The sequence below is a fragment of the Fistularia commersonii genome, chromosome 24 (assembly GCF_037954325.1).
Source record: "Fistularia commersonii isolate RoL2024-O1a breed Wild chromosome 24, RoL_Fcom_v1.0, whole genome shotgun sequence".
Classification (NCBI taxonomy): Eukaryota; Metazoa; Chordata; class Actinopteri; order Syngnathiformes; family Fistulariidae; genus Fistularia; species Fistularia commersonii.
This window is the reverse complement of record NC_141307.1, coordinates 823,249-892,988: the sequence shown is the minus strand read 5'-3', so window position 1 is coordinate 892,988 and position 69,740 is coordinate 823,249. Positions and strand designations below refer to the sequence as shown.

The 69,740-nt window shown below is 46.6% G+C and overlaps 4 protein-coding genes and 1 long non-coding RNA gene across 12 annotated transcripts in view; 4 read left to right on the top strand and 1 right to left on the bottom strand.

The window, feature by feature from the left end:
• LOC147219582 (class I histocompatibility antigen, F10 alpha chain-like) overlaps positions 1-971 on the top strand; it is a 4,252-nt gene extending 3,281 nt beyond the window's left edge. Inside the window, exon 8 of the mRNA XM_086171744.1 lies at positions 1-971. This exon is cut by the window's left edge and continues 339 nt beyond it. The gene's annotated coding sequence lies outside the window, so the exon portion shown is untranslated.
• Positions 972-7,259: 6,288 nt separating this feature from the next.
• Positions 7,260-11,148, top strand: LOC147219581 (class I histocompatibility antigen, F10 alpha chain-like). Its single transcript, XM_086171745.1, has 8 exons — positions 7,260-7,400; positions 7,904-8,170; positions 8,291-8,569; positions 9,001-9,291; positions 9,567-9,668; positions 9,813-9,830; positions 10,031-10,115; positions 10,214-11,148. Exons 1-8 carry the CDS (start codon positions 7,346-7,348, stop codon positions 10,236-10,238), a joined length of 1,122 nt encoding a protein of 373 aa, XP_086027871.1. The 5' UTR covers positions 7,260-7,345; the 3' UTR covers positions 10,239-11,148.
• A 6,666-nt stretch (positions 11,149-17,814) lies between these two features.
• Positions 17,815-21,514, top strand: LOC147219580 (class I histocompatibility antigen, F10 alpha chain-like). The gene is made up of 7 exons (XM_086171741.1): positions 17,815-17,909; positions 18,413-18,679; positions 18,818-19,096; positions 19,527-19,844; positions 20,083-20,187; positions 20,548-20,632; positions 20,731-21,514. The coding sequence occupies exons 1-7, from the start codon at positions 17,855-17,857 to the stop codon at positions 20,816-20,818; spliced, it is 1,197 nt and encodes a 398-aa protein (XP_086027867.1). The 5' UTR covers positions 17,815-17,854; the 3' UTR covers positions 20,819-21,514.
• Positions 21,515-23,888: 2,374 nt separating this feature from the next.
• Positions 23,889-29,273, top strand: LOC147219579 (uncharacterized). Of its 4 annotated transcripts, none has more exons than XR_015108029.1 (5): positions 23,889-23,965; positions 24,075-24,224; positions 24,627-24,691; positions 26,596-26,733; positions 28,431-29,273. It is a non-coding gene; the product is annotated as an uncharacterized LOC147219579 (long non-coding RNA). The 4 variants fall into 4 exon arrangements; XR_015108030.1 differs by having other exon boundaries at positions 28,424-29,273; XR_015108031.1 differs by having other exon boundaries at positions 26,596-28,995; positions 29,181-29,227.
• Positions 29,274-40,849: 11,576 nt separating this feature from the next.
• Positions 40,850-62,422, bottom strand: carmil1 (capping protein regulator and myosin 1 linker 1). 5 transcript variants are annotated; one of them, XM_086171740.1, is made up of 36 exons: positions 62,057-62,422; positions 59,155-59,252; positions 57,097-57,147; positions 54,128-54,187; positions 53,202-53,323; positions 51,453-51,554; positions 51,216-51,344; positions 50,995-51,068; positions 50,129-50,204; positions 49,897-49,985; positions 49,716-49,810; positions 48,979-49,065; positions 48,809-48,912; positions 48,097-48,174; positions 47,321-47,397; positions 47,136-47,240; positions 46,994-47,063; positions 46,827-46,908; positions 46,655-46,754; positions 46,524-46,578; positions 46,268-46,440; positions 45,945-46,013; positions 45,757-45,850; positions 45,251-45,349; positions 45,051-45,179; positions 44,846-44,968; positions 44,606-44,781; positions 44,263-44,350; positions 44,044-44,187; positions 43,894-43,960; positions 43,619-43,818; positions 43,442-43,551; positions 42,949-43,369; positions 42,363-42,855; positions 42,070-42,216; positions 40,850-41,887 (listed from the first exon to the last, which is right to left on the bottom strand). In XM_086171740.1, exons 7-36 carry the CDS (start codon positions 51,219-51,221, stop codon positions 41,757-41,759), a joined length of 3,762 nt encoding a protein of 1,253 aa, XP_086027866.1. In that variant the 5' UTR covers positions 51,222-51,344; positions 51,453-51,554; positions 53,202-53,323; positions 54,128-54,187; positions 57,097-57,147; positions 59,155-59,252; positions 62,057-62,422; the 3' UTR covers positions 40,850-41,756. The 5 variants fall into 5 exon arrangements, with proteins under 5 accessions (XP_086027866.1, XP_086027864.1, XP_086027863.1 ...); XM_086171738.1 differs by having other exon boundaries at positions 42,363-42,494; positions 42,567-42,855; positions 46,655-46,908; positions 51,274-51,344; positions 51,453-51,550; XM_086171737.1 differs by having other exon boundaries at positions 51,274-51,344; positions 51,453-51,550.
• Between the last annotated feature and the right edge of the window lie 7,318 nt (positions 62,423-69,740).

The following is a 69,740-nucleotide window of genomic DNA, read 5'->3' as shown; positions in this document are numbered from 1 at the left end:
ATTCATTTCCTGTTCTACCTTCCTCTGCTTGACAGGAATACTTTGGGGATTTGATTCTTGGTGCTGATAAATCTGTTGTGTAGGACTAGGTGTTGGTATCCCTTGATGAAAGCATGCCTAAGGCAGCAATGAGACTCTGTGGGGTTTCAAGTGAGCGTTGGCCTCCTTCGGGTTGTCAAGTGAGCTCCCTCCTTCATGGAGGTTTGGCTGATTGGCCCACGACATCTCCAGAGGGTTCAGCAGTGAATCCCAGCGTCCCAGGTTCACTCCCTAGATGCCATCAGCTCACCTGAAGGCCCACGTTGGATCTCTTCTCCTCAGCCACAGCCACTGGCTGCCATTTTCAGCAGCCCTGGAGAAGTCCTTGACTGCCTGTCTGTGGGCACGTCCTTTAACTCCCATCTCCCTGAGTAGCCTAGATGTTGACGTGGCTATGAAACCTCTGCAGCCTACTTCCACTGGACGAACCTTCACTTTTCAGCCTTGTTGCTGAGCATCTGTGACATATTAAAGTGAGGTTTATTTGGTAGAAAATCTATTTAGATCTGTTTCTTTCCAGGAGTTTGCTGTGAATCAAGAAAAATCAAAGTTCAGAATTGAAATGTCGCTGTTTCGTTGTTTCTTGTAATGATTTTCTCTCAATAAATTTCCTTAAAATTCCCTCAAAATCTCAAATGTGTCCTGAACAGCAGTCATCACGGACTACATGAAGGCGGCTCCGACCTCTCAGCTTCTTCCTTCTCTTTCATGGGCCGTCGAAGCGGGTCCACATGACAAGGAATGACATTCAGAAATGTGTGTTTTATTTTGTCAACACATACACACACACACACACCAGTCCGGATGTTCTCCCTGGACTTCTACCTTACGACTGGTGACAAATGACGAGTGTGAGGAAACGTTGGTCCTCTGCTGAACAGCCATGAGAACCTGATGTGTCACTTTGTATCTGTATTTATAGCTTTTTTTACAATAATATCCATTTAACCAAACATCTTTACAAAAATAAACATTTTTTGAAAGGAATAATTCATATGATGTTGACCATATCTATCAGTTTGTATGAACGTGGCCAGTTAACAATGGCAAGTGTTATTCAGTGTTATTTTTTCTTACTTAGAATCTTCCTAAACTCTTGGAATTTCCTTCCAACTCAAACAAGCATCCATCCCTCCATCCATGCATGCCTGCCTTCATCCCTCCATCCATCCCTCTCTCCATCCATCTGCTCTTCACCAACGGCATAAAACTAATTGCGAAAGTCTAAACAATGTTATGTTGAATGTGCAGAACTTAAAGGCGAGCCTACCAGCGCTCAGTGGTGAATCTTCTGCGAGCGTTGTAGTCCATTTTCAGACAAGAAAGTGGAACAGACCCATTTTAAATTTTATGATGCCTGTGTTTACTTATTCATGGCCTTTGCCGGACAAACATAACCTTTAATTTCAGGTCCTCCGTATCTGTCTCCCAATTCTCTACTGTCGTTACAAGCACAGAACAAGTTCATCGAGCCGAGGAATCATGACTCACAAGTCACTTATATGACCCGCGACTTTTGAACGATTTGTTCTGGACTCGCACATCACAAGTCATGGGTGTTGTCTTCATCAGTGGTGCCTACACTTTTTCGTTTTAAGAACCACTTTTCAAATGACCATGTGAAAATGATCTACCTCCACTAAAATTGCCTAATATATATTTGTTGATATATCTACTGAGTATACTTGACACAGTACATGTTTGTGGATCTTGCATAACTGCATGGACCCTTATGGCACGCTACAACAGAGTATTTTTTCAGTAAATACCTTATTCTGGTGACTTGAATGGAGTCAGCAGCATAGTTGAAGTTAGCTATGAGAAAAATGACCGCTGTCCTGTAAGGTGGGATTTAATTTTGTTCACTTTTCTCCTTTTCGGCTCACTTTTCGGAGGGAAGTCGGTGACGAAGTTTTTATCAACAGTCTCAAGATGGCGCTTCACATTTCCCGTTTTTTCGGTATAGCAATGGCAGAACGGCAGATGAGGCAAACTGTCAGGGTTCACAGCTGATCCCCGTTGTAATCTGCGCCAGCTGCAGCAGATGCCGCTAATTGAGATCCCTATAAAGGGCAGCGGCACTCTCTGCCTGGCGCCGGGGGATTGTGGTCTTCATGGATTACTGTGGGACCCTGCCACGACCCGGACCTCGCCCCTGCCACGACCCGGACCCCAGGTGTGACCTCTGTTCCCTTCCCGAGTCACGGCCGGGCCCAGACGGCCGGCGTGACCTCTGTTCCCTCCCGCAACCCGTACTGTTGAGGCCCAGCCTCTGCCGTTCTGTCTGCAACTCGTCCTGTCTGCATCCCGTACTGTTCAGTCTGCCACCCTGCCTGGGGCCCGCCCCGTCTGCAATCCGTACTGTTGAGGCCCAGCCTCTGCCGTCCCGTCTGCATCTCGTCCAGTCTGCAACCCGTCCAGTCCAGTCTGCAAACTTCAACCAAATAAAAGCGCTTTCCACCCATCTCTGCCCCGAAGTGTGGTTCCCTGCTCGAGTCCGCCCCAGCACATCGTGACAGCAAACGCTCTTTAAAAATGGCATAGTAAAAAAAAAAGTCTGCCTCCCATTCCGTACAGAAGTTATACGTTTTAGTCTTTTTACGCAGTCCAGCTCCCCCATTTATTTTTATACCCATACGTTTTGAAGACATAAATTGGAGGCTAACTCGCAAGCTTACTAGAATGCGCCGTTATGTGCACATGCGCAGTGACGCCTGTGTCAGAAACGCTCCGATTGGACGGACTGACTGTCAGTCAAGTGACTAATTCGTCGTGAGGAGGATCGGGTGACGTCAACGTTTTAATGCCGGGCGGTGGGCACACCTGGTCCACGTCGTAACGTTTTGTTCCGCTTCTTTCAGTAAGTTAACCCTCATTATTGTTCCAAAAAGTGACAGTTGTGGTGGTGGTAAGAATTTCAGAATCACAGTCGATCTGATGAAGGAAATAATATCCAAACGGTGTTCCAGATCTCGCCAAACACTATGACACAGCTAAGTCAAGCATCTGTATGATCCTGAAGAACGGAGATGCGCCGAAGACGGCTGATGTGGCTAAAGGGGAGACTACTTTGGCGAAGCAAAGCTCTCAAGTCTTGGAGGAAGTTGAAAAGATATTGTAAGTTTGGATGAATGAAAGACAGCGTGCAGGAGATAGCAATAGCATTAGCATTAGCAAAGGTCTCATCGAGGAGAAGGCTCTACTCCTGGATGCTGATTGAGGGAAAGAAGTGCTGCCGAGAAGGGAAAAACACAAGAAACACTAATAATTAAGCATATCTTTAATACCCTTTTGTATTTTGGCCACAAGTGAACCAATAAAAAAAGTTTCAAAAGAGTACAATTTGTGTTTTGGGGCTTATAAATGGAGTTGACATTGATCCCTTTACCCCTCCGGGAACTGTGCGTGTGAACGCGCATAGAAGGAAGCGCCCGGATTCAGTACGAAGCAATTTAAGTACTCGAAATATTATCACATATTCCATAAAATTTGACCAATGACATTGTTTTCCAGCAATTCATTCAACCTGAGTGTCAACCCAAGGGACTCCGTGGAGTCGTTCAACACTGGAAACCCCGGTGAGTGAGCGCATTATTGCAAGTCACCATTAGCATCATGCTATCACGTTCTCTAGCTAAAGTACATGGATTTATCTTTGTGTATGATTATTAGAGCATATTTCTTGGTTTTCAATTTTTATTCAAAACTCGGCCTCAACGTTTTTCAGTTCAAGATACATGTCCAAAAGCACGAGTCTATTTAAAACAAGCATCATGCTATCATACCGCTAGCATCATGTTATCATGCCGCTAGGATCATGCTAGCGGACTTTGTCTTGAACTAATGAGTTTTCATGTGAAAGAGAAAAATTTGAGAAAAATATGATCTACAAATTTTCCTGTGCGTCAATCATCACCGATCATCACACTCCTCACTGAAATCTTCTCACCTTTGGGCTTTTCCCTTCAGGGTCGCCACAGCAAATCAACCTTGTCCATCTAACCCAGGGGTCGGCATCCTTGAACACCCAAAGAGTCATTTGGACCCGGTCTCCACGGAAAAGAAAACACCGGGAGCCGCAATTAATTTTTGACGCCTACATCGTGCTTTTTTATACCTTACATTTTGTATAAACAACTATGATTTGCCTACCCGGGGTCGAAAGTCGCGAGAAATTGACAGCATTTTGGTGGGTATACCGGCTCCCGCGAGTGTGACGTTTATTTTGCGCGTCGAAAAATATTAAATATAATTCATTTCAATATTTCAAGAATAGTACAATAATCTTACAATGTGGTAATTGTATGACCACGTGGTGAATTTCAATTTGAAATGCCCCTAGACATTGAGGTTTATTTACCTTACAGGAAAGTCCTACTTTGTTGTCCCCAGTGCATTTGGATATGTATTGATAGGAAATAATGATAGTGATGAGCAGTGTTGCCACTGACATAAGACATTTGAGTGCAGCTTGGTGTGCGACTCACAAACTGGGGGTGCAAGGAGGAGTGCAGTTTAAATGGGCAGAAGTTACATGTGTGAGAGAATGAAACCGATCCGAACACTGTTAATTATTTCTTTGTTTTTGAGTTGACAGGATGTATTCTGACTGGACAACTGGATGGCAAGTCTGTGACTGAGAAGTGGAAACCCTCGTCATCATTCTTCCATCTTTACAGCAGCACGTCTTGTCCTGCAAACGAGTGCTGGCGGATTTAAGGTTTTCTCTCTGGTTAAAACAGTTGGTTGACTTGAATGACCGCAAGATGGCGCCGTTGCTTTTTCTCAAGTCAGATTTGGCCTGAATTTCAGGTGTTCATAATACTTATCAGATAGTCTGTTGGGATTTGGTCCGATTCAGAGACAGTGTGTTCTTATTGGGCTTTAAATATTACTCTGAACACTTTGTTGTGTTGCCTCCTCAAGAGAGATCTAGATTTATAGTGCTTAAAAATAAAAATGATATGTTACAACCTTTGTTATCACTCTTAATCCAAATTCTAGAGGTTTTACATTGCAGAAGAGCGACAAGAAGCAATGAATGGGGCCTTGAATAAGGACAGAGAATTTTTTTAATTTCTTTTCTATTTGTTTAATTTCTTTTTTCCCCTCCTCCTTGCTTGGTGACAGAAAGGACTCAATGCTTCCACTCTGTTCAAAATAGCCGGATATAAACTCTAGAAAGACAGTCTTTAAGAGCTTTAAAACCAATAAGACATTCCAGACAATGCATGAAATCTCCCCAAATAAATCATGTTGAATATGTATTAAATCACAAAATATCTGCTAAAATTGTGGTAGAAACAAGAAATAAATTCCTCCTAAAGTTGTCATGAGAAGCGGACGGTAAACAGGACTGAAAATGCCAATGAGCTGCAATTGCCCCATCAGGCCACAAGGGGGCGCTATAACTTCAACCCGCCCTGTTGTTAGATTCCCCGGGTTTGAAGATGGCAAATATGGCGGCGTCAGTGTGACTGAGTTTGCCCCAAACTTGCTTTGAAATGTAGAGAGAGAGGCATGACATCAACACAGGGAAGAGTTTTATTAATTCTGAAAGCCTAAGAATGACTTGTTGAAGATACCGACTTGATTGACTCGGATCCGTGACATTTCTACAGTTTAAATCACTAAAGGCTAAACCGGAAGTTCGGTTCAGAGAATCTAAATTTACAATGTGTGGATCTGATGCCAAAAATACTTTGACCGCCCCCTGGCAGCGTTATAGTTCTTCGTACTTTCCCTTTCTACGTTGAATGACTCTCACAGGTGTTCATAAAATACACTAAAGTAATGGATAGCGGACATATTTATTGTCACATGCACGGTGTAGCAACGGGTTTCCCTGTACAGTCAAGTTCCCACTTTGCTGTCCCAAGTGTATTTTAATATGTATTGATAGGAAATAATGATAGTAAACATTATTATAAATGTGAGCAGTGTTAGTAGTGAGACAAGACATTTGAGTGCAGCTTGGTGTGTCACTCCCAAAGTACAGGTGCAAGGATGAGTGTAGTTTAAATGGGACGACTTTACATGACTCTACATGCGCTCTCCCGTCTCAGGGATGAGCAGGTCTGAGGTCAGCTGAGATGGGGCGCGTTCGGGTCGGTGCGGCTGTAAACGGTCAAACTCGTGCAAACGCTGCTTTTAGCGTGAGTTTTCTCCGGAACTATTTTGAACTTTCTCATTCAACACAACCAGTCCAGACGACACACGGAGCGCTTGCCGACCTCGTCTATACAAGATGGTCAGTCTACCTGCGTGCTCCGACCTCCGCTCTTATAAGTCACCTTACAAAATGCATTCACTAAACACATTTCCGTTCACACCTGCTGATGAACCTGCTGAGACCGACAGCTTGACACAAAATCATTTGGAGCTGGTTGTGATATTTGACACTGATCATGATGTCTGTCAGAGGCCGATGCACGAACAAACTGGAGATTCAACCATAAGGAAGCCACGTGTTGTCTTTCAAATGGTAATGAGGTCCACATGAGGTTTCTACAAACCTCTTAAACCTTAAAGGGCAGAGATGCGTCGTTTCCTAGCAGACAGTCTGGTTGTGGACAGATGGGATCAAATCAAATTTCAGTGAAACGGTTGCAGTTCTGCTCGGCGTGCACGAGGAGACGCACTGCGCCAGACTTTGGCCCCGTCGCTCGGTTTTCAGGTTTGACGGGTTTTCTTGCTAAAAGAACAAGACTAGTTTCACTGCAGTGCAACAAGTCTGTCCCTCAGAAATTCAATCCGATTCCTGACAGAACATGATTGAAACTTTGGTTGATAATTTCGGTTACACAGCCTCTGCATTTTAAGATTGCCTGGTGATCCATAATGTCGAATTCACAAATTGTGACACAAAATAAATTTAAAATGGACACCTTTACTTTCAAATATTAGTGAGACTCGCCGCAAAGTATTTGTGAAAAAAGTTTAACAACCTTAAAGAACAAATATACTTTTAAACCTTGATCGATATATGACTTAAGACAATATGACTACGGAACAACAGGAAGACGGGAAAACTGGAAATGAACCGTATTTGTCTTGAAATCGACCTCATTAAGTGGATTAAACGAACTGCATAGTTTTTCCACTTTCACTTTGAATCGCAGCATTCGAGTTTGCCTGGTGATCCATGACGTCATTGCGCAATCTGAATTCTCATTGGCTCAGACGTGGCTTGAGTCCATTCTCCTCCCGTCAGGTGTTTCATTCTCATCTTGATGTTCGACCTGGAAGCTTCAATGATCCGTGAACGTCTGAAGGGTCTGCAGATCTGAAGATATGACAGGCGTCAATGCACCCCTTTCTACTTGTTGCGGTTGTCATGGGAACGTCCAGGGTGACGGCTGGTAAGTCATTTCACTGGAAGAGCTTTTTCTAAGGTTTGACTCAAAGAGTTATTTTGGTCCAAAGATCATCTTCAGTGTTTCTTCTAAACATTGCACCTTTACAATCTGATGGAAACGGTAGTTATTAGTTCTGAGTAAGAGTTCATGGGTTATGGGACCAAATATGTACATTTGTTTGGGCTTCAAGATGACTTCAAAGCAAAGGAGGAAGCAGAATTAGATGTGAAGAGATCCAGTCAGTGCACCATGAGGAATGTAGACAGTGGAAGAGTTCCAGTTTTTCCTGTTTGAGATTGACTTGCAGTGTTTCTGTCTGAATGTTGGACTGCTTTTCTGGTGAATTCAAAGTGTTAAGAATAGTTCCATCATTCACTGACTGCTCAGCAGAAACGACCAGGACGTGTCTGTGATGCACTTTTTTGACATCTTTGAGGAACTGCTTCAAGCTGTTTATAGACGTGTTCATCACAAAATGTAATCATTGGATGAAATGTTTCTTACAGTGATTCACTCCCTGACGTATTTCCACACGGCATCCTCTCAAGTCCCAAACTTACCAGAGTTTGTGTCTGTGGGTTTGATGAATGAAGTTCAGATGATTCACTATGACAGCAACACCAGGAGAGCAGAACCCAAACAGGACTGGATGGACAAAGTCTCAGCAGATGATCCAGAGTTCTGGAAGTGGGAGACCCAGAACTTCCTGGAGGACCAGGACCATTTCAAAGACAACATTGAAATTGCTAAGCAGCGTTTCAACCAGACTGGAGGTTTGTTCACACACACACACACACACACACACACACACCAGTGACACTGAGTTGATGTCCATCCCATAATAAACGCAGCAGACTATGCTGAGATCTCACTCTGGTTCACTGTGGCTTCAGGAGTCCACACCTACCAGGGGATGTACGGCTGTGAGTGGAACAATGAGACTGGAGAAGAGAATGGATTTAATCAGGAGGCTTTCGATGGAGAAGATTTCATATCATTTGACCTGAAGACACTGACATGGATCGCTTCGAGACCACAGGCTTTCAGAACCAAACAGAAGTGGGACGATGACAAGGTCTATAATGAGTACTGGAAGCACAAACTCACCCGGGTTTGTCCTGAGTTGCTGAAGAAGTATCTAAACTACGGGAGGAGCTCCCTGCTGAGAACAGGTAGGATCACATGACCTGACGTTTCATTGCAAACCTTTGCTTGTTTTCCTGCTGAATTTGAGGAAATGAATTTGTGACTTCCATGAAAATTGTTTCTCTAGTCAATGAACCCCAACCAACCCAATCAATCAATCAATGTTTCCTTCTTTGTTCAGTGGATGCAGATTCTTGGGTTCTTTCTGCTTTTTAGCTGATTTCATTCTTCCATATTGAAAGTTTAGATTCCAGCCATATTTGTCCACAGCAGAAGAAGGTCTGGCTTCTCTCCATCCCTTCACACCATTTTGTATCTTCCCTCTTTTCCTCCACGTTTTCTTCATCTCCGTCCCGTCCGTATGTCTTTTGTCCCTTCCTTCCTTCATCCGACACATCTCGTGAACAGAGGTTCTTCTGTCAACAGAAACTCTGGTGTGTTTCTCTTGACCCTCCAGACCTTCCCAGAGTGTCTCTCCTCCAGAAGACGCCCTCCTCTCCGGTCAGCTGCCACGCCACGGGTTTCTTCCCCAGGGAAGCCGTGCTGTTCTGGAGGAAGGACGGACAGAAGGTCCCTCAGGAGTCTGGAGAGATCCTCCCCAACACCGACGGAACCTTCCAGATGAGCGCCGACCTGAAGCTCTCGGACGAGACCGGAGATCTGAGGAAGTACCAGTGTGTGTTTCAGTTCTCCAGTGTCAAGGAGGACGTGGTCACCGTCCTGGACAGAGACGCCATCAGGAGCAACGGTAAGACTGGACTCACAGGAGATGAAGGTGGGAAACGGACCTTTGGTTTCCCGTCGGCGTCCAGACATTCAGAGATGAAGCTCCACTTTCTGTCGTACCTCGTGCTTTTTCTTCCTGCTGAAGAATTCAAGTCAGGATCAGTCAAATTTAATGGGTTAACAACAACTGCAGTCTGTGAAAGACGGACCATCCTGTGTGTGTGTGTGTGTGTGTGTGTGTGTGTGTGTGTGTGCGTGTGCAGATGGTGACTATTTGTGTTGTGTTTTGCTTGACAGCAAAGAACGGCATCATCCTCCCTGTCGCCGTCGTCGTACTGATTGTTGTCGCTCTGCTCGTCCTGGTTGCCGTCGGATACGTCTTCTACAAGAAGAAGCCTGGTGAGAGACCTCCACACAGATGTTTGACTTTGACTCGCTGCTTCTTCACTGCAAACATCTCTGTCCCAGTGTGAGGCTCTGAGACACATTGTCTGCAAACTATTCTGGCAAAGCTGAATTATTTCTCCTCTCTTTGTATTTCAGCCAAAGCTCCTCCGTCTCGTAAGTAAAAGCCGTTTTCGTTCGATTCTCCGAACCGTGGGCAGGATGGGTTAGGGTTGGGTTAGTTGCTCCTCAGTCTTCGGCCTGGTGGAACACGCTCACCTGAACCTCTGTGAAACCACCAAAGAAGTCTTTCCTGCTGACGCTTGGTCGTGGTTTGGATCAGGACCCGGGATAATTGTGTGTTTCTGACCTTCTAGCTGAAAACAGCAAAGAAGACCTTCTGAAGGAACTCTATTCCAATCCTCCTCCTCATCCTGAGGGACAAACCCGGCGCTTCACACAGTGAGTTACTCCTGAAAGCCGCCTTCCAGGGTTTCTTGAAGACATGGGTTTTCTTCTGTCTGCTGTTTGATGTCTTTTTGTTCCTTGTGTCTCCTCAGGCTTCCAGATGAATTGTGGAAGTGACTGAAGAAAGAAGACGTCGTCTTCAGCCCTGCTGGAAATTTGGAATCAGGAGTTGAACAGTAGATTGTAGTTTAACATTGGATTTCTGAAGACAACCAGCTGTAAAAGTGTATTCAAAAAGGATTTTACTCCATAAAAACAGGATTTGAACGGACGACCTTCCATCCATGACCTGCTCAGCTTCACTGGAAGATGTTTCTCAGCAACACGTTCACAATTCATCCTGAGATCTGGCTCTGAGTGAAACACCACTGCTCTGCATCTACTCTGATAATATCTGGTCGCAGCTTTCACACACACTTACACACACATATATTCATTTCCTGTTCTACCTTCCTCTGCTTGACAGGAATACTTTGGGGATTTGATTCTTGGTGCTGATAAATCTGTTGTGTAGGACTAGGTGTTGGTATCCCTTGATGAAAGCATGCCTAAGGCAGCAATGAGACTCTGTGGGGTTTCAAGTGAGCGTTGGCCTCCTTCGGGTTGTCAAGTGAGCTCCCTCCTTCATGGAGGTTTGGCTGATTGGCCCACGACATCTCCAGAGGGTTCAGCAGTGAATCCCAGCATCCCAGGTTCACTCCCTAGATGCCATCAGCTCACCTGAAGGCCCACGTTGGATCTCTTCTCCTCAGCCACAGCCACTGGCTGCCATTTTCAGCAGCCCTGGAGAAGTCCTTGACTGCCTGTCTGTGGGCACGTCCTTTAACTCCCATCTCCCTGAGTAGCCTAGATGTTGACGTGGCTATGAAACCTCTGCAGCCTACTTCCACTGGACGAACCTTCACTTTTCAGCCTTGTTGCTGAGCATCTGTGACATATTAAAGTGAGGTTTATTTGGTAGAAAATCTATTTAGATCTGTTTCTTTCCAGGAGTTTGCTGTGAATCAAGAAAAATCAAAGTTCAGAATTGAAATGTCGCTGTTTCGTTGTTTCTTGTAATGATTTTCTCTCAATAAATTTCCTTAAAATTCCCTCAAAATCTCAAATGTGTCCTGAACAGCAGTCATCACGGACTACATGAAGGCGGCTCCGACCTCTCAGCTTCTTCCTTCTCTTTCATGGGCCGTCGAAGCAGGTCCACATGACAAGGAATGACATTCAGAAATGTGTGTTTTATTTTGTCAACACATACACACACACACACACCAGTCCGGATGTTCTCCCTGGACTTCTACCTTACGACTGGTGACAAATGACGAGTGTGAGGAAACGTTGGTCCTCTGCTGAACAACCATGAGAACCTGATGTGTCACTTTGTATCTGTATTTATAGCTTTTTTTACAATAATATCCATTTAACCAAACATCTTTACAAAAATAAACATTTTTTGAAAGGAATAATTCATATGATGTTGACCATATCTATCAGTTTGTATGAACGTGGCCAGTTAACAATGGCAAGTGTTATTCAGTGTTATTTTTTCTTACTTAGAATCTTCCTAAACTCTTGGAATTTCCTTCCAACTCAAACAGGCATCCATCCCTCCATCCATGCATGCCTGCCTTCATCCCTCCATCCATCCCTCTCTCCATCCATCTGCTCTTCACCAACGGCATAAAACTAATTGCGAAAGTCTAAACAATGTTATGTTGAATGTGCAGAACTTAAAGGCGAGCCTACCAGCGCTCAGTGGTGAATCTTCTGCGAGCATTGTAGTCCATTTTCAGACAAGAAAGTGGAACAGACCCATTTTAAATTTTATGATGCCTGTGTTTACTTATTCATGGCCTTTGCCGGACAAACATAACCTTTAATTTCAGGTCCTCCGTATCTGTCTCCCAATTCTCTACTGTCGTTACAAGCACAGAACAAGTTCATCGAGCCGAGGAATCATGACTCACAAGTCACTTATATGACCCGCGACTTTTGAACGATTTGTTCTGGACTCGCACATCACAAGTCATGGGTGTTGTCTTCATCAGTGGTGCCTACACTTTTTCGTTTTAAGAACCACTTTTCAAATGACCATGTGAAAATGATCTACCTCCACTAAAATTGCCTAATATATATTTGTTGATATATCTACTGAGTATACTTGACACAGTACATGTTTGTGGATCTTGCATAACTGCATGGACCCTTATGGCATGCTACAACAGAGTATTTTTTCAGTAAATACCTTATTCTGGTGACTTGAATGGAGTCAGCAGCATAGTTGAAGTTAGCTATGAGAAAAATGACCGCTGTCCTGTAAGGTGGGATCTAATTTTGTTCACTTTTCTCCTTTTCGGCTCACTTTTCGGAGGGAAGTCGGTGACGAAGTTTTTATCAACAGTCTCAAGATGGCGCTTCACATTTCCCGTTTTTTCGGTATAGCAATGGCAGAACGGCAGATGAGGCAAACTGTCAGGGTTCACAGCTGATCCCCGTTGTAATCTGCGCCAGCTGCAGCAGATGCCGCTAATTGAGATCCCTATAAAGGGCAGCGGCACTCTCTGCCTGGCGCCGGGGGATTGTGGTCTTCATGGATTACTGTGGGACCCTGCCACGACCCGGACCTCGCCCCTGCCACGACCCGGACCCCAGGTGTGACCTCTGTTCCCTTCCCGAGTCACGGCCGGGCCCAGACGGCCGGCGTGACCTCTGTTCCCTCCCGCAACCCGTACTGTTGAGGCCCAGCCTCTGCCGTCCCGTCTGCATCTCGTCCAGTCTGCAACCCGTCCAGTCCAGTCTGCAAACTTCAACCAAATAAAAGCGCTTTCCACCCATCTCTGCCCCGAAGTGTGGTTCCCTGCTCGAGTCCGCCCCAGCACATCGTGACAGCAAACGCTCTTTAAAAATGGCATAGTAAAAAAAAAAGTCTGCCTCCCATTCCGTATAGAAGTTATACGTTTTAGTCTTTTTACGCAGTCCAGCTCCCCCATTTATTTTTATACCCATACGTTTTGAAGACATAAATTGGAGGCTAACTCGCAAGCTTACTAGAATGCGCCGTTATGTGCACATGCGCAGTGACGCCTGTGTCAGAAACGCTCCGATTGGACGGACTGACTGTCAGTCAAGTGACTAATTCGTCGTGAGGAGGATCGGGTGACGTCAACGTTTTAATGCCGGGCGGTGGGCACACCTGGTCCACGTCGTAACGTTTTGTTCCGCTTCTTTCAGTTAGTTAACCCTCATTATTGTTCCAAAAAGTGACAGTTGTGGTGGTGGTAAGAATTTCAGAATCACAGTCGATCTGATGAAGGAAATAATATCCAAACGGTGTTCCAGATCTCGCCAAACACTATGACACAGCTAAGTCAAGCATCTGTATGATCCTGAAGAACGGAGATGCGCCGAAGACGGCTGATGTGGCTAAAGGGGAGACTACTTTGGCGAAGCAAAGCTCTCAAGTCTTGGAGGAAGTTGAAAAGATATTGTAAGTTTGGATGAATGAAAGACAGCGTGCAGGAGATAGCAATAGCATTAGCATTAGCAAAGGTCTCATCGAGGAGAAGGCTCTACTCCTGGATGCTGATTGAGGGAAAGAAGTGCTGCCGAGAAGGGAAAAACACAAGAAACACTAATAATTAAGCATATCTTTAATACCCTTTTGTATTTTGGCCACAAGTGAACCAATAAAAAAAGTTTCAAAAGAGTACAATTTGTGTTTTGGGGCTTATAAATGGAGTTGACATTGATCCCTTTACCCCTCCGGGAACTGTGCGTGTGAACGCGCATAGAAGGAAGCGCCCGGATTCAGTACGAAGCAATTTAAGTACTCGAAATATTATCACATATTCCATAAAATTTGACCAATGACATTGTTTTCCAGCAATTCATTCAACCTGAGTGTCAACCCAAGGGACTCCGTGGAGTCGTTCAACACTGGAAACCCCGGTGAGTGAGCGCATTATTGCAAGTCACCATTAGCATCATGCTATCACGTTCTCTAGCTAAAGTACATGGATTTATCTTTGTGTATGATTATTAGAGCATATTTCTTGGTTTTCAATTTTTATTCAAAACTCGGCCTCAACGTTTTTCAGTTCAAGATACATGTCCAAAAGCACGAGTCTATTTAAAACAAGCATCATGCTATCATGCCGCTAGCATCATGCTATCATACCGCTAGCATCATGTTATCATGCCGCTAGGATCATGCTAGCGGACTTTGTCTTGAACTAATGAGTTTTCATGTGAAAGAGAAAAATTTGAGAAAAATATGATCTACAAATTTTCCTGTGCGTCAATCATCACCGATCATCACACTCCTCACTGAAATCTTCTCACCTTTGGGCTTTTCCCTTCAGGGTCGCCACAGCAAATCAACCATGTCCATCTAACCCAGGGGTCGGCATCCTTTAACACCCAAAGAGTCATTTGGACCCGGTCTCCACGGAAAAGAAAACACCGGGAGCCGCAATTAATTTTTGACGCCTACATCGTGCTTTTTTATACCTTACACTTTGTATAAACAACTATGATTTGCCTACCCGGGGTCGAAAGTCGCGAGAAATTGACAGCATTTTGGTGGGTATACCGGCTCCCGCGAGTGTGACGTTTATTTTGCGCGTCGAAAAATATTAAATATAATTCATTTCAATATTTCAAGAATAGTACAATAATCTTACAATGTGGTAATTGTATGACCACGTGGTGAATTTCAATTTGAAATGCCCCGAGACATTGAGGTTTATTTACCTTACAGGAAAGTCCTACTTTGCTGTCCCCAGTGCATTTGGATATGTATTGATAGGAAATAATGATAGTGATGAGCAGTGTTGCCACTGACATAAGACATTTGAGTGCAGCTTGGTGTGCGACTCACAAACTGGGGGTGCAAGGAGGAGTGCAGTTTAAATGGGCAGAAGTTACATGTGTGAGAGAATGAAACCGATCCGAACACTGTTAATTATTTCTTTGTTTTTGAGTTGACAGGATGTATTCTGACTGGACAACTGGATGGCAAGTCTGTGACTGAGAAGTGGAAACCCTCGTCATCATTCTTCCATCTTTACAGCAGCACGTCTTGTCCTGCAAACGAGTGCTGGCGGATTTAAGGTTTTCTCTCTGGTTAAAACAGTTGGTTGACTTGAATGACCGCAAGATGGCGCCGTTGCTTTTTCTCAAGTCAGATTTGGACTGAATTTCAGGTGTTCATAATGCTTATCAGATAGTCTGTTGGGATTTGGTCCGATTCAGAGACAGTGTGTTCTTATTGGGCTTTAAATATTAGTCTGAACACTTTGTTGTGTTGCCTCCTCAAGAGAGACCTAGATTTATAGTGCTTAAAAATACAAATGATATGTTACAACCTTTGTTATCACTCTTAATCCAAATTCTAGAGGTTTTACATTGCAGAAGAGCGACAAGAGGCAATGAATGGGGCCTTGAATAAGGACAGAGAATTTTTTTAATTTCTTTTCTATTTGTTTAATTTCTTTTTTCCCCTCCTCCTTGCTTGGTGACAGAAAGGACGTTTGTAAATACTCAATGCCTCCACTCTGTTAAAAATAGCCGGATATAAACTCTAGAAAGACAGTCTTTAAGAGCTTTAAAACCAATAAGACATTCACGACAATGCATGAAATCTCCCCAAATAAATCATGTTGAATATGTATTAAATCACAAAATATCTGCTAAAATTGTGGTAGAAACAAGAAATAAATTCCTCCTAAAGTTGTCATGAGAAGCGGACGGTAAACAGGACTGAAAATGCCAATGAGCTGCAATTGCCCCATCAGGCCACAAGGGGGCGCTATAACTTCAACCCGCCCTGTTGTTAGATTCCCCGGGTTTGAAGATGGCAAATATGGCGGCGTCAGTGTGACTGAGTTTGCCCCAAACTTGCTTTGAAATGTAGAGAGAGAGGCATGACATCAACACAGGGAAGAGTTTTATTAATTCTGAAAGCCTAAGAATGACTTGTTGAAGATACCGACTTGATTGACTCGGATCCGTGACATTTCTACAGTTTAAATCACTAAAGGCTAAACCGGAAGTTCGGTTCAGAGAATCTAAATTTACAATGTGTGGATCTGATGCCAAAAATACTTTGACCGCCCCCTGGCAGCGTTATAGTTCTTCGTACTTTCCCTTTCTACGTTGAATGACTCTCACAGGTGTTCATAAAATACACTAAAGTAATGGATAGCGGACATATTTATTGTCACATGCACGGTGTAGCAACGGGTTTCCCTGTACAGTCAAGTTCCCACTTTGCTGTCCCAAGTGTATTTTAATATGTATTGATAGGAAATAATGATAGTAAACATTATTATAAATGTGAGCAGTGTTAGTAGTGAGACAAGACATTTGAGTGCAGCTTGGTGTGTCACTCCCAAAGTACAGGTGCAAGGATGTGTGTAGTTTAAATGGGACGACTTTACATGACTCTACATGCGCTCTCCCGTCTCAGGGCTGAGCAGGTCTGAGGTCAGCTGAGATGGGGCGCATTCGGGCGGTGCGGCTGTAAACGGTCAAACTCGTGCAAACGCTGCTTTTAGCGTGAGTTTTCTCCGGAACTATTTTGAACTTTCTCATTCAACACAACCAGTCCAGACGACACACGGAGCGCTTGCCGACCTCATCTATACAAGATGGTCAGTCTACCTGCGTGCTCCGACCTCCGCTCTTATAAGTCACCTTACAAAATGCATTCACTAAACCCATTTCCGTTCACACCCGCTGATGAACCTGCTGAGACCGACAGCTTGACACAAAATCATTTGGAGCTGGTTGTGATATTTGACACTGATCATGATGTCTGTCAGAGGCCGATGCACAAACAAACTGGAGATTCAACCATAAGGAAGCCACGTGTTGTCTTTCAAATAGTAATGAGGTCCACATGAGGTTTGTACAAACCTCTTTTAAACCTTAAACGGCAGAGATGCGTCGTTTCCCAGCAGACAGTCTGGTTGTGGACAGATGGGATCAAATCCATTTTCCTCCTCAATATTTGGGCTTCGCAGTTCCATTGAAACGGTTGCAGTTCTGCTCGGCGTGCACGAGGAGACGCACTGCGCCAGACTTTGGCCCCGTCGCTCGGTTTTCAGGTTTGACGGGTTTTCTTGCTAAAAGAACAAGACTAGTTTCACTGCAGCGCAACAACTCTGTCCCTCAGAAATTCAATCCGATTCCTGACAGAACATGATTGAAACTTTGGTTGATAATTTCGGTTACACAGCCTCTGCATTTTAAGATTGCCTGGTGATCCATAATGTCGAATTCACAAATTGTGACACAAAATAAATTTAAAATGGACACCTTTACTTTCAAATATTAGTGAGACTCGCCGCAAAGTATTTGTGGAAAAAGTTTAACAATCTTAAAGAACAAATATACTTTTAAACCTTGATCGATATATGACTTAAGACAATATGACTACGGAACAACAGGAAGACGGGAAAACTGGAAATGAACCGTATTTGTCTTGAAATCGACCTCATTAAGTGGATTAAACGAACTGCATAGTTTTTCCACTTTCACTTTGAATCGCAGCATTCGAGTTTGCCTGGTGATCCATGACGTCATTGCGCAATCTGAATTCTCATTGGCTCAGACGGGGCTTGAGTCCATTCTCCTCCCGTCAGGTGTTTCATTCTCATCTTGATGTTCGACCTGGAAGCTTCAATGATCCGTGAACGTCTGAAGGGTCTGCAGATCTGAAGATATGACAGGCGTCAATGCACCCCTTTCTACTTGTTGCGGTTGTCATGGGAACGTCCAGGGTGACGGCTGGTAAGTCATTTCACTGGAAGAGCTTTTTCTAAGGTTTGACTCAAAGAGTTATTTTGGTTCAAAGATCATCTTCAGTGTTTCTTCTAAACATTGCACCTTTACAATCTGATGGAAACGGTAGTTATTAGTTCTGAGTAAGAGTTCATGGGTTATGGGACCAAATATGTACATTTGTTTGGGCTTCAAGATCACTCCAAAGCAAAGGAGGAAGCAGAATTAGATGTGAAGAGATCCAGTCAGTGCACCATGAGGAATGTAGACAGTGGAAGAGTTCCAGTTTTTCCTGTTTGAGATTGACTTGCAGTGTTTCTGTCTGAATGTTGGACTGCTTTTCTGGTGAATTCAAAGTGTTAAGAATAGTTCCATCATTCACTGACTGCTCAGCAGAAACGACCAGGACGTGTCTGTGATGCACTTTGTTGACATCTTTGAGGAACTGCTTCAAGCTGTTTATAGACGTGTTCATCACAAAATGTAATCATTGGATGAAATGTTTCTTACAGTGACTCACTCCCTGAAGTATTTCCTCACGGCATCCTCTCAAGTCCTGAACATCCCAGAGTTTGTAGCTGTGGGTTTGGTGGATAAAGTTCAGATGATTCACTATGACAGCAACACCAGGAGAGCAGAACCCAAACAGGACTGGATGGACAAAGTCTCAGAAGACTACCCAGAGTTCTGGGAGTGGGAGACCCAGAACTTCCTGAAGGACCAGGACCATTTCAAAATCAACATTGAAATTGCTAAGCAGCGTTTCAACCAGACTGGAGGTTTGTTCACACACACACACACACACACACACACACACACACACACACACACACACCAGTGACACTGAGTTGATGTCCATCCCATAATAAACGCAGCAGACTATGCTGAGATCTCACTCTGGTTCACTGTGGCTTCAGGAGTCCACACCTACCAGGGGATGTACGGCTGTGAGTGGAACAATGAGACTGATGAAATGAATGGATTTAACCAGGAGGCTTTCGATGGAGAAGATTTCATCTCATTTGACCTGAAGACACTGACATGGATCGCTTCGAGACCACAGGCTTTCAGAACCAAACAGAAGTGGGACGATGACAAGGCCTATAATGAGCACTGGAAGCACAAACTCACCCAGGTTTGTCCTGAGTGGCTGAAGAAGTATCTAAACTACGGGAGGAGCTCCCTGCTGAGAACAGGTAGGATCACATGACCTGACGTTTCATTTCAAACCTTTGCTTATTTTCTTGCTGAATTTGAGGAAATGAATTTGTGACTTCCATGAAAATTGTTTCTCTAGTCAATGAACCCCAACCAACCCAATCAATCAATCACTGTTTCCTTCTTTGTTCAGTGGATGCAGATTCTTGGGTTCTTTCTGCTTTTTAGCTGATTTCATTCTTCCATATTGAAAGTTTAGATTCCAGCCATATTTGTCCACAGCAGAAGAAGGTCTGGCTTCTCTCCATCCCTTCACACCATTTTGTATCTTCCCTCTTTTCCTCCACGTTTTCTTCATCTCCGTCCCGTCCGTATGTCTTTCTCCCTTTCTTCCTTCATCCGACACATCTCATGAACAGAAGTTCTTCTGTCAACAGAAACTCTGGTGTGTTTCTCTTGACCCTCCAGAGCTTCCCAGAGTGTCTCTCCTCCAGAAGACGCCCTCCTCTCCGGTCAGCTGCCACGCCACAGGTTTCTTCCCCGGGGAAGCCAAGCTGTTCTGGAGGAAGGACGGACAGAAGGTCCCTCAGGAGTCTGGAGAGATCCTCCCCAACGCCGACGGAACCTTCCAGATGAGCGCCAACCTGAAGCTCCCAAACACAACCAGAGATCTGAGGGAGTACCAGTGTGTGTTTCAGTTCTCCGGTGTCAAGGAGGACGTGGTCACCGTCCTGGACAGAGACGCCATCAGGAGCAACAATAAGACTGGACTCACAGGAGATGAAGGTGGGAAACGGACCTTTGGTTTCCCGTCGGCATCCAGACATTCAGAGATGAAGCTCCACTTTCTGTCGTACCTTGTGCTTTTTCTTCCTGCTGAAGAATTCAAGTCAGGATCAGTCAAACTTAATGGGTTAACAACAACTGCAGTCTGTGAAAGATGGACCATCCTGTGTGTGTGTGTGTGTGTGTGTGTGTGTGTGTGTGTGTGTGCGCAGATAGTGACTGTCGTTTTGCTCGACAGCAAAGAACGGCATCATCCTCCCTGTCGTCGTCGTCGTCGTACTGATTGTTGTCGCTCTGCTCGTCCTGGTTCCCATCGGATACGTCTTCTACAAGAAGAAGCCTGGTGAGAGACCTCCACACAGATGTTTGACTTTGACTCGCTGCTTCTTCACTGCAAACATCTCTGTCCCAGTGTGAGGCTCTGAGACACATTGTCTGCAAACTATTCTGGCAAAGCTGAATTATTTCTCCTCTCTTTGTATTTCGGCCAAAGCTCCTCCGTCTCATAAGTAAAAGCCGTTTTCGTTCGATTCTCCGAACCGTGGGCAGGATGGGTTAGGGTTGGGTTAGTTGCTCCTCAGTCTTCGGCCTGGTGGAACACGCTCACCTGAACCTCTGTGAAACCACCAAAGAAGTCTTTCCTGCTCACGCTTGGTCATGGTTTGGATCAGGACCCGGGATAATTGTGTTTCTGACCTTCCAGCTAAAAACAGTGAAGATGTACCTCTGAGGGGACAAGATTCCAATCCTGCTCCTTGTCCTGAGGAACAAACCCAGTGCTGCACACGGTGAGTTCCTCCTGAAAGCCGCCTTCCAGGGTTTCTTGGAGATGTGGGTTTTCTTTTGTCTGCTGTTCGATGTCTTTTTGTTCCTTGTGTCTCCTCAGGCTTCCAGATGAATCGTGGAAGTGGCTGAAGAAAGAAGACGTCGTCTTCAGCCCTGCTGAAAATTTGGAATCAGGAGTTGAACATTAGATTGTAGTTTAACATTGGATTTCTGAAGACAACCAGCTGTAAAAGTGTATTCAAAAAGGATTTTACTCCATAAAAACAGGATTTGAACGGACGACCTTCCATCCATGACCTGCTCAGCTTCACTGGAAGATGTTTCTCAGCAACACGTTCACAATTCATCCTGAGATCTGGCTCTGAGTGAAACACCACTGCTCTGCATCTACTCTGATAGGCAGCTTTCATACACACTTACACAAACACACACACACACGCATATTCATTTCCAGTTCTACCTTCCTCTGCTCAACAGGAATACTTTGGGGATTTGATTCTTGGTGCTGATATTAAAGTGTGTCTTATTTGGTAGAAAATCTGTTTATATCTGTTTCTTTCCAGGAGTTTGCTGTAAATCAAGAAAAATCAAAGTTCAGAATTGAAATGTCGCTGTTTCGTTGTTTTTGTAATGATTTTCTCTCTTCAATAAATTTCCTTAAAATTCCCTCAAAATCTCAAATGTGTCCTGAACAGCAGTCATCACGGACTACATGAAGGCGGCTCCGACCTCTCAGCTTCTTCCTTCTCTTTCATGGGCTGTCGAAGCGGGTCCACATGACAAGGAATGACATTCAGAAATGTGTGTTTTATTTTGTCATCGAACACACACACACTCACACACACCAGGCCGGATGTTCTCCCTGGACTTCTACCTTACGACTGGTGACAAATGACAAGCGTGAGGAAACGTTGGTCCTCTGCTGAACAACCATGAGAACCTGATGTGTCACTTTGTAATTGTATTTAAAGTTTTTTTTACTATAATATCCATTTAACTAAACATTTCAAAAATAAACATTTTTTTTCAATGAACAATTCATATGACGTTAACCATATATATCAGTTTGTATTTGCCCGACCAAACCATCTGGAAATAATATATCACACTTGTTCTATTCATACATCTATATATAATCTTATTCTTTATTTCATTTGGTTTATTTATTTTCAAGACTTCATTTCCTTCCTTTTAGTCGACTGCCTTGTATGTAATTGAGGGCGCTGATTTGTTTCTGCTACTTGATACCAGAATCAGAAAAAACTTTATTTGTCCTCGAAGGGCAAATAGGAGTCACATGGAGGAGCAACATCCAACTGTGAACATCAATAAATATACGGGCGAATATATGTAGAATATAGATGTAACCCACCTAAAGTTCTACACAGGTTGAGTTATCCAATACAATGAATGAAGAAAGGAAGGGAGCTCATGTGCAGAAACAAGTCAGTTTTATGAAGTTACAATTCAGGTAAAATTGCGCGTTCATATTGTAGCGTTTTAGTCGGGGAAACACCCGGGTGACGGTAAAACGTCCGTTTAATGAGCAATGGCTGTTGTTGGCCACAGTCACACCACACCAACCTGCAACACAACTGTAAAGAAAGGTAAAAAGACAAAAAAACAGAATTCATTGCACCCAGAACAAGCATCGACATGAACCCTGACATTCATGACTCGCTACTCTGTTGATTTCTGATGAAAAAAAACAAATGATGGAGAGAACAAGGACGGAGAACCTACAAGAGAGAAAAATAAATGTAACCGGTCAGCTGTGGCTGCGACACCCCAGAGGAAATAGTCAATATTTTTTATTCCTTTTTAGTTCCTTTGAATTCCATTTAATTCTAATTCTAATTCTAATTCTTTTTAATTCCTCTTCCCTCAGCCGCAGGGAATCTTCAAATTTTTGTACTTAAGACCTTAAAACACTTGATAGCCTTAACGTTTACAATTTATATTTTATTGCATTTCTTATTCTCCCTCCTTCGTACTATTATCTATTATTGTTCTGTTTTTGCTTGAAACTCTGGCACAACAATTTCCTTCGGGATAAATAAGATTGTCCTCATCAGTTCTCAATATTACACCTTCAGCCCAACCACAAACAAGCAACATTTTAGGAAATTCACTCCTCACCGAACGTGGCCAGTTAACAATGGCAAGTGTTATTCACTGTTATTTTTTCTTACTTAGAATCTTCCTTAACTCTTGGAATTTCCTTCCAACTGAAACAAGTATCCATCCCTCCATCCATGCATGCCTGCCTTCATCCCTCCATCCATCCCTCTCTCCATCCATCTGCTCTTCACCAACGGCATAAAACTAATTGCGAAAGTCTAAACAATGTTACGTTGAATGTGCAGAACTTAACGGCGAGCCTACCAGCGCTCAGTGGTGAATCTTCTGCGAGCATTGTAGTCCATTTTCAGACAAGAAAGTGGAACAGACCCATTTTAAATTTTATGATGCATGTGTTTACTTACACATGGCCTTTGCCGGACAAACATAACTTTTAATTTCAGGTCCTCCGTATCTGTCTCCCAATTCTCTACTGTCGTTACAAGCACAGAACAAGTTCATCGAGCTGAGGAATCATGACTCACAAGTCACTTATGCGACTCACGACTTTTGAACGATTCGTTCTGGACTGGCACATCACAAGTCATGGGTGTTGTCTTCATCAGGGGTGCCTACACTTTTACGTCTTAAGAGCTACTTTTCAAATGACCTAGTGAAAATGATCTACCTCCACTAAAATTGCCTAATATATATTTATTGATATATCTACCGAGTATACTTAACACAATACGTGTTTATGGATCTTGCATAACTGCATGGGCCCTTATGGCACGCTACAACATTGTATTTTTTCGGTAAATACCTTATTCTTGAATGGAGTCAGCAGCATAGTTGAAGTTACATATGAGAAAAATGACCGGTGTTCTGACAGCTGGGATTTGATTTCGTTCACTTTTCTCCTTTTCGGCTCACTTTTCGGAAGGGAAGTCGGTGATGTAGTTTTTATCAACGGTCTCAAAATGGCGCTTCACATTTCCCGTTTTTTCGGTATAGCAATGGCAGACCGGCAGATGAGGCAAATGAATTGCTACTTACTAGTAGCAACTCGCTAGCTTACTAGAACGCGCCGTTATGGGAACATGCGCAGTGACGCCTGTGTCAGAAACGCTTTGATTGGACGGACTGACTGTCAGTCAAGTGACTAATTCGCCGTGAGAAGGATCGGGTCACGTCAACATTTTAATGCCGGGCGGTGTCGACACATTGGGCACACTTGGTCTACGTCGTTGTAACGTTTTGTTCCGCTTCTTTCCGTAAGTTAACCCTCATTATTGTTCCAAAAAGTGTCAATTGTGGTGGTGTTAAGAATTTAAGAATCACAGTCGATCTGATGAAGGAAATAATATCCAAACGGTGTTCCAGATCTCGCCAAACACTATGACACAGCTAAGTCAAGCATCTGTACTAGATGCTGAAGAACGGAGATCCGCCGAAGACGGCTGATGTGGCTAAAGGGGAGACTACTTTGGCGAAGCAAAGCTCTCAAGTCTTGGAAGAAGTTGAAAAGATATTGTAAGTTTGGATGAATGAAAGACAGCGTGCAGGAGATAGCAATAGCGTTAGCATTAGCAAGGGTCTCATCGAGACCCTTCCCGGAGAAGGCTCTACTTCTGACGCTGATTTAGGGAAAGGAGTGCTGCCGAGAAGGGAAAAACACAAGAAACACTAATAATTAAGCATATCTTCAATTCCCTTTTGTATTTTGGCCACAAGTGAACCAATAAAAAAGTTTCAAAAGAGTACAGTTTGTGTTTTGGGGCTTATAAATGGCGTTGACATTGATCCCTTTACCCCTCCTGGAACTGCGTGTGAACGCGCATAGAAGGAGGCGCCCGGATTCAGTACAAAGCAACTTATGTACTCGAAATATTATCACATATTCCATAAAATTTGACCAATTACATCGTTTTCCAGCAATATATTCAACCTGAGTGTCAACCCAAGCAACTCCGTGGAGTCGTTCAACACTGGAAACCCAGGTGAGTGAGTGCATTTTTGCAAGTCACCATTAGCATCATGCTATCACGTTCTCTAGCTAAAGTACATGGATTTATCTTTGTGTATGATTATTAGAGCATATTTCTTGTTTTCAATGTTTATTCAAAACTCGGCCTCAACGTTTTTCAGTTCAAGATACGTGTCCAAAAGCACGAGTCTATTTAAAACAAGCATCATGCTATCGTGCCGCTAGCATTATGCTATCACGCCGCTAGCATTATGCTATCATGCCGCTAGTATCATGCTAGCGGACTTTGTCTTGAACTAATGAGTTTTCATGTGAAAGATTAGCTTTGAAGAACCAGTTGGGTTATAACAATAGCAAAGTTCGCATTTTCTATCAGTACCTTGTTCAGAATTTCTGCAGGTATCAGCAAATCTAACTGAATACTTTTTGTGCCACTTTATACAAATGTAACTCCCATGTCAAGGGGCAGAAACTTTTTTTATAATGCCAGTCATTAACATTTGGAATGGATTTGTTGCAGACATGTACATATGACCTTCTGTGAGTGACTAGGGATTTAACTTATCATTATATATAAATTTTATTACAGTTATATTTTATTCTTAATTTAAGTCCCTCAGGGGGAAATTTGTTCTCTGCTATTAACCCATCATGAGCTGTTAGGGCAGCAGTCGGGAACCTCTGGCTGGTGTTCCACATAAGGCTCTTCCGGTGACGGCATATGCCTCCCAGATAATATTGAGTCGGAAAAAATATCAGTTTGGAACTGATTTTTAAACACTTTTGATATTTCTTCATAATACTGTGTCATTTTAAAGTAAACAGATATTAGTTTTGAAGATAAATTTCACGGGTCACCTGTTGGTCGGGAACCAATGGCTTCTGAGCACGTCCGGGTTATAGTAAAGAAGAAATCCATTTTATCAGATAGCCAACTAGTTTATCTTTGTCAACCATTGCAACCGAAAAGATGGCAAAAAGAAAAAAAGGTGATGATTACCGTGCATTCCGAGCTGTGTGGACAGAGGAATTTAGATCTGCGGTAGGTCTAATATGCAATGATACATTTGCATTGACTAAACGGTCAAATAAAAAAAGCGGCACTTGGAACAATTCCATGGGGCACCAGAGGTCGCATTAAAAGTAAGACATATTTAAATCATTATTCGTAAATATATGCTATGGCTCTCAATGAAATATATTTAGAAATATTTGGCTTTAATGGCTCTCCCAGCCAAAAAGGTTCCTGAGCCCTGAGTTAGGGGTTCAGTGTTTTGCTCAACAACAGTTTGACGCACACTAGGAGGAGCCGGGAATCCAACCAGAATGTTCAATTCCAAAGAGATGGCTCTACTTCCAAAAAGTGTGGACTGTTAGGCAGAAAATGGTTATTTTAATTTTGTTATTTGCATATTTCAAGAATGAAAGGTGCATGTTCAGGTATGGTGGCTGATTTTCTGACTGAGCTTACGGAGCATCCTTTATCGTATTATGGTGATTGAGTGAAAAGCAATTCTGTCTCCTTCGTCGTCATCGTCTTCTCCTTTCGGCTTTTCCCTGCACAGCGATTCTGCACAGTGAAAACCAAATCTACAGTGAGTGAAATACACCTATGTTGAATAAAATACGTTTCTTTAATGAACAAATACATTTCTATATTGAATGGAATCCATCTGCACATGAGTAACTTCCATCGAGATCAAAATGGTTGTAGAGTTGTTTTACTGTAATACTATATTGAGTGAACCATCATCATGTGGAGTGAAATATGAACACAAAATAGAGTCAAGTTAACTCTTCAGTAAAATTTTCTTCAATTTGAGAAAAATATGATCTACAAATTTTCCCGTGCGTCAATCATCACCGATCATCACACTCCTCATCGAAATCTTCTTTCCTTTGGGCTTTTCCCTTCAGGGTCGCCACAGCGAATCAACCATGTCCATCTCACCCAGGGGTCGGCATCCTTTAACACCCAAAGAGTAATTTGGACCCGGTTTCCACGGAAAAGAAAACACCGGGAGCCGCAATTAATTTTTGACGCCTAAAATAAAGGTACCCCTGTATATATTGCTTTTTCATACCTTACACTTTGTATAAACAACTATGATTTGCCTACCCGGGGTCGAAAGTCGCGAGAAATTGACAGCATTTTGGTGGGTATACCGGCTACCGCGAGTGTGACGTTTATTTTGCGCGTCGAAAAATATTAAATATAATTCATTTCAATATTTCAAGAATAGTACAATAATCTTACAATGTGGTAATTGTATGACCAGGTGGTGAATTTCAATTTGAAATGCCCCGAGACATTGAGGTTTATTTACCTTACAGGTAAGTCCTACTTTGTTGTCCCCAGTGCATCCAGTTCCATCTTTACAGCAGCACGTCTTGTCCTACAAACGAGTGCTGGCGGATTTAAGGTTTTCTCTCTGGTTAAAAACAGCTGGTTGACTTGAACGACCGCAAGATGGCGCTGTTGCTTTTTCTCAAGTCAGATTTGGCCTGAATTTCAGGTGTTCATAATACTTATCAGATAGTCTGTTGGGATTTGGTCCGATTCCGAGACAGGGCATTCTTATTGGGCTTTAAATATTACTCTGAACACTGTGTTGTGTTGCCTCCTCAAGAGAGACCTAGATTTATAGTGCTTAAAAATAAAAATGATATGTTACAACCTTTGTTATTACTCATAATCCAAATTCTAGAGATTTTACATTGCAGAAGAGCGACAAGAGGCAATGAATGGGGCCTTGAATAAGGACAGAGAATTTTTTTAATTTCTTTTCTATTTGTTTAATTTCTTTTTTCCCCTCCTCCTTGCTTGGTGACAGAAAGGACATTTGTAAATACTCAATGCTTCCACTCTGTTCAAAATAGCCGGATATAAACTCTAGACAGACAGCCTTTCAGAGTTTTAAAACCGATAAGACATTCCAGACAATGCATGAAATCTCCCCAAATAAATCATGTTGAATATGCATTAAATCACAAAATTGCTAAAATTGTGGTAGAAACGAGAAATAAATTCCTCCTGAAGTTGTCCTCCTGTTTAGTTGTCATTAAACAGGACTGAAAATGCCAATGAGCTGCAGTTACCCTGTCGGGCCACAAGGGGGCGCCATAACTTCAACCCGCCCTGTTGTGAGATTCCCCGGGTTCAAAGATGGCAAATATGGCGGCGTCAGTGTGACTGACTTTGCCCCAAACCTGCTTTGAAATGTAGAGAGAAAGGCACGACATCAACACAGGGAAGAGTTTTATTAATTCTGAAAGCCTAAGAATGACTTGTTGAACGATACCGACTTGATTGACTCGGCTCCGTGACATTTCTACAGTTTAAAAGAATCACTCAAGGCTAAACCGGAAGCTCGGTTCGGGTGAATCTAGTGTGGATCTGATGCCCTGGCGGCAATATAGTTCTTCGTACTTTCCCTTTCCATGTTGAATGACACTTAGAGGTGTTCATAAAATACACTAAAGTAATGGATAACGGACACATTTCTTTTCTAAAGATTCAAAACATTTATTGTCACATGCACGGTGTAGCAGCGGGTTTTTTCCCTGTACAGTCAAGTTCCTACTTTGCTGTCCCAAGTGCATTTTAATATGTATTTATAGGAAGTAATGATCGTAAACGTTATTATAAATGCCAGGATGAGTGCAGTTTAAATGGGAAGACTTTACATGTGCGAGTAGTTATGTGTGTTTGAGAATGAAACTGATCAATTACTTCTTTTTTGAGTTGACAGGATATAATCTGACTGGACAACTGGATGGCAAGCATGTGACTGAGAAGTGGAAGCCCTCGCCATCGTTCTTCCGTCTTTACAGCAGCACGTCTTGTCCTGCAAACGAGTGCTGGACGATTCAAGGTTTTCTTTCTGGTTAAAAACAGCTGGTCGACTCTTGAGATCCTGGCAAGAACTTGACATCCTCCATCCATCTCCTGAAAACCAAGCCAGGACCTTAAAGTTAGGATTAAATCACCAAACAATTTGTTCAGACCAGGAGGGGTTTTATTGGTGAACACATGAAGAGACATTACACACTGCGGCGTTTCACAGATTTATAAAGACCATCGATATGTATCGTGACCGAAAAGAGTTCCAATGAAGTCTGCACACAACCTCAGTTCAGCTCTGTCAGGTCCTCCTGACAGAGAAACGACAAAAATGAAGATCTAAGTGAACCTGGAGCTGCAATGAAGCCGCCTTTTCCCGACCAGTGGCTTCAATGCTCCGTATGGAGAATCATCTGAGGCGAGACAGGAGCACATCTCAGCAGCCTCTGGTGGACGACGGCAGAAAAACAACGGTGAGCCAGAAAAGGGTGTTTTCAGGTGATTGGAGTTGGACATCAGAGTCCTCAAGGTTTGAAGACAGCCGACATTCTGCAGATTGGAGGATACTTTGAATAAGTTTCACAATTGGCTGCGCGACTGTTATTCCATACATCTATTTCGATGAAATAACATTCAGTTTGTGTTTACCGACCTGCAGGCTCACTCATCCTCCCCAGAGGAATTAACAACTTCATCTGAGACAAACAGAAATCCAGGTTGAGGGGTTTTATTATTTATTCCATATTTATGTCAAATGCAAACATGTCTGAGCTACCCAGTCAGACAGAGAGGTCCGGTTTACATATAGATAGTTAGATAGATACACATGATAACCGACCATCACCAGCAGGGTTTACTCATGCAGTGGTTTCAATCCGCCTTGGCAGCGAGCTTCTTGGTTCGATTCCCATATTACCAAAAACACCTTGGCGCTTTCCCTTCTATGTGCACTTGTGTTTTGGCATAACTATATAAACATAAACCACACGTCAGTCTGTCAAACTGCACAGCCATGCTTGGAAAGATGGAGACAAGGAACTGTACTTCTCAACTCACCGTACAACTGAGGTCAGGACTTTGTTCAACATTTCTTATGTTCATCTTTATATTAAGCCTACTGAAGGCACCGATGACGCTCTGTGGGGTTAAAAGTGAGCCATGGCTTCCTTTTGAGGGTTCGGAGGTGAATCCCGGCCTCCCAGGTTCACTGCCTAGATGGCGTCAGCTCACTCGGAGGCCCAAGTTGGATCCTTCCAAGTTGGACGAACTTTCGCTTTCCAGCCTTGTTGCCGAGCATCTGCACCTGCGGCGAGTCCAGCATATCACTTAAACTGAGCTCCACTGACAGACGGCTTAATTTGCTGGTCTGCAAGTTTGCAGAATGCATGAGCTGTTTTGAATTTATTTTGTAGTTTTCCTGTGGTGAAAATAAAGTATCCATGTCCACCCTGGCATCAGTGTCCCCTGGCCTATGTGGTTCAAAACCTAAGTGTTTTTGCCAATTTCCTTTCTGTGGCCGTGTCCTCCTCCTGCTAGCCCAGCAGCCCTTCCAGGGGCCCGTGGATGGTGTGGCTTCCTTCTCCTTCCCTGTCTCTCCACCTTCACCTTCTCCCCTGGGATCCATCGGCCCTGAGGGCTTTAGGACCCACCTGGCTGTAGACTGTCGCTGGATTCAAACCAGCAGTAGTAACCCATGCTTCGTGATCCTTTTTTTTAGTGTTCTATTCTCCGAATGATTCTATGTAGAAATGACATTTGGGGATTCTTTTTTTTTTCTCTAAGTGTAAGGTTGTATACGTGTGACATGCACCTGACTGGTTACCTCAGTGTCATAATGCCATATGTGGATAACACTGGTTACCCAAAACCAGTGGGTTAAACCGCTTGCCTTGCCACCGGCAGCCAAAGGTTCAAGTCTCACCTTGCTAGAGACGTCATTTGGAGAAAAAAAGGGAGCAAAAACCATGCAGTAAATAAAAGCTGAATTGAAGCGCAATCAATCTCTGGTCCCTCCTGACACTAAGATGAAGCGCAGCAACTCAATGCATGCAAGACACCTCTTGCAATTCCACAGTCCAAAGAGAGCAGACAGAGCTCAGCTGGCGTCTGCAGGAAATAACGTCACTGCCAGTATAAAAAGCCCAGTGTCCTGGCAGGGACCAATAGGAGGCCGCGACCAATTAGCATTTACTAAACACTTTCACCTGCTGCGAATTTCCTGCAACATAAAATTAGATCAGATCAACTTTATTCCTTTATTCCATTATAACTTTTACACTGCTGTGAATAAATGAATTTCCCCTCTGGAGATGAATACAGTGGATCAGATCTTACTCCATGTTGCAGGTAAGTGGCAGCAGGTGAAAGCGTTTAGTAAATGCTAATTGGTTGTGGCCTCCTATTGGTCCCTGCCAGGACGCTGGGCTTTTTATACCGGCGTCATTTCTGGGCGACGCCAGATCTTCGGGGAGAACCAGCTGAGAGGTTGAGGTTCACTGGGAAATTGCTTTTTGTTGTTGTGGGGAAAAATCACATTTTTGTTTTGTCTTTCAGATCTGGTGCATTTGTTTGGAGTGTGTTTGTGTCCTGTTGTCTCTGGTGAGTTTTTGTTCCTTTTAATTTTTTTTAATTTGGAATTTGGCTTCTTGAAGCAAACCAGGGAGAGCTGTCTTGCACACATTCAGAAGATATTTGTTTATTTTTGTGTCTGAAGGTAAGAAGGGACCAGAGTTTGTGTTGTTGCTGTGTTTGCTTCTTCATTGGGTAAGTTGGCACTTACACTTTTTTATTAAATGAAAATGTGCTTAAATATGTTTCTGACCCCTGGTGATCTTTACATCTGTTTAAAGCTGATAGAAAACTGTTTCCATGGGACTGAAGATTCTTGTGGATGTTTTTTTTTCCTCAATTTTTGGCTGTTTGGTGGAGGAACCTTTTCAGGAGTGGACGAGCAAAGACGGCTTTTGCTGTTTGTGTGTGTGAGTATGTCGGGTTGAATCTGACGACAATATATTCTCCTGTTGGTTCCTGCCGGGATGCTAAAGAGCCGGCGGAGTCTGGTTTGACCGGGGAAACACACTTTTGTCTTGTCTTTCAGTTCCGACTCTTATTTGGAGTGTGTTTGTGGCCTGAGACCTCTGGTGAGTTATTGTCCTTTTTTTTTTCTTCAGTGCTCCAATAAGTTTCAGATTCTTCTCCTCCCCAGTGATCTTTGCACCTGTGCTCATCTGTTTAGGCTCCTGGAGACTGTTAGTGACTGATTCTCATGGATGGTGTTTTGTTCTTCACCGGAAGACAACTGGAGTTCCCTTGAAGGATGACTTCAGGTAATGTTCTGGAGGTGAAGAGTCAGAAACTGAAGCTGTGATGCTCAGTGTTAGTGGCTCTGCTCCAGAGCTGCAGGAGTTAGATGAAGTGCAGACTTCAATGGACATGTTTGGTATCAGTATAGGAATGCAGAGGGAAAGATGGTGGTAGACTTTGTGAAAAGGATAGAAGTGACTTTAGTGAAGACCTTTTTTAAGGTGACTTAAGAGCATGCAGGTAGACTTCATCTGAAGCTGGATGGTGAGAGTAGCCAGTGGTGGAAGCTGAAAGGGCAGGAGTTGGAAAAGGCTCTGAGGTCATGGAGAGCTTCCAGGTGACTGACAGCTACAGATCATGTGATCAGAGACGGGTTGGTGAGCACTTGGTGTCGCCTGAAAAGATTAAATACTTCTGGTTTCAGAGGGCGAACACCAAAAGTGGTCACCTGACCTCGGAAGGCATCAGGCAGAGCAGAAGTTGCAACCATCACTCAGTTGTCTTATTTAAGGAGTCTGTAATAGAAATTCTCCGACTGATCACCAAAGTGATTGCTTGATGGATTTGAAGGAAACCTTAACTGTTGTAATGTTTCTTTTGCAGAGCGTCAAGAGTTTTTCGTAACGTCCACAGATGGACGTCACAAGGGCTCAGCAAGATCATGGCGAGTCAGTGCTTAATTTTCTTGTAAATTTTTTTAACAAAATGTTAACTCATGACGTTTAACAGCACCGACTTTACTGAAGTCAGTTTACAGCCATTGTTCTTTTGAGTGGTTAAATCAATGTTGTGTGTTTAATTCTAAGGTTCTTTCAGATGCCGTCCATAAATGTTGTGTTTGGGCTTGTTGGCCTCCTGGCAGGATCCTGTCCAACTCCAGCAAGGTAGTGTGTGTGATAAGTTTACTTTTGTGTAAAGTCAGCAATGTTTGAGCTGTCTTTATCTTTAATTTAAATGCTTGTAGTTTTCCTGCTGTGAAAATAAAGTGTCCTTGTACACCCTTATCAGTGTCACTTTAGTTTTTAAATCCTTGTTTTAGTTTATCCTTTTCCTGTTAAACATTTTTCTGACGCAGCGACTCTTTAGTGCAAAGAATCTTCAGTTTCTTCTAAATATTACACTTGGAAATCCTTCACTTTGAGATTGACTTGCAGTATTACTGTTTGATTAATTCAAACTAAAGAATAGTTCATTCCTTGACTGGTCAGAAATGACCAGGCTGTGTCTGCATGTTTTTACTGGGGAACCGCAAAGGAATTAGAAATGTAGCCTTTTTTCTGTACCATTTTGCTGCCAGTACTTGCACACGTGCTCTGCCCGTACATGCATGGCACAGTTAATTTGATGCTAACGCCTTATCATGGCGTCTGCTCTGCAAAACATGCAGCGAAGCCAAAGTAGGAAGTGACTTTTTCAGTGGAAAATATGGACTAAATGGAAGCCGTGATGGCTGTTGCTCTGGGTGACCTCCGTCGAGATGTTTGACTTTGACCTGCTGTTTCTTCACTGCAACTCTTTGTCCCAGTGAAGCTCTCAGTGTCGTGACTCATTGTCTGCAACCTATTCTGGCAATGCTTAAGTGTTTCTCTTTCAGCCGACGCTCAATCGTAAGAAAAAGCTTATTTTGTTCAATTCTCTGACCCGTCGGCAGAATGGAGTTGCTCCTCGGGAACACGCTCACCTGAACCTCAAACCACCAGCCGAGGGCTGAACTGAGCCGAAATCGGTTCAAGGAAACCAAATTTAAAATGTGTAAATGTGATGCCAAAAAGAACTCCATGAGTCAGTATGGTTTATAACCTACAGGTAAGTTCTGGAGACGGAGCGCGGTGCCTTTGTCGTGAAACCTTTTGGAGTCTCGAGGAAGCTGCTGGGAGAGAAACGCAGTGGGCGGCGCTCATGTCTGAAGGAAGACCTCAACCGCCATGTAAGGGATACATACAGTGTGAGAGACCAAGACCTCGGCTGCTAAAGTGGCTAGAATTTGGGACTATTTAAAAATCAGACAGCATTTCAGTGTTTTCTGTCCTGCAGATGCTGATCTCTGACTGGGTCGGGGTGCCGTTGTAGGAAATTGTATCCACAGGCCTGCAGAGGCAGAGCGGGAAAACACAACTCCAATTTTTGTTTTGGACCAAACTGTAAATAAGCTTTTCTTCTGCTTCGCAGCTTGAAGGTCCAGAATTAAAGTCCAAGGTCCGGCAGGTCCAGATCAATAGATAGAAATGCCAGATTCTGTCAAATAAACCCAGAACACACATAAGCATCAATCACCCGTCAGACAATTTGATACTAAACTCTTCCGGACTGGTGTTCTGTAAAGTTGATCTTTTCCTTCCAATGAGTTCATAGATGTACGTGCACGTCTGGATATACAAGTCAAAATCCACATTGTGGAGAAGGTTCTGTTCCCAGACCGACAAACTATGGATGTCGGTATGTTTTTATACGTGCACACATTTGTGTGAGGAGAAATGACATTTGGTGATTCTTTTTCCCCCCTCCTAAGTGTTTTGTGTAAAGTAGGCAAAATGTTTTTTTAATGCTCAAGTAAAATAAAGTATCCATGTGGAACATCAGTCCTATGTGGCTCAAAACCTAAGTGCCTGTCCCATTTTTTTTCTAAGTATTTTTCTCGAAGTGTAAGGTTCGACACGTGCAACCTGGATTTCTGCACCTGATCAAAAAATCAAAACCTAAGTCATTTTGCCTATTTTCTTTCTAGCTGACACAGCATGCTCTGCATCTTGCCTGAGAAATAACATTTGGTCATTTTTTTTTTTCTTTCTAAGTGTAGGGTTGTATACGTGCAACCCGGAGACGAGCATCAGACTGGTTAGCTCAGTGCCTTCAGCCGCTGTCGCTGGATGTGAATCCTGCTGGTTCGAGTCCGGCGCCGGTCTACATGTTGGGTCCCAAACCCCGATGAAGGTCCATCCAGTCCCAGGATCTCATTTGGCTGGAGCATCACAGATGCTCAGTGGGTCGAGCTGCCGGTCCAGGGTTCAAGTCACTAAGTGTAGAGATGACATCGGATTTTTTTTTTTTTTCTAAGTACTTTTTCCCTCTAAGTGTGAGGGTATATAGGAGAAACCCGGATTTAGTCTGTGTGACTGGTTAGCGCAGTGCCATAAGCCACTGTCGCTGTATGTGGATACCGCTGGTTCAAGTCCAGTACCGGTTCACGACAGCCCCGTCGGGTACCCGCCCGACGCAAGGCCGAACGCCAGGTCGGGTCCCAACCCCGATACAAGGCCGACGCGGGGGAGTGACAGGCGAAGCAAGGAGCAGGGCGAGAGGCAGACAGGCCGAGAGACAGGGAGGAGGGGGCCCCACTAACCACGGCCCCCCGGGGGGACTTCGGGGGTACAGAGAGGGAGGGATGGAAGGATGCGCCGTAGAACCCGCCCTGCTACAGAAATTTCAAAAAAAAACGGCTGTGGCACTTAGGTTTTTTTCCACATAGGGGCCCCAGAGACACATTTTGGGGGGAGGAAGATACTTTATTTTTTTTGACAAAGACAAGAAAATAAAAAAACAGAAGAAAAAAAGAGAAAAAAAATTGAGACAAAAAATAAAGAAAAGAAAAGAGAAAAAATGAGACAAGAAAAAAGGAGAAAAAAATTAAGACAAGAAAAAAGAACAGGAGAAAAGAGAAAAAGAATGAGACAAGAAAAAAGAGAAAAAAATAAAGATAAGAAAATACAAATTGAAAAAAGGAGAAAAAAATTAAGACAAGAAAACAAAAAAACTAGAAAAACAGGAGAAAAAATTAAGATAAAAACATTAAAATTAAAAAAAGGACAAGAAAATAAAAAATACAAATTAAAAAAAGACTAGAGAAAATTAAAGAAAAAATTTAAAAACAAACATTTACAATTAGCAAAAACATACAGCAACAGGATTTGCTCACTTTACACCAAACTATCCAGACTGCAGACGCTACTTCTGGCCTTCAACACACCTACAAGCACAAACACAACATTTAGACATGCAGTGTCAAACACCTTACAATTAAACACATAACATTCATTTGCGCACAGACAAAGAAACACTGCTCAGCTTAAACATCTTACTGACTTCAACAAAGTCACTGCTCTTAAATAGCAGCAATCAACTAACATTGGGTTTAACACAAAATTAACAAGAAAAATTAAGTACTTCACTCACCATTATTTTGCCAAGCGCTTGTGATGTCCACATAGTCGTGTCTTTTCCCAGTGGAGACGGTAAAGGCTTGATGTCCATCTGTGGACTGTTAGAGGAAACACACACACTCATGTCTGCAAAATAAAGATAACAAAGGTTGAAGGCTTCTCTTACCTTCAAGGTTGTTTCTGAGTATAAATACAGGTTGGACTCCGAGCCATGATGAGGTGCTCATCGAGGTCAGGTGACACTATTGTTGGCGTTCACCCTCCATCACAGACAACTTTCTTACAACAAGTCCAGAAGACACACCAGGTGCTCATCTTCCTGATCAGATGAGCTGTAGTTGTCCCATCAAGCTCTTCCAGCTTCCACCTCTGGCTTTACTCAACCTGTACAAGATGTCATCCACCTGTGTGCTCCTAAGTCACCTTATAAAATGTGTTAATATCTTGGACACCAAACCTGCCCATCTCTTCTATTGTCTGCACCAACTTCTAACTCCATCCCACCTCTGGAGCCATTGCTCTCCAGCCACTAACACTGAGCATCACATCTTCAATTTCAGACTCAAGTCTGGCTTTTCTCCATCTCTTCCTGTCTGTACAGAAAACCCTTGTTTTTCACAGGGTTACATTCCAAAGAGAACCTGTGATGGGCTGAATCTGTGAAGTAGAAACTTTTATTTTTACAATGAGTCATTAAAACTTCTTGCTGCTGTCGTCCTTGTTTTTTCTTCCTTCTTTAGGGAACGAACAGAAGATTCATTCCGTAATGCCGACCTACAGCCGCATAGCTTTTAGCTTCCCTTAGCATGTCCAGAAGTTTAACTATCTGCGATAAATAGCATCTTCTGGTGCCTGTTGGGCCCTGCAAGGTGCTTTTGTCACTCCAGAGCATTTTGTCCACATTATGGGTTTTAGAGAAACTCCAAATTGCACACACATCATGTAAATTTGACAAGCTGTTTTACATACATGTACATATTAAACTGCAACGCTTTTGACGCACAGGTAGAGAAGAAGCGGAGTGACTTTTTAGCCAATCAGAATGCAAATCTGTGAAGTAGCAAAACCGTGAAAAGTAAACTGCATTACAGCAAGGGATCACTGTGCAACAAAATCTGCTCTAAGCATCTCTTTGCAGCTGTTCTGGACTCAGTCCACCTTCTGTTCCAGGTCTCTAAGTGTAGGTCATCAACAATGGCCGTCCCTCCTGACCTCCCTCTGCATTGATCTGGCCTGCACCCCACTGAGGCTGCACTAACTCTGTCCCCGTCTGGGGCCGAGAGACCAAACAAGAGGTCGGAACGAAAGCATGCAGACACTGAGTTACGGGAAAAGTATTTATTAACACCATGCAGACAAAGTGGAAAGTCTTTGGCTCCTAAGCGGCTCGAGGACCCGAAAGCTCGGCACTCCGGCGGCTTCCAACTCCAGCAGAACTGAGCACCGGTGAGCTGCAAAGCCTCAGTGTTCTGAAAAGCAGACTCAGTCATTAGACCACACACACTGAAGACTGACAAGTTGCAGCAGAAGCTACTGTTGTAGCCAAGAACCGGCAGACCTGCTTAGTCTTGGGACTAACCCGATCACCTGAACCTGCTTACCTAAGTGACTGTCTTTACCCAACTCAGCTGGAAAAGTTAATCAAAAGCTTCACGTAACTGTTGGAACACAGCGACTAAGGTGGGATGACCAGACCAACAGGACAATTCAACACATCATCTCGGTTCACTAACATGCTGAAACTTTGCCCGAATAAATCACCCTCAATGACAAACCGAACAGTCAGAACTTGAGCCACTTTAACAAAACAACAACTAGTTACTCCGGATATAAACAGCGAGCAAAGGAATTTCGGTGCTTAAACATAAACTTTGTAACGCCAGCCATTTGAATAAAGAGCTTTTTTGATCTCCTGCCCAAGTTTACCTTCCAGATCTGAAGCTGGAAACACAACTGGAGCTTCACTAAACAATTTCAGTGACACATCCTAATCAAACAACTAATCTTTGAGTTTCTTATCAGTTGAGATTCAATGAATTGGTCCTTATTGCAGCGAGACAAAAGCAACTTCGCAAACTAATAAATTCTACCACTGACATGTCTGCAACTTAGAAAGGAAAAGTCAACATACTCACGCAAGCAAAAGGTGAAAGCGGTCTCAGCCGTGCACTCAGAGGCTCCTCTGCCAAACTGACAAAAATGGAAGGGAAAAAAAAACTTGACCATCCAAGAGAATCTTCAGTCAGGTAAAAAGAGTCTCCATGAGCCTAAAGAGACGAGCACAGGTGCAAAGATCAGCGGGGGTCAGGAACATATTTAAACACACTTTCATTGAATTTAAAAAGAACACAAGTGCCAACTCACCCAACAAGGAAACAAACATGGCAACCACACAAACTCTGGTCCCTACTTACCTTCCCAACACAAAAATGTGCCTTTTCCTCACCAAAAACAAGCATTGCCCCAGTAAAAGAGTGCACCGCGACCTTGCAGCGCTCAGCTTGCTCTCCCCAGAGCCCTGGCGTCTCCAGGAAATGACATCACGGCCAATAAAATAAGGCCGGCGCCCTGGCAGGGACCAATAGGAGGCCGAGACCAATTAGCATTTACTAAACACTCTCACCTGCTGCACATTATCTGCTACAGAGAATAACATAAGATCAACTTCATCCATCTACAGGGGGAAAGTCATTTCTCACAGCAGTGGAACATTTATAATGTCAAAAAATAAAAAAAAGTATGGATATAAATATATATATATAGTATAAATATAAGAATAGGGTTGGATGGAGAAGGTTGATTTGCTGTGGAGACCCTGAAGGAAAAAGACCAAAAGACAAGAAGAAGTTCACGTCAACCAGCATCCTGTGGTTTACACTTGAATACATGTAATTTATTACTGAAGGGGAGCGATTAATCAGAACCAGAAGGCGGTGATTATGGATGATTGATCGGTGATGAAGCGCAAACAAATATTTCCCCCCCGAAAGCCGGTTTAAACGGAGCGACCGATTCCCGAGGGAGCCTCCGCCGCCGTCGCCGCCTCCCTGGGTTGTTGCCACGGCGACAATGTGTCCGTTGACCGATGGGTGCGGCGTCCCCGCCCAACCCTCGGCGAGGAGGTGGTTATAAAGAGAGGAGGGTGAATGAAAAGCAGGAAATCTGCAGCGTCACGGAGACGCAGGTGTGGATAAACGGAGGCCGGTGACGCAGGAAGGAAAATAATCTCTGATGCCGAAAACCCGCGGGACGCGGGCCAGAAAAGACCGGTTTAAACGCGCCAGAAATGTCATTCGCCGACGAGGCGGGGAGGCCGGGAGCCGGAGCTCCTCTGCAGCGGCCGCATCGGCGGCGGCGGCGTTACCTAGGCGACGGTATCCAGGCGATGACGCCGGCTGGCGAGCAGAAGCGAGCGGCGGTGGCGGTAGTGGGGCACGCCCTGTTCTTCAGCTGGACGCTGACGACAGGAGACAAAGATGCAGGAGGCCCTGATCATGCAACACACACACACACACACACACACACGCACACACACACACACACGCACACACACACACACACACACACACACGCAGGGGAAGGTCTCTCTCAGCCTGAACCTCAGATGTTCTGCAGTCCCCTGTTGCATATCAGCGTTGAAGAGGTTTTAAAGTGATAAAAGCAGCTAATATTTAATCAATTATTTTGCACAGAACGGAAATACGGGGGGTGGGTTATTGATTTTTTTGGAAACATGTGCTGTGTGTGTGTGTGTGTGTGTGTGTGTGTGTGTGTGTTATGCCCAGGGTTCTCACAATCTCGTGCAGATTCAAATTAAAAGCTCAGGCCGTCCACGTCCTGTTGACCTTTGACCTCCTGTCCCCCCTCAGGGCAGCTACCCGGTGTGGGATGACTTCATCAGCAAGGCCAGCAAACTGCAGTCACAGCTCAGGTAACACACACACACACACACACACACCTCAACTTTCACAATAACATTTTAAGATTTTTATTTTAAATGACGTCATGAAGACGAGGTCGTCTCATCTTCATCTTCACCCGCAGACTTCATTTGCATTTGGCCTTTTTTTCCGCGGTCCTCATCAGAGAAGCCCGTCCTCAGGTCAGCGAAGGTCATCAGAGGTCGCCGGGGGTGACAGCGAACGCCGCCGGTCGTTGCCATGGATACGATGGACTTTTTACTTTTGCTCAGATGACCCTTCCGGGTTAAACGCTGCCTCTGCTGAGGTTCAGGTCCACCGTGGACGGATCTGGTCCAACGGCTGTACTCTGTGTTTGTACATGAGAATAAATTAGAAGGAAATAGAAAACGAACGAGGGCTTTTCTGCAAGAAGAAGTAAAAGACAGGGAAAAAAGGAAAAAAGTCGTCTGCGGCGGCAACCGCTGCACCGCGGGGGCGTCCGACGGGCAGGAGGACAAAGTGTAAGAGACTAAAATAAAAGCTCAACGTCAACTGAACTCAGAAGGAACCTGGAGATGCTTTGCCTTGAAGAATCATCTGGTTTGCTGAGGTTCGAACCCTGGATGGAGGTTCCAACCCCTCGCACAGAACTGGAGGGGTTAAAGTTCATAAAATCACTTGAGTTATCAGAAACAAAAATGAATAAAATATCAGGCTCGCTCGCAAGTAAATAAATATACCGTATTTGCCGCACCATAAGGCGCTGGATTATAAGGCGCACCTTCAATGAATGGCCTGTATTTAAAAAAAAGATCATTTATAAGGCGCACCATTGAAGGAAGGAAAAGAATCAGCGTAGAAAGGAGCTTTTCTACAAGTCCAGAACCCCGTTCCCGTCTCGCCGGAGGAACAGGAAGAAGAAGATGAGCTCCTCTCCTGTCCATGGACCACAGGTGACGCAGAGATTTGACAGCCAGCGTTTAATTGTTAATTAAAGACAGAATGTGAATAAAAAAAGACCGATAAACAATATTTTCCCAGTATTGAAAATGAAACCGAAGCGGGAGCGTTTTTATTTTACAGGATAAAATCATGGATGTGTGGACAGAAGTCCCTCCCGACACCTTTCACAGGTCAAACTGAGGTCAACAAGGTTTACAAAAATACAACGAACCACAGAAACCTTTGACATCTTTAACAAGAACAAACACAAGCAGGAACGGAACCTTCCCTCGCCGGCTGGAGGCGGAGCTTAATGGTCCGGCTGTCAATCCACCAACCAGTCACCCTCTCATGAACACCCGTGTGTGATTTAGTCTTCAGTCTATCCCGTGACTGTCTTTGGACTCTGGGAGGAAGACGGAGAACCTGGGGAGAACCCAGGAGGAGAACCTGGAGAACTCACAGAACACCATGTCTTTCAATGGAAGTCCTGAGAAAGATGGACCTCTGAAAATGTATCGTCCTCCTTGTGAAGGTCCGGGGAGATCTGGGGCTTTTTCCGCTCTTTGCATTGGTTCATTTCTAACCTTCTCAGGAATGAGGTGCAAATTAGCCGATGGATTACGGATTATAAATATTAATCGCGAGGACGGATCCCTCGTTTCCTGCCCATTTGGAGTTTTGACGTTTCCAATCTCCTCGCATTTGTGAAGAACAATAAAATGAGGTTACAGAATAACAAAGCTGATGGGAGCCTGACGGAAAGCTAACAGTAGTCGTGGCTTTGAGGAACCCCTGCGGGTTCAAGCGGGTCTGGATCTGGATCTTCTTGAATCAGCGAGGACTTTCCTCTCTGGAACTTGCGCCGCTCCTCGGTGGTCAGGACGCGCTCATCTGGTTACCCCGGCGACCAAAGTCCGTGGCGTCCCCTCAGGGGGAGGCGGGCGGCGGCGAGTCGTCGTCCGACGCGTCGTGGGACTCGTCGGCCGGCGGCGGCGGCGGCGGCGGCTGCCGGTCGACGTCAGGGGCGACATCGGACTCGGACGCAGAAGGAAGCCTCACTGGGAGCGGAAACAGGAGATGTCAATTGTGTGGAAATCAAGAAGCAGAGTTTTGAAACAACAACTCGTTCCCTCCCGTGCCGGGTGAACGGTGGCGCCGGGAGATCTACGGCGCCACCTGAGACTCGGGAACTAGTTGAGGGGAGGGAACTAGTTGAGGGGAGGGAACTAGCTGATCAGACCGTGAGTGGGGAGGGACTTGGCTCGCTGGAGGTCGTCCTCCCCGGCGGCGGGAGGGCCGGACGAGCTCTTCAGAGACGACCACCGCCGGCCGCCGCCGTCGGCCGCTGGTCCCGAAGGGTCAAAGGCATCGACGTCTCCGGGAACGTCTGCCGGAGGACGACACGCGGATTCAGGAACTCAAACTACACTTGGAGTCAGGATTCGGAGTTGGTCGGTGTCTCCAAGTGCGTCTACGAAACAGGTGAAACTACTTCCTGCCGTACAGGAAGTACTGGTGAGCGCAGCTACTGACCGTCCACAGCCGGGTCGGCTGCGTCCGCCTGGCTGCAGCCGCTCTCCGGCTCCGACGGCAGCCTTCTCAGGCGAGGGGCGGGAAGCGGCGCTCTGGGGGAGGCGGCGGCGGCGGCGTCCTCCGGCGAATCATCTAGGACACCAAGTGGACGGTGAGAAGGAGACGGGTTTCTCCAGATGTTCCTCCCGGTTCCTCCCTGCCTACCCGGGACGCCGGGGCTGCCGGGACTGGAGGCGCCGCTGGTGCTGGCGGTACCGCTAGTAGCGCCGGGAGTGCAGGCGGAGCCGGAGGGTCCCGACACCCGTTTGCCGAGGGGAGGCGGGGGAGGCCTGGGGCCGGCGCCGGGGGCTTTGGACCGAGGAACCGGCTCCGGCCTGGACTCGTCTCCGTCCGGCAGGAGAGGGAGGTCGGACGGCGAGCCGGCGGGCGGCCGGGGAAGGAAACGCCCGGCCAACTCACCGGCGTCTTCCTCCTCCCTGGTGGACGACTCCAGCTGGAAGAGAGTCACCCGCTTCAGATTCTCCCGCGGGGAAATCCCCCTTCTTCTCGTCCCTCTATCTGGATTCCGATTGGCCGGCGGACCCACCTTGAGCGCCGCCCTCCTCTCCTGCCGGGCCTTCATCTCGGCCAGCAGGTCCAGGCCCATCACAGGGACGCCCATGTGTGGAGGGAAGGGAAGGTTCTCCTTCCTGTCCTCCGGCTCCTCCTCCGCCGGCTCGCCGCCGCCGCCGCCGTCCGTCTCGGGGTCGTCCCGGGCCGGAGGCGGGGGCGACTCCGGGGGAGGCTCCGCCTCCGGCGCCGGGCTCCTCGGACCCGCCGTCGGTGAGGCTTCCTCCTCCGTTACCATGGCGACAGAGGGGGCGGGGGAGACGGGGGCGCCGCCTTGGCTCTTCTCCGAGCGGGACGCCCGGGACTTGATGAGGTTGAAGAAGCCGCTCTTCCTGGACTCCCGCTTCTTCTCGGATCCTTCCTGCGAGCCCGAGGACGGAACCCTGGCGGCGGGACGCCTGGACACGCCGTGAGCACGCCGTCAGCACGCCGTCACCGAGCGCGGATCACATTATTCGGCGGAGTCTCACTTGAAGCTGATCTTGACGACTTTCTTGGAGAAGAACTCCTCCAGACCCTCGTCCAGCTTCCCCATGAGGCCGTTCTGCTCCGGCTCCCGGGCCGCCGAGCTCCACTCCGGCTGGAAGGGAACGACGCCATGACACGTCTCCTTTCGGGGGCGACGGCGGACACGAAGCGCCACCTACGGATCTGCGGCTGGGTTTGGTCCTCTTCTTGGGTTTGGGTCTGAACTTGGTCCGGTGCTCCAGCGTCCGGAGCTGGACGGCGGGGAGCTCCGAGGGAGGCGGCGGGTCGTCCGACGGCCGCGAGGGAGGCGGAGCCGGCGGCGGGTCCTCCACGTGGATGGGGACCTCCTCCAGAGCTTTGTCCAGGTCAAACTCCATCTCTGACAGAGAGCAGAAGTTCGGGCCCGGCGTCCGCAGGAGGAAACACCGCTCCGACAGGAGGAAACGCGACTCACCGAACGCCACGGAGACGGGGCGCAGCATCCGGACCAGGATGCTCTTCCTCTTGGACTTGGGGGTCATCTGGGTTGAGGGAAGACAACCATCACTCTGGTGACGGCTGTGTGTGTGTGCGTGTGTGTGTGCGTGTGTGTGTGAGGTCCCACCATGCAGGTGTCCATGTCCTCCAGCTGGTGTTTCCGCTCCTGATCCCGGCTCTCGGGCCGCAGCTCCGTCTCGTCCAGGACCTCCGCCTCCGTCTGAGGCTCGTGGCGAAGCAGCGGTTGGCTCTTCCTGATCAGATGTTCGGCCTGGAGAGGAGATGGAACGGTGAGGGAACGTCGAGGGAACGTCGAGGGAACGACGGCGAGGGCGAGGAAACCCACCAGGGTGTGCTGGGATCCGGACAGCGACTCCAGGATCTCGTCCACGATGCGGTCCGACAGGAAGGACGCCATGTTGAGCTTGACTTCGCTGCGGCCCGGAAACACAAACGCTGAGATCGAGTCAAAGACTTACTGAACTCCGGCCGTTTCAAGTTTTTTTTGAAAAGAAAATCAAGTTGCTAAGAGATGAAATCAGAAAGAAAGTCAATTTTCTGTTTCATCTGTTGATGTATTTTGATTTGTTGCTATTTTCTAACCGTCTCTCTATTTGTATTAACTGACTCTTATCGCCGTTTCGCTGCCGCGATGAAAGACTTCCCCGGACGGCGAGTGGATCTGGCACCTGATCTTGTTGACGATGTCGACGCCCGACTGCTCCAGCAGGGTGGCGCTGACGAAGCCGCGCGGCACCGCCATCTTCCCGGCGCCGGCGGCCAGCAGCTCCTGGCGGAGGCCGCTCCTCCTCATGGCGTGCGGACACAGGCCCTCGGCGGCGTCCACCATGGACACCAGCAGGGTCTGGGCGGGAGCCCGGGGTTAAATCCCGTCCGGATCTCCGGATCCTTCCGGCGGCGGCTCCTACCTGCAGCTGCTCCTCCATCACCCGGGCCACCTCGCCCGCCATGGACTCCAGTTTGTCCTGGATGGCGCCCACGCAGGGCCCCCGCGGGCCGCCGCTGCGCAGGTGGTACAGGTTGGGCAGGAGCTGCGGGGCGCGTGAATCGAACAAATCCACGAAATAAAACAAAATAGCCCGAAAATTCAGTCGAAAGGTGAGCGCGTCGCACCGTCTTGGAGTTGCGGGCGTCCTTCATCAGGTTCTCCGCCGCCCTCATGTCCTCCTGGACGGCGCCGGCCTCGCTGAAGCGCAGGGAGTTCAGGTGATCCTGGACCTTCACGCACATCGTGTCCATCATCTGCGGGGGCACGGAGGGGGTCAAAGGTCAGAGTCGAGCGCGGCGCCGCGCGACGAGGCGACCGGGCCTGCCTGCTGCGTGGTGGTGGTGACGATGCCCTGCTGCAGCCGGTACGCCTGCTCCTGCAGGTACTTCCTGGTCTCGTGGTTCCTCAGCAGGTACTGCTCCATCTGCAGGGCGGAACAACAGACTCTTACACTCCTTCTTCTTGCAGATGGAAAGTCTACCGTCCATCTAAAGCGCGCTCGTCCTTGCGCCTGCACTCACATGTCTTCCTGCGCGGCTCACCTTCGTATCTAGAATCACATCTGTTTCCTGTCAGCACGTTTTTTTTTTAAGTTGTGTTGTTTCTACATGTTTCTACACCGGGACGATGAACGTTTTGGTTCCACGTCGTGGATGACGAGGCGGCGGCGAAACCAGAAGGTCGAGGAACGACGTTTCAAAAAAAAACACCGGGATTAAAAATAAGTTTGTAAATCTATCAGGGAAGTTGATGGGAGGTGTTTTTCGAAATTGCGCTCTTTTCTTTTGTCCCTTCGTATTCCCACCCGTGGATCGGAGGACACACACACACCTTCAGCAGGGCGTCCTCCGTCTTCTCGGGGTTGGCCTTCAGCGCCTGGGCGGCGTCCACGATGGGCACCGGCATGAAGCGGATGGTGTAGTTCCTTCAAGGGGGAGAAAAACGCAACTTGGCAGGAAATAGAAACCACCGGCGACCCGAGCCTCGCCTCGCCTCGCCTCGCCGGGACTCTTACTCACTTTTCCAGAGCGGCGGCGACATCCTGCAGCCCCTGAGGGCTGACGTTGTTCTTGTCCCACACCAGTGTCCTACCAACACACACACACCCAGGAGAAGAATGGCTTTTACACATGCAAAGAATGACAGAATTCACGATTCCTGTGCATCGTGTATTTGCAAGTCGCTTTGGATAAAAGCGTCTGCCAAATGCAATGTAATGTAATGTAATGAAACAAGCTGTTTTACTGGGAACACACATTTGTAAGGCCACCCCGGGTCGGACGTGGCGTCCTCACACACACACGGACACACACAACAGGAAGTTTTCGGGTTCGCCGTCCACCTGAGCTTGGTGTTGATCTGCAGGGCTTTGGCCAGCATCTTGGCGCCCATGTCCCCCATGGCGTTCCCGCTGATGTCCAGCTTGGTGAGGGAGGTGTTGCTGCCCAGGGCGTTGAGGACGATGGACAGGTCGGCCTTGAGGCGCGAGTCGGCCAGGGACAGCGAGGTCAGCGGCTGCGGAGACCCGTCCGGGCGTTAACGCCAAACCCGAGCTGAGCTACCGGCGAGCGCGAAGGTTCCGGAGAAGACCGACTCACGGAGTCCTCCTCTTGGATCATGTGGACCAGGTTGTCCAGAACCGCCGCCACGTTCCTGCGGATTTCCGGGGCGATAAATGAAAACGGGGCGGCGCCGATCGACGGCCTCCGCGCGCGGCGAGACCACCCACTTGGACTTGATGTTGTTGAAGTTCTTGCCCAGGGACAGGTGCCTGATGGAGCGGTTCTTGGCCAGCCACACCAGCAGGGTGGTCAGGTCCGTGTCCAGACCTGGGCGGGGCAGAGGACGGGTGACGCGTCGGTCCGCCAGAAGCGGGAAAATACGGGCGCAAGGTTCCCCACCGTTGTCCGAGATGTCCAGGCTGGAGACGTTGGGGATCTCGGCCACGCAGCCCTCCAGGATCTGGGAGCCTCCGGAGCGAAGCTGCAACGGACACGGCCACACGGTTGCTTTTGAGCGGCGGCGGCGGCGGCGGAGCTGTGGAGGCGGCGAGGAGCGGCGGCTTCACCTCGCAGCAGCTGAGGTCCAGGGACACGTCGCTGAGGTTGGGGTTGCAGCCCAGGCCCAGCAGCAGAGCCCTGCGGACGGACAGCACACGCCTCAGAACCTCCTCGTGTCTACCGGAGGTCCCAGAAGAGGTGGTGTCTTACTTGAGGGCCTCCAGCGGGAGCCGCGTCCCCGACAGGCTGACCCAGCTCAGGGACTGGGCGCAGCTGAAGAACTGCTTGAAGGTCTGCGGGATCTCTTTGCACTTCCTGGGACGGAAACGTCGGGGTGAGAACATCTTCTTCTAGGACATCAAACTCAAACACGGATGTCAAATTGTGCTCCGGACCTGTGGGAGTAGACGGTCTTGGACATGTTAAGGACGGTCAGGTGCTTCAGAGAACCTTTCAGCAGAGACGCCGAAACCTGGGGGACAAAGACGAAGGTCACGGCTGGACGTCGGAGCTTCTTCACAAGGCCGAGCTCCACGAAGGGCTGTGGATTCATCCACAACATAAAGAGCCACAAATGCCACTGAACATCGCAGGGAACTTTTCGGGGTTTTACTGGAGCGGGAGGTTCTGGTCTGATGGGACCAACTCAATATCACCGAGTCCTGATTCCGTCTGGCGGAGAACTTCGGTGAAGGTTCTGGAGTTCATCGACTGGTCTCGGTGCTTCATCATCTGGTGGAAATCCTCTTGCCTTGGCGACTGAGTTTCTTCACTTGAAAACGTTTCACCGAGAGGCTAGAAAGTCAAGTCCGGCTGCCAAGACGAGAAGATTTCCACAAGGTTTCCCCAGAACCTGGAAGACTGAGAACCTCCAGATACTTCAGCATCTTCTGCTCATCCTCCAGTAACACTTGCAGGGTGGAGGTCCTTCCCTTCTCCCTCGCTAGCTAGCTAGCTAGCTAGCTAGCTATCATTTACTTCATACATTTTTAATTAATTGACAATAATTTGGAAAAAAAATTCTATATTCTTTAGCATGAAAGTGTTTTTTTTGTAAATTCTTCTAAAAAACAAAAATGATTTTGACCACGGCTTCACTAATAAAAGGTTGAAAGGTCCATGTGGAATGTGTGTGTGTGTGTGTGTGTGTGTGTGTGTGTGTTCCCTCCACCTGCTCCAGAGAGCAGTCAGTACTTGACAGGTCCAGGGTTTCCAAACAGTTGGAGTGACTCAGAAAGTTCTGCAGATTCTGGGAAGGACAAACAAAAAGAAGCGCTGAAGGAAAAAAATGTTTTTTTAAATCTGCACACGCTGTCAGATAATATATCAAAACATGGAGTTTTTATTTCCTTTTTTGGCACAAATGCTCAAAATCCTGGTGCTGCTCCTGCACCTCAGCACTCATCAAACCCTACAATATCTACCTCAGCATAACTTTTGTTTTCTGTGACAAATGATCTTTTTTTTTGTACTTTTGCACCGTGGGTGTGAACATCTGGCTGGATTGACGGTCAAGTTGACTTTTTTTTTTTTAAAAAAGGGACAATTTACTGAGCTTTGTGCTAAACTGTTCACCAAAAACCCTTTAATGCCATCAACTATCAGCCTGTATCTGCGTGCATGTTAGACTTCAAACCTCATCGTTTCATGTCGCCGTCACTTTATTGCTAATTTGCACTTTATTTAGTTCATTTCATGAAGTTGGATTGTGAGAAACATCTCCGCTCCTGTGCACGTCCAGTCCATGCAGACATCCACAAAGCTGACTCTTATTGAGCAGAAACTACTCGCCTTAGTTTGGACCTTTTCTATAAGTGTATTAATTTTCAGGTAAGCGGACCGGCGGGCGTCACGCGGCTCTTAGCGACCGTTCCGTTCCGTACCGTCAGGTCGTCTCCTCGGAGCGAGTTCCCCGACAGGTCCAGGTGCGTCAGGGTGGCGGCGATGGCCGGGTTGGCGCTCAGAGCCTGGCAGAGGCTGCTCACGCCTGCGGGGGAACAGATGGTCGAAACTCCACGCGTGTTTTCTGCGGCGTTTTGTTTGTGTGTTCTACCTTTGGGTGACATGGAGGTCCTGGACAGGTTCAGCTGCTTCAGGCCCATCGGGAGCTTGGCGAGCTGGGCGCTCAGAGCAGACACACCTGAGAGTGTCACACACACACACACACACACACACACACACACACACACACACTGGCTACTGTTAATGTCTCCATTGTTCAGTTCACTCCTTGGTATCTTTTAGCTTTGTGAGCCGGATCTGCCCTTAAACTTAAATTAATCCTTTAACTTAAAACGATTTTAAGTTAAGGGATTTTCAGGTTTACAATTAAACAAACACATAAATTGTAAAATTAAAGTCCGACCACCGCTATTATTTTCTCTTTGTGTAAAAGCACTACTTTTGAAATCCTGCCGTTCCTGTTTGTTGCATTTAAGCTGAATCCAAGACCCAGGTGAGACAAAAGCAAAGAAAAACAAAATAAATGAAACTATTTCTCTTATTCCTGGAGAGTTGGGATGCGTCAGTGTGTCCGCTAGAGGGCGGCAGACCAAAGATGAGCACGATGTGGATCCTTAAAATGAATTTAAAGCCTAAAAATGATTTCATTTCCCCTCCTGGGACACGGAGATGTGAGACTCGGTGACTCGACGGGAAGGAAAGATTTGAATCCTTCTTAAGGAAAGAGAGAAACTCAACCAGCATCGGACAAATAGCAGATTAATGTCTAACAACTGCAGGACAAACCAGGTGTGTGTGTGTGTGTGTGTGTGTGTGTGTGGGTGTTACCTTTGTCCTCCAGTGAGTTGTTGCTCAGGTTGAGAGTGTGAAGCGTGGAGGCGGGGTTGTGTGAGAGCGCCACCGCCAGCTTCTGGGCAAAGTCACTGACAAGGGACAGGGGTCAAAGGTCAGCGGCGGCAGGTGACCCTCAGGTGTGTGTGTGTGTGTGTGTGTGTGTTTGACCGCTGACCTTCTGAGTCCGGTGTTGTCCAGCACCAGCTCCTCCAGCCGGCTGGACCGAGACACCACCCTGAGGATCTGGTCACACACATCTGTGGGCTGCACACACACACACACATTTCCAGCTCATTCCACCCAGTCAGAGTTTAACTGATATTGGCTGGAGGAGAAGGTCAAAGGTCAAGGTTTGCACTGAAGGACAGGCTTTGGTTTAGTTTCTTCCATGAGAAGGAGGTGGTTACCAGCTTGTAGTCCTTGGCCAGCAGCTTGGTGAACCACTGGTTGTATTCCAGGGCCGCGATGATGGGAACCAGGTCCCTGCAGGACACACACACACACACACACACACTGGATCGTCAACACACACCTGGAAATCCGTTGAACATTCAGCATGAATTTTCCCCAGGATATTTTTTTTTGTCATTCGGTTTGCTCTATTAATCGTTCTTTAGCATATTTTTTGCAGTACTTGATTATTTGTTTTGTGATGAAAAACCCATATTCTAGCCTAAGACAGAAAACGTAGTAAAATGAAACTAAAATTCATGTTATACATTTTCAACCAGGGTCTGGCAGGTCCAGCTTCAGCTCTCAGATGTTTGTAAAAGCCACGGAAGTGATCGGAACACCTGATTCCCATTATTTGGTTGGTTGAGCCAATACTTTATCTGTGAATACTATATATTTATACTGTGATCGCGTCTCTACTTTCAGGAAATTCACTTTTCAGTCTTGGAACGGAATTCCCGTGAAAAGTGAGCGTCCACTGTTTACTAACTTACTTCCTAAACAAAACTTGACCTTAAAACACAAACAAATATTGAAAAAAAAAATGATCAAGAACATCCGAAAAAAGATGTTTCTGTCGTTGGAAACGGCTGAACAATGACGACGTGTTTGAACGTCTTTACAAAAGGAAACTTTTGTCAGAACGTAGTTTTTTATCACTGCTTACTAAGACACTTTATAGTTTCACTGAGACACTTTATAGTTTATTTTTATTCCTAATTCTGCCTTTCTTTTATTATTTATTACTGTTATATTTTCTGTAACTCTGGCACTGCAATTTCCTTCGGGATTAATAAAATTGTTCTTATCTTATTCTTACCTGTTCTCCAGGTGGATGAAGTCCTGCAGGTTGAGCTCCCGTGTGTCCTGAGTCAGATAGATGGTGTCCACGTCCTGACACACACACACACACAAGGTCAAAAATGAACAAACACACCGGCCGTGTGTTTCCACACTAAAAACATGACAGAGACGGAGGAAGGTGCGGTGGGAGAACGCTGGAGGACCAACGGAGGAGGGTGGGGAAGAAGAAGAAGGCACCTGCATGTCAGCGAGGACATAAAGGCACCCAGAAGGTGAGTGTTAGAACGGCACCGACCCATTGGACCTCCTCCCGGTAGGGCAGGCCCAGGTGGTCGCACACACACCGGTACTGGTGGGAGAAGCCGCCTGCAGCCAATCACACCACAGCGTTAGCGCGCGACGGCGACCTCGGACACCGGAGGAACGGCAAGTCCGAATCACGCCTGGGTTTCTCTTAGGAAAGCGGGGTTTTACCGCAGGGTCCGAGGTCGGCGGAGCCCCGCTCGTCCCAGGTGGCCTGCAGGGCGGCGCTCCTCTCCGCCGGCGTCAGGCTCAGCTTCCTCATCACCTTCCTTCCTTGCAGACAGAGGGAGGAAACAAGAGGTTGGCGTGGAATATTATTCCCGGAGCCCGGGAGAGAACGCGGTCCGAAAAAAAGTCCGAAAAAAAAAATCCGATGTTTTTAATTCTGCTTCCTGTGCAGACAGGAAGAGGAAAGGCTCGGAGCCGCGCACGCCCTCCTCCGCCCCACGCGCTGGTTTAACAACGTGAAAACGGCGAAGAAAGGGAAAATAAAAGGGTTTTTCATAACAGTACACGACAATTTTTCCTTTATTATTTTTTTTTTATTTTATTTTATTTATTTTATTTATTTTTATTTATTTTTTATTTTTCCTATTGTGCACTCCTTACCTCACTTGTTACGAAGACACTTTATAGTTTTATCACTTGTTTACTAAGACACTTTATAGTTTCACTGAGACACTTTATAGTTTATTTTATTTCTAATTCTGCCTTTTCTTTTTATTATTTATTACTGTTATATTTTCTGTAACTCTGGCACAACAATTTCCTTCGGGATTAATAAAGTTGTTCTTTCTTGTCTTATCTTATCTTATCTTGTCTGCACTCTACGTGCACGAGTGTGTGTGCTCCCTGACGCGCTGCACACGCCACATGCTCGGATACCGAATTAAAGTTCTCGTTCAAATGAAATAAACTATAAATCCTTGACGACGGGGCAAAGATGGCGGCAGAGACGGGCGCTTTATATTGGGTGTTGTGTCCTTAACTTAATGCTGCAACGTGTCGCTAAATGTAACTTTGCTCCACTTTAAGTCTGAGCTCCATTTCTGGCCGGATGTGACGACGCTCTCCGTCAACATATCTCACCTACCGTACTTTCCGGACTATAAGTCGCGGTTTTTTTCATAGTTTGGTGGGGGGTGCGACTTATACTCTGGAGCGACTTATGTGTGAAATCTTTAACACATTATTACCGGTACCGGTATATCATTTCACATGTTATTTTCACACTGAACCACAAGAGGGCGCTATAGGCCTGTGATAATCATTTCAACATTAGCGAAGAGCTTAACAAAAAACGGCACCGAAAGAAGTGACACCGAAGATGAAGATTTCATGGGATTTTAGTTAGCGGGTATTTGGAGTGACACGGATGGTTTGGGTAAACTTCTTATCATGTTATTTATGCTATAGTTATCGGAATAACTGTCAGTATGTTATATTAACATACCACGCACTTTCTCAGTTGTGTCATGTAATGTAAGCATATTGTTCAGCCTGTTGTTGCCTCTATTCTATTTTTATTTTAAATTGTTCGTCATTAAAATTTTAAATGACACGTCTGTTCTTGTTGTATTTTATTAAATAAATCCCCCCCTCAAAATGCGACTTATACTCCAGTGCGACTTATGTATGTTTTTTTCATTCTTTATCATGCATTTTTGGCTGGTGCGACGTATAGTCCGAAAAATACGGTACAACATCTTCTCCATCTCCATCTGCACTAGCTAGCTAGCTAGCAGCGGTGCGTCCCGCTGTCTTTTAAACGCCACCTGGGCTCCGATCACAAAGCAAAACACCCACCGAGCGACGGCTCGGACTCGGAAAGCTCCGAAGCCGAAGCTCTCGTCAGACAAAGTTCCACCGGATTAAAGGAGTCAAACCAGCGGAGGGGAAGCGACGGCCTCCAGAACCTACGTGGGCGACCCGGCGGGGCAGATGCGGTGCAGGCAGCTGCCGATGTGCCCGATGACCTCGTCCACCTCGTCCACGGAGCCCAGGCGGAGGCTCCAGGGGCCGCGCTCGCTCTCCAGCACCAGCTGCAGGGGGAGACACACACACACACACACACACACGGCGGCGGACGGTTGATGATTAATCCTTACAAAGTCCAGAGAGGCAGAGAGCAGCTATTGTTGAACTCATTTATTTATGATCCGCTATCTTAAAGATGCAATATAACTTAGGGTCATATTTATCAGGCTTTTTTTCCAGCAACTACATCCTCCTCCTCCTTCTTCTTCGGGCTTCTCCCTCCATGGGTCTCCACAGAGGATCCACCTTCTCCATGGAACCCTCTCCTCTCAAACCAACTACCTTCATATCTTCTCTCACTGCGTCAATACATCTTGTCTCAGGTCTTCCTCTGGACCTCCAATCCCAGCATCCGTCTACCAATACATTCACTGTTATGACCCAACCATCTCAGTCTGGCTTCTCTGACCTTCTCTCCAGAACATCTAACATGTGCCGTTCCTCTGATAGACTCATTCCTGATCCTCTCCATCCTGGTCGCTCCCAAAGAGAACCTCAACATCTTCATCTCTGCAACCTCCTGTCTTTTGGTCATTGTCAGTGTTTGTAGATCATCTCACCAGCGTCTCCTCCACCTTTCCTTTCTATCTAACTGATGTTCTTCCATCTCTTGGTACCCCTGACACTTTTCTCCACCCATTGAACCCGTCTCTCCACGCTCTCCTCCACGCTCTCCTACACTCTGGACTGTTGACGCCTCCTTGAAATCCTCCATCTTCTCGATCTCCACTAGAGTGTGTGTTTTTGCGGGGAGACGACCCGCAGACGTGGGCGGGGATAGAAAAGTCAGATTTCGACACGGCTCCTACCTGAGTGGGCTTGTTGCTGTGGATTCCCAGGAGGTCCAGGTAGCTGAAGGAGTGTTCCACCTTCAGGAGACACAGACACACCGCAGGTGATGCTTGGCCACATGTTGTTATGGGATTCCTTCACCCCGCTCACACACACACACACACACACACACACGCAGAAATCCCAGACTTCCCAGACATCTGGTAGGAAACTGGCAGCTGCAGCTTCGGTGGCAAAAAAAAAAAAAAAAAAGCGCTCAAGCAGACATTTCTTTAACTGCACATTTTAGTTTAGTTCAGATTAGCTGGAGACAAACACTTCTATCATTTCCTTGGAAAGGACTTAAACACACACACACACACACACACACACACACAGATATATTGAATGACCCCACCACCTCTCAGCACAGGCCTGCTGTCAGAGATGCAGGAAATTAGCCAGATGCTAGTGCTAAAAACAAAAAAACATACAGCGCAACTGGTGTGTTAAAGGACGTTAGCATGCTAACGTGTGGCTTCAGCAACACCTTCGTCCAAAACCAAAAGAGGAGGATCTTCTGGATGCAGATTTGAGTTTCCCGTCGCACACGCCATCTTATCGCCGCGGACGAAACCCCGAGGAGAGGAAAACACTCTCAGACGCGCGAGGAATGCGAAAACACCAGCTACAAACAAGTGTGCGAAGCAAATGTCGGGACACACAAACACACACAGAGGATCCAGGGAGGGTAAGTAAAAATAAAAGTTGACTCAACTCGCTGCCAAGAGACAGAGAGAGAGAGAGAGAGAAGAGAAATTAAAAAAAAGAAGTGAACATGATGGATGGAGGAGTGAGTGGAAAAGTGAAGAAGGAGGGAGCAGCAAGAACAGAGCGAAGGAGGGCAGTAAATATAATTTTGGTGTTTTATCTCGCTGCCAGTTATGGCAGGAAGGGGGGAGGAGGGGGGCTTTCCCTGCCAGCTGTTAAATTCCTCCATTGTCTTTTTTTTTCTCTCTCTCTTTCTGCGGCCTTGCTTTGCTTGGACACCGAGGAACAAACCGGCCTCTGTCTCGCTCCTGCACACACACACACACACACACACACACACACACACAGAAACTGCTGGAACAACAGTTGGGGTCGTGTGTGATTGCAGGTGAGGGGTCGCGGGGCGAGGAGATCCGGAGCCGACAGGTGCGTTTGGACGGTCGACTCGGATTCCTGCCTTTTCGAGGGAAACCGAGAGCAGGATGTGGGCATCCCGACGTCCAGGCTTTGTTGCCGTGGTAACCCAGCCCAGGGTCCCTCCGGTTTCCGGCTAATGTGGTTATTTATACCCGGCCCGAAACCCCGGTCGCAGAAAGTCTCGGAAGGGAAGGGAAGGGGGGCAAACCTGGGCTTTTGTTTTGAACTTTCTCAAACGCAGAGGAGGGAAGCTCTCGCCTCCGCTTCCCACGCGCTTTCATGAAGTGAAAGTTCTACGATGGACAAAAAGATCCTGGCAGGTCAGTCCCACGTCTCAAACCCGGCTTCCCGGTGGAAGGACCAAACACTCCGTTCCCTGCAACCCTGCAAAACTATCATCACCCTGCTGAGAGGAAGGAACGCTGCTCGTGATACTTTGTTATATAAACGCAGGGCGTGCCTAGAATTTGGACAATTCTGCATGGTCATTTATTTACTTTTATATATATACTGCTCAAAAAAATAAAGGGAACACTTGAACAACACAATGTAACTCCAAGTCCATCACACTTGTGTGAAATCATAGTGTCCACTCAGGAAGCAACACAGATTCATTTGGACTTGTTTTAAGGACATTACATCAAAGTTGGATCAGCCTGGAGTTTGTTTTTACACTTTCATTTGGAGTGCGATTCCTAATCCAGACCTCCATGGGTTGATACAATTGATTTCCATGGATCATTTTGGTGTGATTTTGTTGTCAGCACATTCAACTGTGTAAAGAGCAAAGTATGTCATAAGAATATTTCATTCATTTAGATCGAGGATGTGTTTTGTAAGTGTTCCCTTTATTTTTTTGAGCAGTGTATTTATATACGCACATGCACACAAACATATGTATATGTATATAAAAAATGTATGTTCACATTGTATGTGTATATACATATACATGTGTACATATATATACATACATACATACATTTATAAACACGTATACACATACATTTATACATAAACATACATACATATAATTCTCTTTTTTTTTTAATTTAATTTTCTATTTTTTTGTTTTATTCTTGATGCTGCTACCCATTTGCCCCTCGGGGATAAATGCAGTTTTTCCGATTCTGCCTGAGGCTTTCCGTTCAGGATGTGGAGGATCAAGAGGAGGGTCTTGAAAACAGCGTCCCTCAACAACAAGCACCTTCTAGGCCAGCTCTTCTTCTCCGGGACGTTTTCATCCATAAATATTTCACACACACGCCCCTTCCAAGTCTGGCCCTCCAGCTTGAACTCCCCCCCCCCTCTGTGTTTTCCTTTCCCACAGGCTGTTCCTCACAGCTGCATTGTGGGTAAAGAAATATCAGATGATGGAGGTGGGCGGGGGTTCTGCCACGCCGCTCGGAGATGGTGGAGATAAGAGGAAGTGGAAACGCCGAGCCGGCCGCCGTGAACGGGCGAAAGCGCGGCGTGAGGAAGAAAAGCGGAGCGCTAATGTTACGTTAAAATGAACACGAAGCCGTGCAACCATCTCACCGGCTTCTCGTCAGTCTCTACCCTAGAATCCTTCGACTTTTCTTATTTCGACACGAGAAGCTCCGCCCGTGGAGCCGTGAGGGACGTGCTAGGACCTGCGGCGGCCAGGAGGACGGAGAACACCTGAGGAACAAGAGTCGGCACGTCGGGCGGGAAACAAAGGAGATCCAGACACGGGAAGGGGCCTGGAGGGCGGGAGGAACCACACCAGAACCCTGGAGTCATCTCCTCACACACACACACACACACACACACACACACGGAGAAGACACGGGGTACCGACCTTGGAAGGGACGCGAGCCGTCAGCAGGAAGGCCCGATGTGAAGCCAGAGCCTGTGGACAGAAGACAAGAGGGCGGCTCAGTGAGACATCTAGAGGTCCATCATTACCACACCGAGGAAAAGCACTTCTGGACAAAACGGGGGTTCCGGAAGTTGTGGAAAACGTTATCGTCTAAACGAGATAAACGTCTGAGTCCGAGGACGGAGGAGCTCCACGTTTGTTGTTCAGAACACGTTAAGTAGCACGGGAGAGACGGGCACTAAGTCCATCTGTTGGCCTCCTACTGGAGATCAAAAACACCAATTCCATGGTGGACGGACATCAAGTTAGTCTCCTGGAATGGAGGTCCTGAAGGTCTTTGACCAGGCTTTCTTCTGCCAGTCTTCTTCTGTTAGTCCATGTGACTGAGTGAGCTCCAGAGAGCAGGTCCCCTGAGGACACGGCTCTGGCCTCCATGCGTCCACGCCGCTCTCCAACGTTTGTTTTCCAGGAGAAGGAGAAGCCGGCGGGGCCAGAGTCTCCCCGAGCCTTTTCCACTGGGCCAGACGGAGATATAAATCACCGTCCTCCACGTGTTCGACATCAGCAAAGCCGATGGCGGAGAGGAAGCCCCGTTCCAGGCGGTCTGGAGGGGAGCAGGTGGCTCGCAGATGCCAGGGTGACGGGACAGGTGGGCGAGTCCACGTGGACGATGGAGAACATCTGGCCCGAAGGGGGTTCCGGAGCCGCCGCGTTAGAAGGCAAGATCCTCTGAAACACTGAATTTTGAAGCTCCGCACGGTTAGGGTTAGAGGTTTAACACCTCCGGGGCTTCCAGACCCCGATCGGGGTTCGGGCCCGTTCGGGGCCCATCTGAGGGACCCGGACCCGGAGTGTGTTCTGCTCCTCAGCCTCTCCGGCCGACCTCGGCCTTCTATTCTGGATCCCAGCAAACCTGGCCGACGCACAAAACACTTCCAGAGCGCTTCGCCTCGTTTCACTAAATTACAGCACGGGTTTCTAATCTGACAATCTGCAGCTGTGGAATGCAGTGTGTGTGTGTGTGTGTGTGTGTGTGTGTGAGCGGCCTCCGGTCAAGTCCCGACAGGAGCTGCAGTCACATTCTGCAGGGTGGTGGTATGTTAGTGGGCGAAGGGAAGGAGAAGGGTTGAGAAAAAAATAAGAGGTAGGTGTGTGTGTGTGTGTGTGTGTGTGTGTGTGTAACCACTCCTGGGGTTGAACACCTCACGCTCCGACGCCAGGGATTTTTTTTCCCCTCGTCACCCTCCCTTGGGAGTTCAGCGAAGTGCATTAAAGTTGAGGTGACATCAGGATCTGAGAGCTCTCTAAGGTTCAGGTGGAAGGAATGGAGATGGGAATGAAGATGGCGCCCGCCGGCCGCTCAGGTATTTAACACACACACGAGGAAACGCCGCTGGAAGCACCGGGACATTCACTTCCTCCACAACTGCTTTAAAAAACTGATTTAGCCAGGATGTCTTTTTTTTCTTTTCTTCCCCGGTTTGGGAGGGAAATGCAGTCGGATCTTGACTCGGGAGTTCAAACGGCGCCGTGACTGAACTCGTAACTCAATTTGCTTATAAATCAAAATTTAATTTTCCAATTACAATGGATTGAAACGTCTTCTCCGGTTTTGTGGAGTGTTTTTAACTGAGAAAAATGTTCTTTATAAATTACAAATAATTTAGAATGATAATAAAAATAACGATACATGATAAAAGTGGTTTTATGAAGCACCTGGAAGATGGGATAAAGACGGCGAATTCAGCCTTCATGCTACGATGCTAAGCTAAATGTAATTTTGCGACACTTTACGTCTCCATGTGAAGCCGCCCCTCTTTCCGAAACCATCAAATCGTCCGATCGGCTTCCGACGCCTCGTGCGTCCACGTTCCCACCGAATGTCAACGCATCTCACCCACATCTACCTCTCCATCTCCACACACACACCTCGCTTGTGTATTCCCATGATTTTATCTGAGCTAGCAGCAATAACAAAACAATCCACTTTTTCTCTCTCCATCACCTGGATGCAGAGGTCGAGGTCGTTCTACTCACCAGAACTCTGTTCTCCACCTTGTCCCCTTTGACCTCCAGCTGGACTCGGCGCCGCAGGGTCAACTTAACGCCCCGGCCGACCGCCTCCCGCACGCTCTCTGCAACAGACAGTTTAAAACCCACTTAGATTACAAAGAAGTCCAACAAGAAGAGGCACGAAAGTTTAAATAAGCTTTTGAAGGGCGTTTAGAAGACGGTGAGAAGACGCTCCTTCGGGGAAAACACACCCACGACACGGTGAACCTGGGCTTTTAATTTGGCGTCCGCTTTCCAGAAAGACAAACATTTTATCTCCTTTAATTTTGTCCAGATGCTTTCTTGTTTTTTTGTTACTAAATTAGGGTTGGCGGGGAATTCTGGAGACGGAGGAGGAAAGAGGAGGAGAGGGCGTCCATATTAGCACCATCATATCCACATGATCACACGTTAGCGAGACAGAATATATGTGTGTGAATGAGAGGAACCCGGGTAAAACCACGAGGCTACAGGGAGAGGAGAGCAAGAGGTTGGAGGATTTCAAGTACGGAGGTTCAAGCAGGTTGGAATGGGTGGAGAAAAGTGTCAGGGTTCCGAAGAGATAGAAGGACATCAGCTAGATAGAAAGGAAAGGTGGAGGAGATGCTGGTGAGATGATCTAACAACAGCGACAATGACCAAAAGACAGCAGGCAGAGCTAGAGGTTGCAGAGATGAAGATGCTGAGGTTCTCTTTGGGAGTGACCAGGATGGAGAGGATCAGGAATGAGTCCATCAGAGGGACGACACATGGTAGATGTTTTGGAGAGAAGGTCAGAGAAGCCAGACTGAGATGGTTGGGTCATGGACAGAGGAGGGAGAGTCAATATATTGGTAGACGGATGCTGGAATTGGAGGTTTAGAGGAAGTCCAAAGGGAAGATCAATGGACGCCGTGAGAGCGTTGGTCTAACAGAACTCCAGGTACTCTTTCCAGGGACTTCAAAAACAACTAAACAACAGAATTGTTTTGCTTCAAGGTCTACTTTGGAGACTGCCGTGATTTATCCGTTATTTTGATAGCGGGCCGGTGTTCGGAGGGCTAAGTTTAGCCAAAAAGAAAACAAAAAGTTAGCAATGCTAATTTGCTAGCCCGGCAGTTTGGGGTGTTCTCACTGAGGAGCTCCTTGAGAACGTCCCCCTTCTTCTCCATGAAACCCCCGCGATGGGCTTTAAATCCTGACGGATGGGCCTCCTGACCAACCCAAGGACCTCACCTGAGGCCCTACACTTAGGACGAGCTAGAAGACCTCATCGGAGGACCCGATCCGTCCTCTTGAACCTCAGCGCGGGTCCAACAAACGGTCCATTCATCGGGTCCGAGCGAGGACAAGCGGCGCCGAGCCTGACGGAGCTGCCGGGCTGGACCTCGGCCAGGCACTGACACCCAGATGGTCGCGGCTGAGGACCACCTCTGTCTCCAACACACTGGACAGTGCGGGTCAAAGGTTCTGCTGGCTGGACTCACCAAACCAGAACCACAGAACGCAGCGTCCGGCTTTTCAGCTTCTTCTGGAACCACGTGGAGCGTTGGTCGAACAGAACACAGAACTCCAGGTACCCTTTCGAGGGACTTCAAAAACAACTAAACAACAGAATTATTTTAGACTATCATGAAGTTTTCCACTTCTCCTGTGTAGAAGTTGAAAATTAGTGACTCATCACTGCCATTTCAGGAGGAAGTTGGCCAAAAATCTGTTCAATTGTTTCCTACTTTCAGGAGAAAAGAAAGAAACGGCCAGAAATGACGCGTCTGATATGCAAATGATTCAAAGGAGGAAAAAAGAAATAGCGAAACCGAAAATGTATTTTAAATTGAATTAGTTCATATTACTTTCTTTTTTAAAAGCAAACATTGAGTCATAAAATGAAGACCAAAACGCATCTGAAAACTGTTTTCAAATGATCTGCACACTATGTATTATCTAAAGACTTTTAATATTATTATAACTGTAATATGCGATATGATTACTATTATTATTTTCCCTTCAGGGGTCACCAGAGCCAATCCACCTCCTCAAGCTAACACTATTGTAATTAGTAACAGTAATAACAATAATAATAATTTCAGAGCTTTTTCTGGGTTGTAGAGAATCCTGCACATCATCCTGAAAACTATTTTCAAAATACGGTTATTCCTCTTTGTTTTCCTCTCAAGGACCAAAAACAAAACAAAACAAAACAAAACAAAGCTTATAACACTTTCATTCTGTTGACATTATGGTCCATTTTCTTCATTTTTTTTGGCACCCAGAGCTGATAAAAATCTCACAATCCAGAAGGAATTTCGCAGGACACACCCCTCTACACACACACACACACACACACACACACACACACACACACACACACACACACACACACACACCTTCATCTCAGATAAGGAAGTCTCTCAGGTATCCTGCCTCCCCCTGAGGGCACGGATAGTCACAATACAAGCCAAAAGAGGACAAAAAAACCCTTTTCAGCCCTTTAACGGTCTCGGGAACAAACTTTAGAAACCCAAAAAGCGTACTAGAACCACGATTTGTATCTTAAGGGCTTATTTTATTTCATTTTACCACTCAAATGTCCCCCACGGATGGTTTGGGACTACAGGGACGCTTTGACTTCAAAAATGGCGCTTTTTCAATGTTCGGTTCCCGGATGTTATCGAACCGCAATGATCCGCGTCTGATATTAAAATGACTTCATACGCGTTAATATCAATTTTTTGGTCATAAAAAAAAAAAACAGTCAGGTGTGTTTGTTTTGGAGACTATTTTGGAGACCGCCGTGATTTATCCGTTATTTTGACAGCGGGCCGGTGTTCGAAGGGCGTTTAGCCAAAAAGTTAAGAAAAAAGTTAGCAATGCTACTTAGCTAGCCCGGGAGTTCGGGGTGTCTCACCGAGGAGCTCCTTCGGAACGTCCCCCTTCTTCTCCTCCGTCATTTCCCCCGCGGAGGCTCGTCCTGGGACCGGAGAGGTGGAGGGCGACCCCGGGAGAGGGTCCGCCGGCCGGCCGGTGCGGAGAGAACAGGAGGGGAGAGGAGGGGCTGGAACCCGGGGGAGTAGTCCCGGTACCGCCGCGTTACCTGTCCGACACCTCCGCGGGGCTCACCTACAGTCGCCGCCCGCGTCCCGGTGCGCTCATGCCGGCAGGAGCGGGCGTCGCTGCCGCGGTGGGTCGGAAGTCTGGAAGTCTGGAGGCTGGAGGTGCGGAGCGGGGAGTCGGCGTGTTTGACAACAAACCGCTGGGACTCCGACTCCCCCTCGGCACACTTGAACGGTCCCTCCTTTCCAGCGAGCCTTGAAGGGGCGGGGGGACTCACCGTCGGGACGCCGGGCCGCGGCGACACCCGGTGGCCGCCTGCGGTCACGACAACGACCCGTGGATTCTTGTCCGAATCTTCTTGTTTTGCTCCTGACAAGAAGGTTTGGACAAGATCCGGATGACTGAGAACCTCCACAGACATGTTCCTCCCCTGCGCTACCCAGTATTTAGGATCAATATTTGAGGGGAGCGGAAGTAGACCGAGATACGAGTTCATCCCGAGAGGGAGAGTTACGGATGCAATTTTCGATTGGAAAATGCTGGTAGAGAAGTTCAGAGGAGGTCAGAGGGAGGTGCAGTGTCCCTTTGTGGACAATAGAAAAACATTCAACACAGTGCTGAGAGAGGACCTGTGGTACTGTATGAGGAAGTCTGGAGTGACAGAGAAGTATGCTAGACTGGTGCAGGACATGTATGCAAGATGTGAGGCAGTGGTGAGGTGGGGGAAAATCTAGAGGTAGATCCTGTAGATAGATGACATTTCAAACCCTCACACAGGGACTGATAAAAGATTATCCTTATTAGTTTCAGTCAACAGAGACCCAGAGGATTATTTCATACATATTCCAAAGGAAGTCCTCCCGTCTCATAGGGTGGCATGATGTGTCAGCCCACACAAGTGACCCCTAAGACCCTCGCTCCCTCCTTCATTCAGGGGATCATTAATCCGACTTCTCCACATGTAAAAATATGTTCAAACTGATGGCCAATGTTAGTTGAATAACCCCTTTGTCAAAAAGTGAAACAACTCCAGAAAGTGAAAACAGTCTGGTTTCCATGACGAGACTCCTCGTCATTTACGAGATGGAACGCAGGCTGTCAGGCTGCTTCTTCTGACCACCTGATTCCCATCAGTTCATCAGATGCTGAGGTTCTGACACTTTAAAAGGAGCACAGTGGTCCTCAAGTGACTGAGAAACAGAAGTGTCTGTTTGGCTCCGAGTGGACTTGATCTTGACAAAGGTTGTGGGGCTTTAGAGCACAGCAATGGCCCCTGGTGTCAACATAAGGTGAGGTTTTGGTCACTTCATTGGAAACACAGACATTAACAGCAAGTCAGAACACATTCCTGTCAATTATGGGGAGCTTGCGCCCTTATGCTTAACACTTTTTCTTGTTTGCAGAGTGCTCTCACTCTGCCTGTTAGCTTTTGGATTCCATGTCAATGGTAAGTTTGGACAAGAGCCTCTATACGGTTGTGAAGCCTGTTCAATGGTAATTTGCGACACAAAATGCATGTATAGTTTTGCAACTAGCTACAACAATCCCTTTTGTCTTCCAGCTCTTGGCTACAGAAATCCAGTTTTAGTGCCTCTTAGACCTCGCATTGCTTGGGCTGAGGATTTTCCCTCTGACCACAAACCTGTGTGGGCTTCCAGCAGACCTATAGCTCGATCTGGACCTGGTCTAAGCCAAGCTTCCCCTGGTGATGACTCAACACCTCCTGTTGGCCATTACATTCCAGGAAGGGACACTTCAGGTCCGAGACCTGGCCATAGGCTTCGGCACAGAGTCAACGCCCAGCAACCCACTCGCCCGCCATATTCAGAGTCGGTCATCCAAAGCAAAGCTGGCATGTGGGACAACGCTCTGGCACAAAGCAGCCCCAACACTGCGAGCGGTGTGCGTCCTGAGCGCAGGGCAGCTCTGCGACGGAACCGGCCAAACCGATATCGGCAACAAGGGAGGAAGATTTAGTCTTCTGGTCCAAGAGTTGCTCCTGTACATTCAATCTTTGGTGGTGCAAGGACTTTAACTGATTTGGCTGCAAGTTGCTGACATGTTTTTGTGGTTGACCTCGACTGTGGCTTTCTAATAAAGTGTTAGTCATTTCAAGGTCTGACTTTACTTGAACTTCTAATAGCTTTGCCAGCAGGGGTGTCAAACTCCAAGGCACAGGGGGACAAAGTTCCAAACACACCTTAAGTCCTGGGCTGACCAGGATAAACATTATTGAAAACTAAAGGCTTTTGGAATATTGAAATATTATTTGGGAATAAATTTAAATCACATATTTATTTTACATGCTATTAAACTTGTTACTCTATACAAGTTAGACATATGAACAACTAATCAAAATAACAGTCAAATTCCTTTGGTTCTAAGTCAATGTATATTCAAAAAAAAAAATTTTAATATCGCCATGGTTTCTGCCAGTGTTCATTTGGTGACTCAAACCCTCCCATCCACCTTTACGGTGGTTTACATGGCTGCATGTAGGTGGTTACAGCCCAGAAAGGATCATTCCAATACAGAGGCCTGGAAGTGCTTTGTTACCTGAGGCTGGAACATCTCCGCAAAGGAACGGGCCAAACCGCAGCAGCCCGGGAGGAAGATCAGTCTTCCTGTCCCAGTGGGTCAACGGGTCATGTCTGACCACTCAATATTGAGGTGTTGATTCAAGGACTTTCACTGCTTCGGCTGTTAATTATTGACTTGGGTTTCTCATAAAAGTGTGTAAATCATTTCAGTGCTGTACCAGGCTACTGGTTACTCTACCCTTTTTTTCCCACAAGTCTTACACTTCCATCAAGAATTGCCTTGGTTCAGTCAAGCCGTTGCTCAAAGTGCAGTGTGAGTATCCTGTCCAGGGAACTTCATTTAGTACAAGAACTCCTACAGTAACACTTCAAAGACCCATAACTTGTCTGTTCATTCCTTCTGGGATGTTTAATAAACAGGACTTAAAACCATCTCAGCCATGATTCTGCTGGTATAATCTTCCTAAGGCCCTAATTGTAGTCCTGCCATAAGTCAGACTTGACTGGCTCAACAAATCAGCGTTAAAGGGTGGACGCTGGGACCTCGTGGAGCAGGACCAACCTGTTCTGTGAGCTGCAGGCTTGCTGGTCTTCAGAAGAAACACATCTTGGACCTCTCTAACAGCACTGTACATGCGACAAGACCAATTTTTACCATGTGGCAGACCACCTTATGTGCAGTCAAAATGGCCTGCTTGCGTAAAGACTAACCTCTTGCAGTGGACTCTGCATGACAGCAAACAAATTCAAGGGGTAAGATGACTTGACCTGTCGGAAAATAAAGACAGACAACCTAATGTGGTCTATTCCTCTGCCGTATGGTTCACTATCTCTAAATATGATTCAGATCTGTCACAACCCCATAAAATGTGACCTTACATCGTGATGCCCTGCCTCACTCCATGCAGAGCTGGGGGCGTCTGAACTTTCGGTGCCTGGGACCGGTCCAGCGGGGTCTGCAGCATTGGTTTCCCTCAATTGACTCCTGCAGAAATACTAATGTGGAAAAACAAATGTAGCCGTTAGCTGCCGAATCACGGTGTCACACCGGATCAGATGTTCAGCACCATTGCCTCACAGCTCCTGGGTTCAAGTTCTAATTTTGGAGGTGTCTTGGGTCCATGGAGTTTCCATGTTGTGCCTGGGTACTCTGTGTCCTCTGCACATTCTCCAGCCTGGACAATTCAAGTGATCAAAAGTCAAGTCCAGTTGCCACGACAAGAAGATTTCAACCTGATGACTATGGGGGGTAAGTTTGCTGAGTAAACTCATTGTCCAATTGTGAAGAAACTCCAGGAAGTGACTCCTGGAAGGTCTGGCTGCCATGATGAAAATCTTTGTCATTTAGGAGATGAAATGCACCTGTTCGGGCTGCTGATTCTGCACACCTGACTCCGGCCCCTTCGTCCGACACTTTAAAAGGAGCGCTGTGGCGCTCAGGGCTGAAAAACAGGGGTTTTATTTTTTTGGTTTGTGTCTGCCTGAGGTCAACTGGTGTCACAAAAGTTTGCGGGGCTTTTAGAGTAAAACGATGGCCCCCGACTTTTGTATAAGGTGAGGTTATGGTCACTTCATTGGCGACATCTGTTAGTAACAGGAAGTCATAGAGCAAGTTCCCCTTTTCACAGGGCTCAAAATGATGGTGTTTGAGGGAGGCTACTTTGTGCACCTTCTCTAGTAACACTTTCTCTTATTTGCAGAGTACTCTTGCTCTGCCTGTTAACCTTCGGATTCCATGTCAATGGTAAGGATTCAGATATGGTACTGTTTTTTTTTTTTTTGTTTTCCCCCCCTTGGAGGGGGAAATTCTGCATTAACAAGCTTTACTTGTTTAGTAACCATGCTAACTACTGTAATGCCTTTGTCTTCTAGTACTTGGCTACAGAAATCAAGTTTCTGGTGATGTTTGGGCTGAGGACTTTTCCACTGGCCAAAACCCTGTGTGGACTTCTAGGAACAAAGTCCCTGTAACCCCTGGAGTCTCTGTAGCTCGAGCTGGACCTGGTTTCAGCCGAGCTTACTCTCGCGAGAACTTGAGGCCTCCTGTTGCACAAAGTATTGATCGTTATGTTGCGTCGAGTCCAGAAAGGACCGTTCCAATTCAGAGAGTTGGCCAAAGGATGAAGCAAAATCCCAACCTGCCCCTGGGTCCTATACCATTTTCAGAATCGGTCATCCAAACCAAAGCCGGCATGTGGGACATGGCTCTGGAACAAAATAGGCGTGACGCCGGCGTTGTTACTAGTCCTGAGATTGCGGTTGTCCAGCCAACAGCGCCGCCAATCCAGACTTACAGGCCAACAAAACAGGAGCAGCCCAGGCACTCACTGGCAACGTACGGGTCTTCATCGCAGGCCAAGCCGTGGCCCTCAGTGGTGACGTATGGATCTCTGGCCGGGTCCAGGCCTTCACCGACGACGCACAAGTCTCCATTGCCGTCGCAGACGACGCACGGGTCCCATTCTCACGGGACCCCATTGCGCGAAAAGGCATCCCAGACAACTTACAGGTCCCCATTGCGCCAAAAAGACACCCAGATGCACGGGTCCCATTCGCAGCAGCCGCCGAGGCCGTCCCAGACAACGTACGGGACCCCATTGCGCCAAAAGGTGTCCCAGACGACGCACGGGTCCCATTCGCAGCAGCCGCCTAGGCCGTCCCAGATGACATACAGGTCCCCGGTGCGCCAACAGGCGACATACGGGTCCCATTCGCAGCAGCCGCCCAGGCCGTCCCAGACATCGTATGGGTCACCATTGCGGCAAAAGGTGTCCCAGACAACATACGGGTCGCAGCAGTCGCCCAAGCCGTCCCAGACGACGTACGGGTCCCCATTGCGCCGAAAGGCGTCCCAGACGCAAGGGTCCCAATCTCAGCAGTTGCCCAGGCCGTCCCAGATGATGTACGGGTCCCCATTGGGCCAAAGGGCGTCCCAGACGCAAGGGTCCCAATCTCAGCAGTTGCCCAGGCCGTCCCAGACGATGTACGGGTCCCCATTGGGCCAGAAGGCGTCCCAGACGACCTATTGGTCACCATCACAGCAGCTACCCAGGCCAGCGCCGCACAGATCTGCAGCACAACAATCGCTGCACAGGACTAAGTCGTAGTCCCATACAGTCGGTCTTTCCTGACTGTTTTGGGGCAAGAGAATAACTGACCTGGGTGAGATTTACGTTGCCTCTTCCAAATAAAATGTTAGACATGACTCACTTCCTGCTTGTCATTTGAAACTTCTTCACATTGAATTACTCCTGGAGCTTTTCCTGGTAATCCTGCTCTTGGAATTTAGACCGTTTGTGCGGCAGGGGCTATAAATCTTTGACCGCATTAATTCATGTACAACTTTTTTTTTTAAGTTCCTCAACATGGCAGTAAAACTGAAGCGGGTGTGACTCAGTTATCTCAACAGAAGGTTGTGCAGGAGGGTGACTAGAGACAGCGTTGACCAACACCACGGGGGGGTGGATGCTGAGAGGGAGTCACTACTTGACCAGGAAGTAGGTTAGTATAGGTGGCACATGCACAGGCAGTGGATTGTTTTTTTAAATAGACTGCAAGAAATGGAGGGGTGACGAGGCGGAAGCTCCTCACCTGCGACACAGGACTTCCAGTGAAACATTTTAGGGGCTGTTAGGTGGAAACAAAGGTACACCTGAACATTTCATTCAAATTTGAAAAGGTGAGGCTGAAAATTCCCAATGTGGAGGTCAACCTGTGGGCACACGTGGACTGAGGCTCAATGAGAGGAATCTCGGTTCGTGGCAGCAAGACAGAATATATGAACGAGGGGGTCTCGAGCGAGGAGATGCACGGACGCAGCGAAAGAGGACGGGATATTTTGATAAACTGGATCAGTGTCTCGGATGTGGGGTGAACGTCTTCAAGTGAAGAAAGTTTAGTTGCCAAGACAAGATCTGGATGACTGAGAACCTCCACAGACGGGATGTTTTGTTGAGAGAGAAGACGGTGCAGAGATGAAGATGATCTGCTGTGACACTGCTTCTGGATCCCTTTGTGCTGAATGCAGTTGTACCTTCAAGGCGTTTGTTGAACAGCAAAGTATCGGAATGAATTTCCCCCCGGATGGATCGACAGCAGAGCTCTGAACCCATGTGTTACCTCAACACAGACAGCAGAGGGAGGCAAAGACCCGCTGCTTTACCTTCATCAACAGAAAGACGAACGCGTCGAATCTGTGGGCGACTTTTTCACAACAAGGTGAGGAAAGAGAAAAAAGACTTTCAGATGTTTGGATGGAGATCACGGGTAGCGGGCTGGGTTTGGACGAACACCGAAGGAGAATCAGCACGTCGGACGCCTTAACACTAACGCAGGACGAGCAACAAATGGAGTCGTTCCGAGGAACTCCCCTCCAGGGGAAATGGATGAAGACCTGGGAGAGGCAGCTGGGACCGGCCTGTGGCTGAGATTATGGGTGAGGAGCAACGTTTTGAAGGTAATCCTGGACTCGGAGGGCAGCCGGTGGAGCTGCACAAGGACTTTGGCACAAACTGGGTGCAGTAATCCATCCTGGAGGGGACGCCGATAGATTCCAGAATATATGCAAAATTGTGCTTGTAGATTCTTCACCTGTTTCATGACAATAGCAGGTTTTCTGGAAGTTAAAGTAGCTGTTTGAGTGTATCTGTTCCAGGTTTAAACACTAGATGCCGCCAACGGCAAACAGTTTGACATGAATGGTGGAGATCAGGGGTGTCAAACTCAGTTTGGTCCACATATGGAGGCCAGATACCACCTTTTGATGTCAAGGGGGACCAGTAAAATCATAGCGTAATTACCTAGAAGAAACACAAAGTCCAAATTATTCCCTGTGTAAAGGATAACAGGTAGATGTTAAACATATTTCTATGTAACAAACGGTTCCTTTAAAAAAAGTGCATGATGAAAAACCTGAGATTCATGGAGAAAAGTAAGTGCAATTTGTCCTCTCAGTTGCATTTTGTTGTATTTCTATTTTTCTCACTGCAAAACTCACTG

Excerpts from the sequence above, each read along its gene's own strand:
- LOC147219581 (XM_086171745.1), top strand. The coding sequence starts at position 7,346 with ATGCACCCCTTTCTACTTGTTGCGGTTGTCATGGGAACGTCCAGGGTG. Across the intron at positions 7,401-7,903 it reads AACGTCCAGGGTGACGGCTG|TGATTCACTCCCTGACGTAT; the intron begins GTAAGTCATTTC and ends TGTTTCTTACAG. Across the intron at positions 8,570-9,000 it reads GAGCTCCCTGCTGAGAACAG|ACCTTCCCAGAGTGTCTCTC; the intron begins GTAGGATCACAT and ends TTGACCCTCCAG.
- LOC147219580 (XM_086171741.1), top strand. The coding sequence starts at position 17,855 with ATGCACCCCTTTCTACTTGTTGCGGTTGTCATGGGAACGTCCAGGGTG. Across the intron at positions 19,097-19,526 it reads GAGCTCCCTGCTGAGAACAG|AGCTTCCCAGAGTGTCTCTC; the intron begins GTAGGATCACAT and ends TTGACCCTCCAG. Across the intron at positions 20,633-20,730 it reads CAAACCCAGTGCTGCACACG|GCTTCCAGATGAATCGTGGA; the intron begins GTGAGTTCCTCC and ends GTGTCTCCTCAG.
- carmil1 (XM_086171736.1), bottom strand. The coding sequence starts at position 62,099 with ATGACGGAGGAGAAGAAGGGGGACGTTCCGAAGGAGCTCCTCG. Across the intron at positions 43,819-43,893 it reads CCCCGTCTCCGTGGCGTTCG|AGATGGAGTTTGACCTGGAC; the intron begins GTGAGTCGCGTT and ends GCTCTCTGTCAG. Across the intron at positions 42,856-42,948 it reads AGAGGAGGGCGGCGCTCAAG|CTGGAGTCGTCCACCAGGGA; the intron begins GTGGGTCCGCCG and ends ACTCTCTTCCAG.